The 72,089-nt window shown below is 42.5% G+C and overlaps 1 protein-coding gene across 1 annotated transcript; it reads left to right on the top strand.

Annotated features, from left to right (window-relative positions):
* Nucleotides 1-68,127: 68,127 nt before the first annotated feature.
* Nucleotides 68,128-69,094, top strand: LOC101679797 (taste receptor type 2 member 1). The gene has a single exon (XM_004761223.2). The coding sequence runs from the start codon at nucleotides 68,128-68,130 to the stop codon at nucleotides 69,025-69,027; it is 900 nt and encodes a 299-aa protein (XP_004761280.2). The 3' UTR covers nucleotides 69,028-69,094.
* Nucleotides 69,095-72,089: the final 2,995 nt, after the last annotated feature.

Below are 72,089 nucleotides of genomic sequence, written 5' to 3'. Positions count from 1 at the left end.
GAACTGCCCACCCCCACCCCCAGCCCCGTGGCTTGGTTGTCACCCATAAAAGAAGTATCTGACCTCTGAAATTGGGTGTGTCTGTCCCTATTTGGGGGTTGCCATAGTAAGATGACAGTGTATTTGGCGATGGTGTATTATGGCCTTTGAACTTGAAGTAAACAAGGGGAAAATGGCTCTATTTCTTTCCCACTTCTATTTTCCGTTCTGTCCTGTGGGATTTCCCTTCCCTGCCCATTGAAGAACATCTCAGGCAGATCCATACAGCTTTCTCAATGCCTCAGCTCATGTAGTAGAGAAGGTTCACTACCAGGCATTGAAAGTCTAGTTAGACTGAAAACTTCAACGTCACATCTGGTGCAAAACTGCTCCCAACCCCAGCTCCCCTTGCTTCTCTCTGAGTCTTTAGGATGGAGAGCGGGGCACAGGGAAAACTGATCAGGGGAAGCAGGACACCTCTTCCATGCTTGGCGTCATTGTAATCCACCTGTCTTGTCTGTGTGCTTGGTTCCCCCAGAGCTGACACTCTCTTGGGAGGTGCCTCTATGGTCTGGCAGCCCCTCAGAGATCTCTGCAAATAGATCATGGAACTCTGTTGCAAAATAGATCTTTTGCAATCCTCCCTCTACTCTTGTTCTGATGGTATACCCACAGCCTCCTGGGGACGGGAGCCCTCACCACTGGACGCTGCCCTATCAGGTGGGTGCTTCCAAAAGGCTTGGCTTGACCATCTCCTCTACAACCTTGCCGTTCAAGGCAGTCATGCACGGCGGGTCCCAAGTGGGTCCCTTCTCCCTAGCTCCTACAGTGCCCTGCTCTAGCCAGCTGTCACTTTCAGAATTCTCAGGAGAGAAGCAGGCAACAGTCTCTGTTTACAGGTCCCCTCAAATGCTAAGAAACACACACTTAGCTCCCCCAGGACTGCCCTTCATGTTGCTCAGCACACAGTGCATTGGCTGTAGGATGCCCATCCCTTACTCTTAAAGTGTGTTGTTTTTTTTTTCTGATATGTCTGCTGGAGTCTTCTTTTCCTTAGGATGAGAGAGTGGCAAAGGACTCTGCTTCCCTCTCAAATGGAGAATCCATAGGAATCTTGCCCCAGCTGGCATATCTCATTTTTGGCTCATTCCCTTCAATAAACTTATTTCTTCATATATATGTAGCTGTGTATATAAATATTATATGTTTTTATTATATATTATATTCTGTGTTATAACAATTATGTTATACTGTATTATATTATCTACATATACATATGAAAGTACATACTGCCCGCAAATGCATGGGTCATGCTAGATACACGGTTGGGTTGCTAGACTGCCTTTTCCATCTTTTTTTTTTTTTTTATTTTAACTCAGTTATCCAACACAGAGTACCTCATTAGTTTTTGGTGTAGTGTTCAATGATTCATTAACTGCAGAGAACACCCAGTGCTCATCACATCACGTGCCCTCCTTAATGCCCGTCACCCACCCAGCGGCCCCATCTGCCCACCCACCTCCCTTTCCACACACTCAGTTTCTTTCCTGGAGTAGTCTCTCAGGGTTTGGCTCTCTCTCTGATTTCTTCCGGTTCCATTCTCCCTCCCTTTCCTTGTGGTCCTCTGTGCTACTTCTTATATTCCACAAATGAGTAAAACCATATGATAATTGTCTTTCTCTCCTTGATTTATTTCACTCAGAATAATCCCCTCCAGTTCCATCCATGTTGATGCAAATGGTGGGTATTCATCCCTTCTGATGGCTGAGTAATGTTCCATTGTATGTATGGACCACATCTTTATTCATTCATCTGCTTAAGGACACCTCAGCCTCTTCCACAGTTTGGTTATTGTGAACATTGCTGCTATGAACATTGGGGTGCAGGTGCTCCTTCTTTTACCTACATCTGTCTCTTTGGGTGTAAATACCCAGTAGTGCAATTGCTGCATTGTAAGGTAGCACTCTCACTCTCTCTTTTGTTTTATTTTATTTTTTGTTTTTTCAGTGTTCCAAGATTCATTGTTCATGCAGCACACCCAGTGCTCCATGCAATCCGTGCCTCCTTAACACCCACCACCAGGCTCACCCAACCTCCTAGCTCCTTCCCTCCAAAACCCTCAGTTGGTTTCTGGGAGTCCACCATCTCTCATGCTTCATGTCTCCCTCCGATTTCCCCCAATTCACTTTTCCTTTCCTTGTTCTTCTTTTAACTTCTTGAGGAACCTCCATACATTTTTCCAGAGTGGATATACCAGCCTACATTCCCACCAACCATGTAATCTTTTAATAAGATCTGAAGGAATATGTTTAGAACTTTATTCTCGAACAGGAGGGTCTTTCCCTCTCTTTGTTTGAAGCCTTAGCCAGAATCCTGAACCAGGGGAATGATGTCAACCATATTTAGTTACAAACACTTTCTACCATTTTTGATCATCTCTTGTGGGCCAATACCTATATATGCTTGAACCAATTTTCATCCTGTTTCAGGAAGGGAATTTTTCTTCACTCCCTTTGACCGAGTAGGGTACTGGGGTTCAGCGAGGCAAAACATCTTACCCAAGATCATACACCTGGTGAGGCCAAACGTGGAGAGGGCTGCAGAGCTGTCTGATTGAAAAGCTCATGTTCTGGTCTTCATCACACCATCGGATGGTTAGACAGCATCAGATGCCTCCTGCTAAACTACAACAGACCTCCTTCTCCTGGAAAGGGCTGATGAAAAAGCTCAGCAGGGATGTCATGCTTGCTATCATGAACATTGGTGTGGATAACACTGTATTCTCTGGAAACCATGGAGATAGGATCTATATCCCATTTACAGATGTGAAACCAAGTAAAGACTGCAAACTACGGCTCCTCGAGGAGGGAGATCAGCCGGTCCCTCCCTAGGGACTGTTCACATTTCTTGTGTCTCTGTGAATGTCGATTTTTGACATCAAGCTATCTGTGCCCTTGGGGAAGATACCATCAGAGGCATGTAGCTTGTGCCGCACAACGGGCTCCGTGCAAGGTGGGAGAACTGCTTGGACGTGTAGTCCTGCCATTCAAAGAGCAGACCCAGCCACCAGCATGGTATTTATATATAGATGAGCAGCTATCCTTCTATCGGTCTTAAATGAAATAATTTTTAAACCAGTAATTATTCTTCCAATAGAAGAACAAAAGGAATTCTGATCATGGATGTGTTATTTGTTCCACCCTTTTGTGGATACATACCCGTGCTTGGTCTTTGGCCGACATGGACATTGAGCCATAAACCATTGGCCAGAAAGATCCTAAATGATCAATTTCCCCTGTTATTTTAACTCCCTCGTCTCCCCTAACTGTACCACGCACATTTTTCCTCCCTGACCTTCCAACACATTCCCAGCTTTCATGAGCTTTGTACTTCAGTTATTAAATTACAAAAGAAATGGAGCAAAAGGACTGAAATATATTTCTCAGAAATACAGCTGTGCTAGCAACGGGCGCCGCATGTGAAGTATGTCTCTTATCCCACTTCTCCTCATCACATTTCAGCAAATAAATCCGACTCTCTGTGGAACAATTTTGGTGTTAGCACAAAGTAATTCGAAACAGTGGGGGGTGGGAGACGCATAATTATGACCAACAGAAGATGTGCTTGCAAAAGCCGTGCATGAAATGATTGAGTTAGGAGAAAGCTTTGCCAGAAGCCCAGAAAATCCTTCTGTTTCCCCCTAAATTACAAAGCATTTATTCTATTCTGTAGTGATTTACATGATAATTCCATAAAACTATTTTGTCTAAAATTATTCTGTTTGTCCTCCTCAGTAATAATGTTAGGATTCATCTGCTTATTTATTCATACATTGGACAGAGTAAGAGACAGTTCCTGCTCTGGTGGGCCACGTAAATGAGGTCATTATATCTCAATCTAACACGTGGGTTGAGAGGGGCTGCTGAGCAGACATCATCAGGAAGGACCACGTAGCCATCTGCATGGTCATGAGAAGCTTCCTGGACAAGGTGATGGCTGGACCAAGTCCTAGGGGAGGAGGTGACATTGTTGAGAGTGAGGTAGGACAAGATGTCCTGGGTGTAAGGGAGTGGCGTGACCAAGGATCAAGGCATGACCGAGAACATGGAAGACAGAATCAGAAAGTATGAGGAATATGGTGAGTGGTATCTTATTTGGCTCGGGATACCATAAGATACCATAAGCTGGGTGGCATACGCAGTGGAAATCTTTTTTTCAAAGTTTTGAAGACTGGAAGTCCAAGATCAACATACCAGCAGGGTCAGTGTCTGGGGAGGTCCCTCTCCTTGGATTGCAAATGGCTGCCTTCTTACTATGCCCTCACATGGCCCTTCTGTGTTCCTATGTTGAGAGATCTCCACACTCTCTCTCTACTCTTCTTAGATGAACTCTAATCCAATCATGAAAGCCCCACTCTCTTGAGGTAATCTAACTCTGATTACTTCATGGAGCTTCCATCTCCAAATACCATCACAATGAGGTTTAGAACTTTGGTGTATGAATTTGATGAGACACAGTTCAGCTGATAATTGTTTGTATATTAGGGTTCTCCAGAGAAATAGAACACATATATATGTGTCATACATATACATATACATATATATGTATGTATATACGTGTGTGTGTGTGTATGTGTGTACACACACATACACAGAGAGAGTGTGTGTGAAAGAGTCAGAGAAAGAATTGGCTCACACAATGTGTGGGTTGGCAAGTCCAAAATGTGTTGGATAAGCCAGTAAGCAGGAAATTCTTTTTTTTTTTATTAGATTGATTTATTTATTTTCAGAAAAACAGTATTCATTATTTTTTCACCACACCCAGTGCTCCATGCAATCTGTGCCCTCTATAATACCCACCACCTGGTACCCCAACCTCCCACCCACCCCCTCAGATTGTTTTTCAGAGTCCATAGTCTCTCATGATTCACCTCCCCTTCCAATTTACCCCAACTCCTTTCTCCTCTCTAACACCCCTTGTTCTCCATGATATTTGTTATACCCCAATTTTATAGCAGCAATGGCCACGGTCGCCAAACTATGGAAAGAACCAAGATGCCCTTCAACAGACGAATGGATAAGGAAGATGTGGTCCATATACACTACGGAGTATTATGCCTCCATCAGAAAGGATGAATACCCAACTTTTGTAGCAACATGGACGGGACTGGAAGAGATTATGCTGAGTGAAATAAGTCAAGCAGAGAGAGTCAATTATCATATGGTTTCACTTATTTGTGGAGCATAAGCAGGAAATTGTGATATGAGTTGATGTTGCAGTCTTGAGTATGAATTCTGCATGACCATCCAGATGGGCTGGAAACTTAGGCAAGGCTTCTGTGTTTGGGTCTTGAGGCCAAATTCCTCCTTATTCAGAAAGCCTTAATCTTTGCTCTTCAGGCGTTCAATTGGATGAAGCCTTTCCCCATATGGAGACCAATCTGTGTTATTTTTTTTTTTAAAGATTTTATTTATTTATTTGACAGACAGAGATCACAAGTAGGCAGAGAGGCAGGCAGAGAGAGAGGAGGAAGCAAGTTTCCTGCCGAGCAGAGAGCCCGATGTGGGGCTCGATCCCAGGACCCTGGGACCATGACCTGAGCAGAAGGCAGAGGCTTTAAGCCACTGAGCCACCCAGGTGCCCCCCAATCTGTGTTATTAAAAGCCCACCCATTTAACCTTAATCATATCTTTTTTTAAAAGATTTTATTTATTTGACAGACAGATCACAAGTAGTTAGAGAGGCAGGCAGAGAGAGAGAGGAGGAAGCAGGCTCCCTGCTGAGTGGAGAGCCCGATGCGGGACTCAATCTCAAGACCCCAGGATCATGACCTGAGCCAAAGGCAGAGGCTTTAACCCACTGAGCCACCCAGGCATCCCAGATGTTAATCACATCTTAAAAATACCTTCACAACAACATCTAGACTAGTGTTTGATCTAGATTAGTTTTTGATCTAGGCTAGTGGTTGACTCAATAATTAGACACCATAGCTTAGCCAAGTTGGCACATGAAATTCAAAGAGGGGTGAACATGGGAAATTAATGGTCCAGGACTGGATTCCAGAGAAGCTGACCTGTGCTGATGAACCACCACTGCCTTATAGATCTGGGATCATAAACACTGATGTCTAAAGGACAAGGAAGGTAAGACAAATGAGTGAATTGAGACCTGCTTGTATTTCTTATACACTTTGTATACACATCAAACACATGAGAATTTTCTATTTTATAAAGAAAGATATGTTCTCAATTTGTTTTTTAGTAGAGCCCTTTGATTTATGTTTTGTTTTTCCCACATTTGATAGGGACAAGGATACACAAAAATATGTCTCTTTATAACCAAATAATGGCACAGACGAAGAGAAAAAATGGCAACTATCATGTGCCCTTATTAGTGTTGAGAGAAGAGCATTGGAGGAAACTTGATAACACTGGAGAGGACCTGCTTTCCAGCACGGGTGGCCAGGCCACTGGCCCAGCTCATGGTACTCTATGGGCATATGGAGAGAGTGTGGCCAGCTGCTCTGATGTTTATGTGACATGTCCCAATTTTGAAACATTAGTTCAAAATATCTTAAAAGACTCTATAGCCAAAATTCCTCTGCTGGAAATGCCAGGCCTTCTGCTGTACATGCCGGGTTTAGCTTTTAAATAGTACACTTTCATGTGAAGTGAATTCAGTATCCACCACTGCATAACAAATATTCCCCCAATTTTGTGGCACAAACATTTATTATCGCACGGTTTCTATGAATCATGAATTGAGAGCAGTTGAGGTGGTGATCCTGGCTCAGGATTTCTTGCAGGTGCTAGTGAAGATGTCAGCTGAGGGCTTGATGGGGCGGGAAGGCCCACTTCCAAGCTCAGTCATGTGGCTCTTGGCCGGAGGCCTTTCTTCCTCCTTCTGTGCAGCTCTCTACAGGATTGACAAGCATCCTAGAACCTGGCAGCTGGCTTTCCCCAGTGTGAGGGATGAGAGAGACCAGGATGGACACCATGGTGCCTTTCATAATCTAACCTCTGAAGTGAAATCCCATCATTTCTGCCATTGTTTCTTGGCCACACGAACCCCCCCCCCCCGGAGCAATGTGGGGGAACTCCATAGTACAGGACTCTCAGGAGGTGAGGATCACTGGGGGTCATCTTTAAGGCTGGTTAACGCACTTGGTTTTGGGCTGACATCTGTGTACAGGTTAGATTTGAGGTAGGGGCCTTCTAGGAGGATATTGGTTTGACAGAATGCTGATGACGGCATATGGCAATTAGAAAAAGAAGAAGAAAGTAAGTTGACAAATACTTAAGGAATAAGATCACTGAGAGCTTGTGATGGATTCAGTGATTCATTTCTAATCAATGGAGAAGTCTTATGGGAGGGAGTTCTAGGGAAAAAATTCTATCCCAATAAAAAAGACAGAGCTAAAGAATGAAGACATCCTCATTTCCCTGGCTTCTCTCTGAATTTTCCTGCCTTTGGAATAACTATGTGGGACCACGATGTATGGAGTTGTGGCAGCCATTTGTGACAATGAGGTGACAAATGATTATGCTTGATGTGGTAGGGCTGGCTGTTTGGTGATATTGCTGAGTCATTGATCAATCTTAAAATGTCTCATCTCATTAACAATAAAGACCATAAAAATTTAAGCCACCATGTGTGGGGCATTCTGTCATGTGCTGCTAAAAACATTGTTTTGTTTTTTGTTTTTATTTTATTTTTTCAGTGTTCCAAGATTCATTGTTTATGTAGCACACCCAGTGCTCCATGCAATACATGCCCTTCTTAATACCCACCACCAGGGTCACCCATCTCCCTACCCCCCTCCCCTCCGAAACCCTCAGTTTGTTTCTCAAAGTCCACAGTCTTTCATGGTTCATCTCACCCTCCAATTTCCCCCAATTCACTTTTCCTTTCCTTCTCCCAATGTCCTCCATGTTATTCCTTATGCTCCACAAGTAATTGAAACCACAGGATAATTGACTCTCTCTGCTTGGCTTATTTCACTCAGCATAATCTCCTCCGGTCCTATCCATGTTGATACATCCTTTCTGATGGAGACATATTACCTTTCATCCTTTCTTTTTTTTTTTTTTTTTAAAGATTTTATTTATTTATTTGACAGACAGAGATTACAAGTAGGCAGAGAGGCAGGCAGAGAGAGAGAGAGGAGGAAGCAGGCTCCCTGCTGAGTGGAGAGCCTGATGCGGGACTCGATCCCAGGACCCTGAGATCATGACCTGAGCCGAAGGCAGCGGCTTAACCCACTGAGCCACCCAGGCGCCCTACCTTTCATCCTTTCTGATGGAGGCATAATACCCCATTGTATATAGGGACCATATCTTCTTTATCCATTTGTCTGTTGAAGGGCATCTTGGAAACATTCTTGACATACAGGGCAAGAGACAGTGGCATGAATTCTGGCCCCAAATCAAATGGAAAAACTATGAAATAAAAATTATGAAGGTTTTTATTTCACAGGTGATGTAGATGATGATGATACTGGAGGAAGTAAACATGATGAGAGGAAAGAAGGTTCCAGGCCATGTGAGTCCTGGTGAAACGAGCCTGGCTGGGGGACATCCACATGAGTGAGACCAGCACGTTTCATTCCCCTCTGCATTCCTCATAGCCAGCATCACTCGTCACACACGGTCAGCCTCTGAGAAATGAACGAGTGAGTGGACGAAAGGACAATGAGGTCTGCACAAAGGTAGTGGTCATGTGTAGAAGAAAAAAGACCAGTTGTCTGTGCTTGGTGACAGAGCCTCGGTGTAAATGGCTTGTCACAGATCCCTGTAAAGGTTTAATCAGTGTATTTAAAAGTTAGACTGGGGGCACCTGGATGGCTCAGTCAGTTGGGTGTCAGACCCTTGATTTTGGCTCAGGTCATGAGCTCAAGGTGGTGAGATCAAGTCCCATGACCAGGTTTGCTCTGGGCCTGCTTAGGATTCCCTCCGTCTCCCTCTGCCCCTCCCCTCCACCACTCGGGTGCACACTCACACTCTCCCCGCCCCCTTAAAAAAAAAAAAAAGGATTGTGTGGAAAAGGAGACATCACTACATATGAAACGCATTGAGAGGACATTCATTTTCTTTGCCCTCTATGTACATATTTTTTTATATGGTAAATTGCCTTTGAAGAAAATGCTGTCTCCATTTTTGCAGAAGAAAACTATGTAGGAGAGAAGAAAAGGAAGTGAACCAACTTGAAGCTGCCAGGTGGCACAGGATTTTCAAGGATTCTCATTTGAACACCAAGAGAAAGCCTGGTGGTCAGTTATTTTCATCTGAAGAGTATCCCATGGGCGGGTCCTTCTTTCTTCTTCTTTGGACTTTGAAGTTTATTTACGTCTTCTGGGATGCCTTCAAATGATGACATGCTCCAAAGACAGATTATTTATGGTCAACTCCTTTGTGTGTCCTCGTTTTCACTAGACACTGGAAATAGGGTTTCAGACGGAGACCCCACCGGGGAGCCCAACCAGCAGCCATGGTGAACAGCAGCCTGGGAAGATGGACACTCATGTCTACAGTGTTGGCTGGGAACAAATAGTGAGGTGCAGACCAGCAAATACCACAGGGTCTCAGCAGGGTCTTCATGGCTAATCTGAGTTGGTTTGCATTGCTTCCCCCACAGTCAACCCTGATTCTAGAACATTATGTGAGGGCCTGGGTAAGAGCTCCATGCTTAGCCCTACATGGTTCCTCCAGGTGGGCAAGCTCTCTGGTCTTCTAAGTCAGCTTAGGGCGTGGGAATGTTTGAGGACCCTAAATGACAGAACTAGACTGCCCCACCATGGTTTCATCCCCAAGTCTGGTGGCTAGACATGGAATTTGGGGCATATTTGGTGGGGGTGTGCTCTCTTTTCCTTGTCCTCCTGTGTCCTCACTCCTGTCCCTGATTCTACCATCAGCCACAGGGAATCCTTCCCTAGTCTTGAGGAAAACTTTCTCCATTCAAGGATTTTGGAGAGTTTGTTTCTGGATTCCTCACATGGCTTTGGAGCAGTTATTGTTCTTAGAGATAAACTTAATGGTCTTAGGGTCTTTCTGCCCTTCCTTCACTCATATCCCACCGCTGAGGAGATTATAAGCAGAGTGATTCATGGGTACCTACTTTCATGGGGAGACCTTGGCAAAGGGGGAAACTGAGTGAAGAAAAAACTCACAGGCAAGAAAATAATTGTTTAATATCTCCAAATAGTCCCTTACTGGAAGGGCCTGCTATCCTTTAAGCCAGGCCTTGCAAAGCCTGAAGACCCCTTCCCACACTATAGTCAGGGTGCTAAACCATCATGACTTCAAATATATTGGGTCTGCAGGGCTGTAGGGGTTCTACCTCTGCTTTGGCTTCTGATGGTATGTCCCTCATGAGAAAAGTGACTTTCCCTCCAGCTTTGCCTGGTTGTGTGGAACATGGCCATCACTTCTAATGATCACTGGCCTGGACCCCATCAATGCTTTGGTTTTGCTCAGAATATAAAAAAGCAGATGGGATTCATGAACCTGGGAACCATGACCCAGCTGTCTGTGACTCCAGGAATTAGACCTACCTGATGACCTACCTCGTGGTTCTTCCTTGGGCATCCTCTGGCCCCAGTGGGGATTGACCTGGCCCTGGGGGATTGGGTTGCTTGTCTTGAAGGCCACACCAATTTACCCTGTTTTTGAGTGTGAGCCCAGTTTGGTTGCTTTCTCCCCTCTGGGTTCTACTGGCATTCTATCAGGCTGGGGAGACCACATTTGAACAGTTCATGTGGAAAATAGGGCTGGTTTGTAGCAGAGGGGCCCAAAATTATTTGTTGGAGGGACGGGGAAGGCTTAAAGACAAATACTCATCTTTAAGGCTTCAGTTATAATACAAACAAAGCATTACATGTATTTCTTCCTTTTCTTTCTTTCTTTTTTTTTTTTTAAGGTAGAGATAAAGCACGACCAAAGGGAAAGGCAGAGGGAATGGGAGAAGCAGGGTCCCCTCTGAATAGGGAGCCCGATGTGGGGCTTGATTCTTGATTCAGGGACCCTGAGATTGCAACCTGCACCCATGGAAAATGCTTAACCAACAGATATCCCCATTGCGTGTACTCCTAAGAGATCCCATTTTGGAGAATGTGACTTATGTATGAAGCCAAGGAGCTCGCCAACAGCTTCCCTCAACTCAGACATGGCCTTAGGGTAGTCCCCCAAAGGAAATTCACTCACCTATGTCCCTACTTCTCACTGAGCCCAGCAGCGTGGCTTTCTTGTCCCCAGATTGTCCTGGTCTAGTACTGAAAGCCTTGTACCCCAGAAAATCCTGGGTCCCAGCAGATGGAGTGGGAGGAGGGGAAGACAGGGAGTGGAAGGGCAGTTGGTCACCTTAGACCCCTAAAGTGCCCTGGGCTCAGGACTAAGTTGATCAAAGTGATGATTAGGATGCGGGGGGTGGGCTTACACACTATAAATCAGCACCAAATTTCATTTTTTGGTTTACATTTCTGCCTCAGTAGAGTATGACTTCTTCACCAAATCATTGGATATTAGGAAAGCAACATAGGCTTGCTTACAGGAAATCATTTCAACAGCACAGAGAAGTACATGTGGAGATTAGAAGTCAACTTCTGTCCTGACCTTTCCTGTTTCATATCTTCTAGCCAGGGGCAGCCTCTTCCAATCAGTTCTCGGTGTTAGTCTACAAATATTCAATGCTCATAGCTGCCTCTTTATACACAGTATGTGTGCTTTACAATCCCCCCCTTTTTGCAGCAACTCTATTTTGAAATTCCGCCTTGAAGAACACCTATACCTTTTTAATTTAGGTTTTCTTAAAAAAATGACTGTTTAGTTTTCTTCCCACCCAAAAGCAATGTCCAGCGGGCTACATATCCAGTGGATACAAAGCTTGTGCTTAGTTTTCTGAGATTTTGAAAATCTGCGATGAGTAAACTAGAAGCACATTTGTGCACGCATACCTGCTGGGTAAACGGCCACAGGTGGAATGGCCCTACCCCGGGGTATGTACACTGCACGCTCTGATAGCAAGAAATGTGCATCAGTACCTTGTACCCTTTCATGTTCAGGTTCACCGTGTGTGGGCATGTCTACTTTCAAACCTTCTCATTATCTCTGGGTAGCATCAAACTTCACAACGTTTGGCACTCTGATAGCAAAAACAAAAATACTACAATTTTATTTGCATTCTTTTAGTTATAAATTGGGCTGACCCTCAGTTATACCTGAATTGGACACTTGTCTGATTTATGAGTGTGTGAACTAACTGTTCCTCTCTTCTGTCCATTCTCCCCCTTCTTTTTTGAACTCTGAGGGTTTCTGCTTCTTAAAAAAAGAATCTATAGTTTTACGATGATTTTATTTGGTTTCTTCTTCATGAATTGCCTTTTGTTGTTCCTGGAGGGTATTAACTATTTACATTTAAATATTTAAATCTCAGTGCAGCTTGGGAGCAGTCAGCCTGCCGCTCATGGGATCTATTTCACGTTACCAAATTAGATTTGTAATATCTAAATGTTTTTCTCAGTGGAGCTGTTGCTGCAGGAAGTAGATAAAGAACAAGGGTCAATTAAAAAAAATTGGAGATACGCTGGGGAGGGGCAAGTTTTCCAGGGAAGAAATGGTAATAGAAAAAATTGGGATAAGCGTGACATAAAAAGCTAAGATACTCTTAAGCCCATGGGGTTCAACACTTCTGACCTGAATTCAAATTGCATCCCCCAGCTTTCTGAAGTTTTAGGGAAATCATTGCATTTGTTTTTGTCTGTTCTGTTCATTTCTTCACCTGTCTTATCAGAGTGTTGATTAAATTTAATATTAATATCTAAATAGAACAGAGTATAGTCAAAAAATTCCTAGACTAGGAGTTCAGGAAAAATGAATATTTGTGTGATTCCCCCCCCCCCCCCCCCCCACTGATCAGCTTTATAAATTCGACCATTTGGCGGTCACTTTCCATTATAAAAGCTGAATCTCTCAGCCCCAAAGTCTTGGTCTTATGGGATATCAGCTGTTCTCAGAGCACGGATTTCATCCAGTGGCTAAGACTTTGTCTTTGACAAATATGAACCACCTCTCCAATTGTCAGCTGTGTGCCTTCATCCACTCACACCAGAAGTAGGCAGTTATGGGCTCAGGTACAATGTCAGCAAGGCTCAGGGTCTTCACCTGGAGAGTGACACGAATGCCAAGTTTCCCCAAAGACCTGTTCTTTCATCTTCTGAGGAAGGGTTCTTGGTGGCCATGTTAGTTCTACTCACAGACTGGTCAACCTGGCTTTCCAGGGATTCATCTACCTTCTCCCGCTGAATAGGGTGACCCTTCATGTATGTGTGGTTGGATCTCTTCTGCCTTGCTGTTCCCTTTTTGTCTCCATGGGACCCTTGTCGCTTCCCCCAAATGCTTGCTATATGAAGGGAGGTTCCCCTAAATGACTGTTTTGCCATTGGTCGCTCAATTTGGCCAGTCTCGTGAGCTCCAATTCTAAAGCATTCATCGCTGGTATAGACTTGTTTATTCATTTTTTTTCCAGCCTTCTCTTTGGACAATGTTGGTTGGAGAAGTTCCAGAGTCTATGTCCCTACCTAACAGTATCATATCACAGAGCTCCATGCCACAGATGAACTGTAAGCTCTGCTAGAATCCCAGTGCTGCCTCTTCCTTTTGATGTCTTTCCTATCCAGAGGAGCTGCCTTCTAGCTGCTGCCAGAAGGGGTGCCCTTATTTCTGGCTTTATGGGCACTGATTGACTAGAGTCCCAAATCTCTATGATGTCTTCTTTCCAGAGACCAGCCAAGTGTCCAGGGCCCACTCTGGTTCATGGCGTTGAAATCCAAGTCCTACAGTCTAGCTCCATTTTTGCCTGAAGGCAACAACTTAAAGGAGGAACTGCTTGGCCCCTTTCACTTCTTTATTGACCCATCTCTTACATCCGATTGTTTTTTCCCCCTTTCCTGAAATTTTCTTTTCACTTTCACTTTATCTTTCTTGCTTCTGTTGACCCCACCCCCTACACCTCCACCACTTGGTCTCCTTTGATTTCCTTTCCTGTCTGATGCCTCCATCACTTGTGTGGACTCTGTCTGTCTCTCCACCATCCCTTAAAACTGACTTTCTTCCATGCTCATCTCTGGTAGCTTTACAAGGTCATTCTGGGCACTGTCATCTGGGCTATTTTAAATTACCAATTTGTATTAGTTAGCTCTGTCTATATCACAAATCACCCCAAACTTAGTGGCTTGACATAATAGCTAGTTAACTCTTTGTTCTTCTAACTGGCCATTTAGACTGGGCTCAGCTGGGTGAGTTTCTGTGCCCTTATGAATTTCTATTCATCTCTGAGTTTCCTTGTACTTCCAAGATTTTTCACCCCTGGCACTATTGGAGTTTTAGACCAGATAATTCGTTGTTGGAGGGGCCATTCTGTGCATGGTGGGATGTGTAGCAGAATCTCTGGTCTGTACCTGTTATTTGCTGGTAATAAACCTCCTCCTTCTTGTGACAACACAAACTGTCCCTAGGCATGGCAGATGTCCCTTGTCATGGCGAAGGGGTAACAGCCCCTGGTTGAGAAGTGCTAATCTCACACAATACCCAGAAGACTGAGAGCCAAAGGTATATTTAATGAATGAATGTTATTTTTACTCCTGCAGATGTAAAACTTTTAGAAGATTTTGACACTCACTGGGCAGATCTGTAGTGAGTAGGTTCTCACCAGGGTGAATATTTCAAGGTTTAAAGGAAAGAGAGGCAGGAAATAGCCTTGCAACTATCTGACTTGGAGACATGAGACCACATGTAGCTGGAACAGTAGATCCCATGTTCGAGATCCCTTCTAAGTTTTTCTTCAGACAGGACATCTACACATCATTTAGGTGTCTACATAAAGTGACCCTTTGGCTAGTTTTACCTTCTGCAAGTCAGATTTATGTCTCTCTAGCAGAGACTTTAACGATAATAAGGAAATAGACCATTCTATAAAAGGCTTTAATTTTTTGCACTGTTTTATCAAGAACAGTAGTGACATGATTGTGAGGAAGAAGAGGAGTTTTAACTATGATGTGTGGATTTGATTTGGGAAACATCTCACAGTCTTTCAAAACATATGGAACAGATCAAACCTGTTGTGATAAAAATTGGAAGAATGTTTCCAACATATTAAGACATAACTTTACAAAAGTATTAGGAATTAATACATATATATATATATATATATATATATATATATATATATATAAAAGCTTCAAAGCTAGTATTTGTCAAAGCATCATTGATTCTAATTTCTAGCATTTAGACTTCCTTTAATTCATGTCTATCGATCCCTGTTTGCTTGTTCCTCAGAAACGGGCACCTTTTTTTCTTTGTCATTGCACCAGGTTATGCTTATATGCAGTATGAATAAGGCATTGAGGAGGACTTTTGAAACACCCAGTGTTACCCCGTCACATTTCATTTTTCTTGTCAGAAAAGTAGTTTGCTCCATGCAGTAACTCAAAGTTATTCAACCTAGTCGCAGCAAAGCTGCCATTCATCTTGTTGCCAGACATATAAAGAGAAGGGTTTCCGTCAAAGATGAGCTCAGGGAGGAAGCAGATGAATATCATTACGGGACTCCCTGTGTGATATGTCCGCCGTATTGCCAATGAAATAGTAACCCCTTTCAGCAAGAATTGCTCACCACCCAGACCCATGAGGAAACCCAATTCATTTTTCCCATTTCAACTTTTTAGAGACTAATCGGTCAGTGATGTTCACCTCTATCAGAGATATTGAATAGCCTCATCATTCCCTTGAGAAACGCAGCAATGTTGGTGCCTCCTATATGCTATGGATGGAATGATGCTCCCCCACACCAAAATTCGTGTGTGGAAGTCTTAATCCCCAGCCCACAGAATGTGACTGAATTTTGAAACAAGGTCTTTACAGAGATAACTAAGTTAAAAATGAGATCATTTGGATGGACTCTAATCCAATATGACGTGTTTCCTTATAAGGAGAGGAGATGAGGTATGCAGACATGCACACAGGGAGGACTATGGAAAGATACAGGAAGAAGACAGGCGTCTGCAAGCGAAGGAGAGGCCTCAGAAGACACCAACCCAGCTGGCATCCTGAGCTTGGACTTCTTGCCTCTAGAATTGGGAGAATATAAACTTCTGTTGTAGGAACCACCGAGCCTCTGGTACTTTATTACGGCAGCCCAAGCAAACTCACATGTTTCAAATCTGTTGTGCAGTTGTGTAAGTTAGATTTGAGTTTCTTAGAATGGTTCTCTCAGTCTTTTCTATTGCTTCCTGGGCAAGTACACAAGTTGAGAATAAGAACAAAGATAATGAAGGGCATCTCCCTGGAGGCGTATGTATTTTTTTTTTTTTTTTTTTTTTTAAATTTTTTATTTTTAGAAACATATATTTTTATCCCCAGGGGTACAGGTCTGTGAATCACCAGGTTTACACACTTCACAGCACTCTCCCTCACATACCCTCCCCATGTCCATAATCCCACCCCCTTCTCCCAAACCCCCTCCCCCCAGCAACCCTCCATGACTGTTTTGTGAGATTAAGAGTCACCCGTACCATGACTGGTCTGTAGCTGACTTCTGCGTTGCCTATGGTTGCAATTTTCATTATTTGTTCAATTGGACCAATAATAGAACTAGAGTAGACACATGGCTTCTGGTCCAGAAACCTCATTATTTCAAAATTGTGAACTTGATCAATGATTCCATTTCAATGGTAGAAAACATAAGCTGGATACTGAATCAGGGTCGTTTTTAAAATGAACTCACTTAGAATCTCTCTCTCTCTTTCTCTCTTTATTTTTTTACTTTATTACCCAATTTATGAGAAAAGCTCAAATCATTGTAAGAATTTTTAAAAACATATCCCACCACCATGGTTCACTTAGTCTGTAATGCGAGAGGTCCGCTATGGTTCTTCAAAAGCAGACAATGTGGCTGGTGATGTTAAAAGCCTGAATGTTCTATAAATAGAAATAAATTGTAGAATCAGAATGGCAGTCAAACTACCTTTTTTTCAGAGATGAGAAAACTGGCAGAGACTGAAAATGAAGCATACCAAGATTTATTTCTTCTTCCAAGTATCTTTCTGTAATTTAAAATTTGGAAGGAAAAAAAGTTTTCCTCAATACCCTTTAAACATTTGTTTAATTTCATGCAATGCTTTTCAAAATCCACAAAAGATAACCCAGGAAGACTTGAGGTCAATCTCTGTAAGCATGTTATGGATTCTAGTGACCTTCTCACACCACTTGCTCATGTTATTAAGATGATTGAAATTTGGCCTTCCCTCCCCCAAAGTCTTACTGAGAAACAAATGACATCCATCACTGTATAAGTTTAAGGCATGCAGGATAATGGCTTGATTTACAGACATTATGAAATGTTCACAAAATAAATTCCGCTAACGTATCTCCTCATATAGATGCAATAAAAAGAAAGGGAAAAGGGAAAAAATTCTTCTTGCGATTAGAGCTCCTAGGATTTGCTCATTTAATAACTTTCAATAGATCACACGGCAGTATGGGCTATCGTCATCATGTACATTACGTCCCTAGTACTTATTTATCTTCTACCTGAGGTTTGTACGTTTCACCGCCTTCCTTCCACCTCCCCCCACCCGTCACCTGTGGTAACCGCCACACTCTGACCTCTTTTTCTTTGGTTCATTTGTTTATTTGGATCCCACATACAAGTGAGCATAGAACTTTCTCTGACCTATTTCACTTAGCATAATGCCTTCAAATTCCATCCATGTTATTGCAAAGGGTCAGATTTTCTTTTCTTAGTGGCTGAATAATATTCCATTGGTTTTATGCACCACAACTTCTCGATCCATTTATCCATTGATGGACACTTAGGTTGTCTCCATGTCTTGGCTTTTGTAAACAATGCTGCTAAACCACGGAGGTGCAGATATCTTTCCAAGTTAGTGTTTTCATGTCCTTTAGATCATAGTACAGTTCTATTTTAAATATTTGAAGATCTTCAATAGTGTTTTCCATAGTGGATGAAATTACGGTCCCACCAATGGTGCACAAGGATTTTCTTTTCTCCACATACTTGCCCGCTTTTATCTCTTATATTTTTGGTGACCGCTGTTCTAACTGGCATGAGATGACATCTCAGTGTGGTTTTAATTTGCATTGCCTTAATGACTAATGATGATCAGCATCTTTTCCTGTATCTGTTAGCCATTTATATATCATCTCTGGAGAAATGTTTGTTCAAATCTTTTGTCCATTTTAACTGGGTTATTTGATTTTTTTGCTATTGAGTTGTAGGAGTTCTTAAAATATTATGGATATTAATCTCTTATCAGATATATGATTCACAAAATTTTTGCCCATCCCATAGGCTGTCTTTTCACTTGGTTGCTAGTTTCTTTTGCTGTGTGGAAGCTTTAAAGTTTGTTATAGTCCCACTTGTTGATTTCTTATTTTGTTGCTTGTGCTGCATTGGTAACTGTGCATTTGTGTAATTGGGCTCTTCTTCTAGACTTTATAGTTTTTCATTAGCACAGGTAGTTCTTCACCAGTTAGTGCAGTTTTGGTTGTTTATTGGTATTGTGTTTGGGCAGGTGGACATTGCTATTATGGTCTATTGAGACCCCCTGGACAGAAGTGCTAGTTTTCTACCCAATGGGGGCAGTGGGAGGGCTCTGTAGTTACCTGCATTCTCTAGTCAGGCTTACTAGATGGCCAGTACTGGGTATTATATGCAGTAGTAGATAGAGCTATAAACTAGTTTCCCTACCCTAGCAGGGTAATAGGACAGGACCCAGGGCTTGTATAACACATTGCTAGGGGACTTGATTCAGTCCAAAGTGTACATCAAATTCCCTGGTCAGACGAGGCGACCAGCAGATAGGGGAGCTGTGGGCTGTGCTCTCTATTTAACTGCTTCTCTATATATGGCTATCGAATTCGCTGCACAGCTTGGTGGGCTCTGGTTAGGTTCTCGGATCAGAGAGCCTGAAGGCTGTATTCAGCACGAGCAGGGCTATGGGTGAGACTCTCTGCTGGGCCCAGTGGGAGAAACAGTTGTAAAGGTGGTAAGGCTCTTGGTTTGTTGTCTTAACCCAAGTCTGACCTTCACTCCAAGTTCTCTGATGGACCAGGGCCACTGGCTTTGCTCTATAAACTATCAGGTCTGTCCACCTGCCTTGTGGCTTGAGTGCAGCTGGGTCCCACAGCCCTTCTTGTCGAATGGGGCCAGAAGACACTCCCCACCCCTGGCAAGGCTGTGTCTCAGCCACTTCGCCTGGCCAGGAGGTGGAGGGGAGGGGACAGCGACTGATGGGGCTGGGAGCTGTCCTCAGTCTTGGCTGTGAACAAATCCCCCCTTACCTGTGCTTAGTGTGGGAACACTCCAGGCCTTGTCCTGGTTTTGCTCTGGGGACAATCAGCTCTGCCTGCTTGCATCTCTCTGCCCAAGCACCCCTGGGCTGCACAGCTTCTGGGAGTCCCCCCCCCCCAGCCCCTCTGATCCCCTGCGGGTGGCACTATGATTCAGCTCTTCCCAGCAGTTGAGTCCCGCAGACTCCCCTGAACCCCATGGGAGGAGATCAGAGTAGGAACTTCTGAAAAGTGACCCACTATGCAGGATCCGGGTGGGGACTGGTTGTCCCCCTGGGTTCTCTTGTCCCTCTGGAGGTCCTGGAGGCTCCGGAGAGACCTCTCTGCCTGGTGTTGTGCTCGCCTGGGGGAGGGGCAATGTGATGAGTTTGTAGCCATTTCTCCTGCCCTCGAAAAAGTCCAGGCTTGGTACCTGTGGTGGGGGCAGTTCTTCAGCCTCAGCCCATGTTTTAGGATTCTCGCCGTGATGTCTTATTCTTGAATAGTTGTTAGTTATGTGTGTGTGTGTGTGTGTGTGTGTGTGTGTAGACAAAGTCAGGAACAATCTATGTCACACACTTAGAATCTTGATGATAAGACCATGATGCAAAAGTTGGGGGGAGAATCTCATTGTGTTCAGAGTGCTATGGGTTAGTTTTGTTTGTTTATGGCAGAGGGGAGCTCTGTTTTCCACACAGTGGGGTTAGTTGGACACCAGAATACCGCTGGAGTTTAAAAGATAATGAAATGGGTTACCTGAGAAATCATGGAACCTCTCTCTCTCTGAAGAACTTGGAAAAAAATTGTCTGATTCTTCTCTGTCAAGGACACATCGTTGTGCTTCTTTGGGCTATCAATGCCCCAGAGGCCCTACTAGATTTTGGTCGATATAAGAAAAAATGAATTATTACTTCAAAGATGCTGCAGGCCTTTAGTTAACAGTGTTTTTGCAGAGGGCTCAGTCAAGAACCAGAAACAGCATGTTGCAATTAAAAGAATGTAGGCTTGCAGAGAGAAGAAAGGCAAGGTGCCCGGTGGGCCGTCAGCCTGCAGCACATCAGGTTCCCATCACAACTGCCCACAGACGTGGCCAAACATCAGAGCACTTGCTCTCCCCATAAGTAATTAAGGTCCACAGGGGAAGCATGTTTAGATACAGAATTTTAGATGCCAGGAAAAAAAATCACAGAATCCCCAAGATTATGTGAGTTTTGGAGATAGAATCTGACTTTGGCTTTTCATACGAATCTGGATTTTCTGTAGGGTTCAAGGGCATTAAGCACAAGTAATAAAACAGGACTGTATCATTTCAACTCATATGAATCTTCACCAGAGGAATAAACCATCCTTAAAAGTCAGAAAGCTGTATCTGCCGCATATTAATGGGAGCATGAAAGCATCGAAGGGAACTGGCTCATTCCGGGGATGTTCAGCCCCATCACTTTGACTTTGGTCCATAGAGTTAATTGTGCCTCTGATTGGACTTACATGTGAGAACATTCTGTATGTTTACATGAACTGGATGCTTCTCATCACCGTGTTTATTTTATGGTTTGTGCGTAACTGTGAGAACAGTGTTTTTTCCCCATATGTCTTGGTCTTTTCTCTTTGACTTCACTGTTTACCTATATTATTTTTAAAAAAGCAATTTTGTTGAACTATAACTGATACACAAGAAACTGCACATATTTGATATATGCAATTGGATAAATTTGGACATATGTGCACATCCATGAAATCATCATCACGATCAAGGTGATAAGCATACCTGTCACCTCAAAAGTTTCTTTCTTTTTTTTTTTTTTTAAATTTTTTATTTTTGATAAACTTATATTTTATCCCCAGGGGTACAGGTCTGTGAATCACCAGGTTTACACACTTCACAGCACCCACCAAATCACATACCCTCCCCAATGTCCATAATCCCACCCCCTTCTCCCAAACCCCCTCCCCCCGGCAACCCTCAGTTTGTTTTGTGAGATTAAGAGTCACTTATGGTTTGTCTCCCTCCCAATCCCATCTTGTTTCATTTATTCTTCTTCTACCCACTTAAGCCTCCATGTTGTATCACCACTTCCTCATATCAGGGAGATCATATGATAGTTGTCTTTCTCTGCTTGACTTATTTCGCTAAGCATGATACACTCTAGTTCCATCCATGTTGTTGCAAATGGCAAGATTTCACCTCACACCAGTCAGAATGGCTAAAATCAACAAGTCGGGAAATGACAGATGCTGGCGAGGATGCGGAGAAAGGGGAACCCTCCTACACTGTTGGTGGGAATGCAAGCTGGTGCAGCCACTCTGGAAAACAGCATGGAGGTTCCTCAAAATGTTGAAAATAGAACTGCCCTATGACCCAGCAATTGCACTACTGGGTATTTACCCTAAAGATACGAACGTAGTGATCCAAAGGGGCACATGCACCCGAATGTTTATAGCAGCAATGTCCACAATAGCCAAACTATGGAAAGAACCTAGATGTCCATCAACAGATGAATGGATCAAGAAGATGTGGTATATATACACAATGGAATACTATGCAGCCATCAAAAGAAATGAAACCTCAAAAGTTTCTTAAAGAACCCCTGCCTTTTTTAAAAAAGAGATATTATTTATTTATTAGACAGAGAGAGACACCACGAGAGGGGACACAAGCAGAAGGAGGGGAGATGGAGGAGCAGGCTTCCCACTGAGCAGAGAACCAGATGAGGGGCTCTAACCGGGACCCTGGGATCATGACCTTCGCCGAAGTCAGACGCTTAACCAACTGAGCCACCCAGGTGCCCCTCCCCCTGCCTTTTTTTGGTGGTAGGAACATCTGTGTGAGATCTACCCTCTTAACAAATATATTATGCATGCAACACAGCGTTGTTAACCCTAGGCACTATTTGGTACGGCAGGTCTCTAGGACTTGTTTGTGTGTCTGAAAGTCTATACCCGTTGAACAACCCCCCATTTCCCCCTTCCTGCAGCCTCTAGCAATGACAATTCTACTCTCTTCTTCTCGGAGTTTGGTTATTTTAGCTATTTCATGTAAGTGGAATCATGCAGTATTTGTCTTTCCATGTCAGGCTACTCTCACTTAGCATAGTGTCCTCCAGGTCCATTCCACATTATTGCATATGGCAGCACTTCCTTCTTTTTTTAATGTCAAGTAATATTCCATTTTTAGGATGTTTTCTTTATTCATTCATTCATGAGGAACACTTGGATTGTTTCCGTATCTCGCCTATAGTGACTAATGCCGCAGTAGGTGCAGATAAGTCGTCAAGGCCCTGATTTTGATCTTTTCTTTGGTACTGTACCATCTGACATTTCTCTCGATGTTCCCATAGCTGAGCCCTATGCACGCTGCGGCAAACCACAAACCATTTCTGGCTTAGTTCTGAAGTGGGCAAGTCTTCCTTATTATAAAATTCCTTTCCTGCAAAAAGAGTAAGATGTCACTGCATTTCCACTATATGTACTAAAATACTGTAGGATAGGATAGATTAATTTGGAACACAGAGACAGAGAATATAGATAAACGTTTTCTCTTAATTTTTCATTTGAAAACAATTTTTAAAATAATCTTCTTTCATGAAGTCTGCGAAGTCCAGCCATATCTGCAAGCAGTGTAGCCACCTATCACTGCTAGTTGGAAGAGCCACAAACTGTTGAAGATGGAGTTTCCAGAATATTCTCTGCCTTCATTACTAAATACTAAATTAGTAATTACTAAAAATGTATTGTTGTTAAAATAAAATTTGCTGATATTTCAGGTGTGTTTGTGTATCATAAAGGCAACCACCTCTCTTCTTTTTTTTTTTTTTTTTTGAGCGAGAGACATGAGTTGAGGGGGTAGTGGCAGGGGGAGATGGAGAGAGAGAATCTCAAGCAGACTCCACACCCACCCTGGAGCCTGACTCAGGGCTCAGTCTCACAACCCTGAGATTAGGACCTGAGCCAAAATCAAGACTAAGATGCTTAACTGACTGAGCACCCCAGCTCCCCTTGACTTCCCCTGTTAGATGTTCTCCTGTGACAGCACATTTCCTAACTTTGAAAGTCAAGTGAAAAATCTGTCTCACATTTGCTAAAAACAAAATAGAATACAACTCTACAGAAAGGTGTTTTTTATACAGATATTTATATGCTTAAGCAAGAACTGAAAAGAAAATATAAAAATAAATATGTTAACCAGGAATTTGGGGGCTCCAATTTTGATGTAATTTTGAAAACATTTGAAGATGGCATGCATATTATTTTGTGATATTGTTGTGGATATCAAACATAAATCCTTCATTTGAAACTATTAAAATAGACTATAACTAAGCTATTTGTACAAGTTTATTCTTTCAGGAGGTTTTGAATCATGTTTTCAAGTCCCAAGAAAAAAATTTATTGGAATTTTGAGTACATCTCCATTAGAACTATGTATTCACTCTGGAAAAGAGGCATGTTAAAATATTCATCATGGGGGCACCAGGGTAGCTCAGCCGGTTAAACGTCTGGCTCTTGATTTTGGCTCAGACCTTGATCTCAGCTCAGATCTTGATCTCAGGGTCATGAGACCAAGCTGCATGTCAGGCTCCAACTGGGCTTGAAGGCTGCTTAAGAACCTCTCTCTTCCTTTCCCTCTGCCCCTCACTCATTATCTAAATATATATACTTATATATGTACAGGACATATACGTATTTGTATATATGTGTATGAATATGCACCATGTATATCTTATGTATATATATGTATATATGTATGTATATGTGTATATGTATATATGTGTATGTATATATACACATCATGTTCTTATCTATGATTATAACATGTTGTTCCTTCAGTTTTTAAAAAATATTTTTTCACAATAAAATTCTTTAATGAGGTTATCCCTTGATGCTTGGTGTTATGTATGTGCTGAGAACAAGATCCCTGCCTATTAAGGCTTTTATGTTTCTGGGGCATAAGTTAAGATTAATTTTTTCAACCTTATTGAATTTCTTTCTTATTCTTTGAGTTTTTTCTGAATGATTTATTTTGGATTTTTAACTTTTTTTGCAGTTTTTAATTACTTTTGCTTTATCCTTCTTAATAGGTGTATTTTAATTTTTCCCCCAGATTTTATTGCATAAACCAGAACTTTCTGAATTATATAAAATAACAACAGTGATGATTATGGTGTTCCTGATTTTAACCAGAGCGTGTTTAGCATTTTAAAATTAAGTGTGATAAGTGTGATAGCTATTGGTTTGAGACTTTTAAAAAAATCATACCAAGAAAATATTTTTCTATTTGAAATTGCTGAACTTTTTTTTTTTTTTAAACAGTAGATAATGTTAAAATTCAATGAACTTTTTTTGGGCAAGTAGTAGGACGCTTGGTTTTTCACACTTGTTCTCTTCATGTATAAAATTATATTAACAGATTTCCTAGTACTAAGGCAGTTTTGCACTAGGGGGATCAACCTTCTTTTACAAGGTGAATCAATTTTTCATGTATTATTGAATTGCATTTAATATCCCTGTTTCCAAATGAAATTGGACTTGAGTTTTAATTTATTTTGTGTTATATTTTTTATACATTGGTCTAGTGCTCTTCTGCTAGCTGGATAAAATAAATTTGATAACTTTGTCCATTTCTCTGTCCTATGAAATTGTTATATATATGGACTACTTTCTTTAAAGTTTTGAAAAACTTATTTGTAAAATAGCCTGGCTCCAAAGACTTTATGGTGTGTGGTTCACTGGTTGGTTTCTTTGGTAACTACTCCTGTTTCATTTATATCTATCTATCTATCTATCTATCTATCTATCATCTATCATCTATCATACACACACACACACACACACACACACACACACATTTGATATTTTCTCAGAAAAAATCCATTTATTCAAAAATAGTCAAGCTCCATCATAGGTTTTCCCAGGCAATACTTTTTGTCCAGCTTTGTTGAGATAGAATTACATACAATATTTTGTAAGCTTAAGGTGTCCAAGATGTTGATCTGACTCATGCCTGTATCACAATATGATCACCATCGTAGAGTTAACTAACACCTCTGTCACATCACAAAATTATTTTTTTATGGTAAGAGCATTTAAGCTCAATTCTCTCTGCAACTTTCAAATACATACTACAGTATTATTAACTGTAATTATTATGCTGTACATTATTCCCCCTGGAACCTACTCGCCTTGTAACAGGAAGTTTATACCTTTAAAATAGTATCTCCCCTTCCCCACTACACTCCCCTCCAGTAACTACCATTCCACTCTGTTCCTACGAATTTGGCTCTTTTAGATCCACATATAAATTTGATCATACAGTACTTATCTTTCTCTGTCTGACTTATCTCACTTAACATAATGTACACATAGTTCATCCATCTTGTAAATGGTAAGCTTCCTTCCTTCTTATAGCTAAGTAGTATTCCTGTGTGTGTATGTGTGTGTGTGAATATAAAGAAGATGGATATATATCCATCTCCTTTATGCGCTCAACCTTTGTCTGACATTGGGTTGTTTCCATGTCTTGGATCTTGTGACTAATGCTGCCATGAACAAAAAGGTGTAGATATCTCCTTAAGATTCTGTTTTCTGTTTTCTTTCTTTTTTAAATTTTTCTTTTCTTTTCTTTCCTTTTTTAAATTTTTTTCTTGGATACTCCCAGAAATGAGACTGCTGGATCTTAGGGCTGTTCTATTTCTAATTCTTTGAGGAACCTCCATGCCATCTTCCAGAGTGGCTGTGCCAATGTACATCCCCACCAACAGTCCTCAAGGGTTCCCTTTTCTCCGTATCTTGGCCCACACCTGTTACCTCATCTTCTGATAACCGCCATTTTAACAGGTATGAGGTGATGTTTCATTGCAGTTTTGATCTGCATCTCCCTGACGATTAGTGATGTTGAGCACATATCATGTACCTGTTGGCCATTTGTATGTCTTCTTTGAAAAAAACTATTCAGTTCCAGTGTCCATTTTTAAATCACTTTTAAATTGTGTTTCTTTTGCTTTTTGTTTGTTTTTGCCCTTGAGTTGTAGGAGTTCTTTATATATTTTACATATTAAGTCCTTATCAATACACATTTTGCAAATATTTTCTTTCATCCTATAGGTTGCCTCTTCATTTTGTTGATTGCTTCTAATGCTGTGCAGAAACTTCTTTGTTTGATATAGTCCTATTTGCTTGTTTTCACTTTTATTGCTTTTGTACTTTTGGTGTTACATCCAAAATGTCATTGCTGAAACCAATGTCAAGAATCTTTTTTCCTATATTTGCCTCTAGGAGTGTCACAGTTTCAGATCTTCTATCTATGTCTTTATGTTGAATTAATTTTTGCAAGTGATGTAAGGTAGGGGTCCAATTTTCATTCTTCTGCATGTGGTTGTCCACTTTCCCCAGCACCATTTATTTAAGAGAATGTCCTTTCCCCATTGAGTATTCTTGTCTCCCTTCCCAAATAATAATTGACCCTTTACAAAAGCTCATTTCTGGGTTCTCAATTATTTTCCTTTGGTATACATTTCTATGCCAGGACCAAACTGTTATGATTATTATAGTTTTGAAGTGTAGTTTGAAAACAGGAAGTGGTATCTCCAGCTTTGTTCCATTTTCTCAAGGTTGTCCTCACCATACAGGATCTTTTGTAGTTCCATATGAATTTTAAGATCTTTTTCCACTTCTGTAAAAAAAATGTCATTGGAATTTTGATAAGGATTGAATCTATACATTGCTTTGGGTAGTGCAGACATTTTAACAATATTCATTCTCCCCTCCCCCCCGCCTTGAACAGTGGATATCTTCCTATTTGTTTGCATTTCTTCAATTTCTTCCATCGAAGTCTAGTATTATTTTAACTTGAAGAAAATACTCTGTGTCTTGGGGAAAAATTTCTTCTCCGTTTGTACTTTCCTGATAGTATTTAATTTTTTTCAAGAGGGTATATTTTTTAAGACCTCTTTTTGATTTAATATGAGTTCAAATATTTCCATTGCAATTATATTTTCTTCCTTCCTCTTTCCTGCCATCTTCCCCGTCTTTGTCTTCTTTTTCTTCTTTTTCTGGTTATCACTCTGTTTGAGCTTCTTTAGTTAATAATAACTCAGTTCACTTACCTTTGTTTAATCTCATTCATAGTGAAAGCATTTAAAGCTGCGAATTTTCCTCTGATTACATCCTTGGTTATATGCTTTGCTGTTTTATGTGTTCTATTCTCATTTTGTTATTATATTTGTAGCTTATAATTTTGATTCATTTTATTTTTAACCAATGGTTGTATAGAATATTGTACAATTTTGAAGTATTCAGAAAAGTTTTATTTTCCAAAACTAATAATAAAATCTCTCTTTTACTCTGACTCTACTAGGTAATAGGGGAAAAAAATGCAAATGTTTTTTATTCTCTTCCCACCTTTACTAATACATTCTGAGACTTTCAAAACACATTATTATCATCAAATTATTATTTTCAACCCTATATATATATTTAGAGGATTTATTTATTTATTTGAGAGAGAATAAAGAGCATGCAAGTGAGGGAAAGGGCAGAGGGAGAGGAAGAGATCTCAAGCAGCTCCCCACTGAGCACAGAGTCTGACATGGTGCTGGATCCCACATCCTGAGATCATGACCTGAGCCAAAATCAAGAGCCAGATGCTTAACCTATTGCATTGAGCCACCAGGGTGCCCCTGGCATATGTTTTTCTTTTACACTGCCAGTAGCCCACTTACATTCATCTGCTTAAAATTACTTTATTTTCCACTCTGTTAGTGTGGGTTATTTCTTTCTCTAGTGTGTGTTTTTAATCGACCTCGCTTAAAATTTTTTCCATATAATCTGTCTTCTTTTCATCCAGTGTTCCTTTCTGCGAAGCCTTTCTCATTGTGATTCGCTCGCTCTTCGTTGCTCCTCAGAAGTGACATCTTCTAGCTTCCCACTTGTTTTGCCTGCCTCACGCTCCATTTCCTGAACCATGCTTCAGAGGTTGTGGTAAATATTTGACCGAGGTATGTCCCCTCCTGCATCTTCAAGATGATGTTCCCTTTGCTCATCCTGGGGGATTTCTCACAGATTGTGTTGAATATAAGGGTCTTGCTTCCAGTGGTCACGGAGACCTGCTATTTCCCTCAGTTTGAGTTTCTGTACACCAGATGGCCTTATTCACCAGCCCCTTGGTGACATCCATGCAGCTTTGTAGAGACTCAGAAGCAGGTTTTGTTGACCTTGAGAGCTTTAATACCTAGCATCGAGGTTGGTCTTGACCCCGTCCCCCTTCATTCATGCTGTAGAGGATATGAAAGGTCTTCCACATTGTCCTTAAGCTTGAATGTATTTCATCCCAGTTTCACCTGCCATGGAGTTGCTGCAAACTTCTTCCCAATGCCGGAAACAGAAGTGGAACCCTGTCAAGCCTGGATCTAGTTCACAGGCTTCCATGTTCCCGGTTTCTTTATAGCTGTTTAATTAAGAAAGGTTTGGGGCTTTCTCAGTGCTGTGGCAAGATGACAACTGAAGCAACAACAACAACAACAATGATGATGTTATAGCTGGTTGTAGTACTAACGACAACAAGAGCAGTCTGTCATCTTCAGAGCTTTCCCACACTAAGCGCCCAGGCCTGCATTACCATGGAGGTTCCACTAAGTCACACAGTGGGTGCTTGGGGGTGGGGTGTTGCTGGGAATTCCCTGAACCAGCTGAACTCCATAATCAACACTACTAACCATGCACTGAACTAGAAAGGGTTTTCTGTGCTACTTAGTCTACTTCTAGGGCTCAAAAATCAAACTCTGAACGATGACATGGCCTTGGGGCCTTGAATGGTGAACGAGTGAAATAAAATGATGGAACACTGACAAATCAGTGAATTCTAGAGAAAAGTGAGGGAAAAGAGGGAAATCCCTGGGATGACTCCCAGGGGGTATTAGCCTGAGTAATCAATATCTGAGAAAGAGTTAAGGAATAATTGTTTTACCAATTTTCAAGTCCGCTTTCACGTACTATCCTCTCCGATGCTTGTATTGTAGCTGACAGGACTTTCTCACCAAACATCAAGACCTACAAAACTGAATTTAAATTGAGATAATAAAAGAGTTCAAATGATAGAAACCCATTGGAAAGAAATTGCCCTTTTAACATTTTCTTTTTACTGATTCATGGGTGGCAAGGGGAGGCTATCCACTTCAAACACAAGTTGGCACCTATGGTAACACCAGCACATTGGAAGCCAAAATTAAGAAAACCTTTGTTTTAAGTGACTTGTTAAAGCTTCATATGCCTTGGTTTCCTAGTCAGCAGTAGGAGACTAATACCTACTTCATATGCACATTGAAGGAGATAATATGCTAAGAGAGCTTACAGTAGTACTCAACTCATATAAGACCTATATAAATATTTCTTATTGTTATTGGTGTTTCTATTGTTATTAAAATGATCACTAGTATTATTGATGGAATGTCTTACAGTTAACTGATGATGAGGAATAAATTAATGAATGTACCCTAAAAAAAAAAAAGAAAGAAAGAAAAGAAAACCTTTGTTTGATAAGTAGGGTAACACAGACTCATTTCTCCTTCTTTTGTCTTTATTTTGGGGAAACAAATGTTGTTTCCAAGGCCCTGGTTTTTGCCCTTAAGCTAAAGACAAGAAGTCGCTTTGTGTTCTCCTCTTGTTTGATTTGCAACTACTGAAATTTCCTTTGATCTCATCTTAATGTCTTCCATATTATTATGAACTAAAAACTTGTTTGATTTTGTTTTCTCCAATTGTTATAATTTATCATCGGCTTTCTTGTTGTCAACAGCTGCAAACATCTTGGATGCTACACTTAAAAGGGTCAATTTGGGGATCATTTGTGTCTTAATTTTGGCCAAGGAACCTAATTAGTTCTAACTCTTCCTTCATGAATTACTAAGAAGCCAGTTCCCTTGTGTAGTAACACTAGACCCGGAATAGCTTTGTTAAAATTGGATGCCTCTCAGGGGAGAAAAATAAAAGCTGTAATTTCTTTGAAGATAAACGATGGTTGATTCTTGGAGGTGAGGGTTATTGAGTTATAATGGTGAGTCTAATTCTCGTGGAATGTATTATATCCCAAAGTGTTGTTGAGCGTAGCAACTGGCCATGTTATTTACACCTGCTATATAATGGCTGACACTTTATACAAACCCGTCTCTAAAAGGACCCATGCATTGGTTAACTGTTGGCTGTGTAATAAAACATTTTTAAACAGGCAGTGTAGTTAGCACACCCGATTTGGAAGCAGAAAGCATCATACCAGAGGTCATGCTATAATTCAGCAAGAAATATAGATAAGGAAAAACGACACGAAATGTACTTGCCTCTTTATGGTGGTTCTCTATTTAAAAAAAAAGAGTTTTGAGGAAGCTTTTTGAAAAGGCCTATAAAAAGCCACATGTTTTAACTAGTCACCATACAATTTACTTACCTGATATTTGTGCATGTTTATTTTTCATTTTTCATCATTTCATAGGCTGAGGGCAGACAGCCATCTCTGCATCACCGTAAACCTTCGGGAACGCTTTGTTCATTTCCAGAGATGCATCCACCCATGAAGAATAGTCTTTGAAAAATTTTCCTGGGGAAGGAGTTGGGTGGAGAGAACTGAAGGGGAGGAGAACAGTATGAAGAACCAGGGAGAGAGAAAGAGCTTCTGAATTCAGTAAGAAAAGTCCCCGGAGACAAGAGAAATGAATCCTTTATTTTGGGTCTCACAGGTCCTCAGTGAACATCTTTCTTAGTCAATAAATTTTTGAAAAATAAGTGAGAAAATCAGGATGAAGGGAAAAAAAAATAAAAGGAAGCCAAGTTGAGGCTTCTCCCCAGGGGTGAGGCGAAAAGCCAGTCCCATGACACTCGGGGAAGGAGAGCACGTCTTGTCATGTAATTCTTGGCATCCACACAACATAAACACTTACTCAGGGGAGACATAGCTCTTTTTGATATACAGACCTGAGAGAAGGTTTTCTCGTTGTTTCATGAAGACCAGGCCCTTTGATGTCAGGAACTATTTGATCCGCAATAGTTTGACCACAAATTCAGCTAGAAACTGAAGGGCACTTTTGTTCAGGATTCTTTACTAGAAGTAGAGAGCATAAAGTCTCAGAGATGTTTGGTGTGAGCAACTTAATAGGTGACTAAATTATGTGACTAGGATCTTTAACGGTCTGACAAAATGTAACAATAAAAACTTAATATTTAGAACCACTGGGTTTTATAAGAATGGACTTCCACTGGGGGAGTTTTCTGTGAACCCTAGGAAATTGTATACAAAAATGTGAGTGTGTAACTTATCATTGAAAATCTGTAACTCCGAGGGCTGGGTAGGCTCGGTTGGTTGAGTGTCTGGATCAAGTCCTGATCTCATGGGTCATGGGATTGAGCCCTGTGTCTGGCTTCGTGCTTAGCAGGAGTGTGTTTGGATGTTTTCTCTCTCTGCCTCTTCCCATGATCATGCTCTCTCTTTGAAATAAATACATAAATCTTAAAAAAAAAAAAAGTTTAAATAAGAATTAAAAAAAAAGAAAATCTACAACTTCATCAGGTTCTCAAATTGTAGGTGACCCCAATTCTTAAGAACCACCCATCTGGAAGAAGGGTAGTGTGAACACTCAGGCGATACTGTAGAAGTATTTTCCCTCTGAACTGACCTGTTGCTCACTCTTGGCTGGCAGTAGGGTCCAGGGGCATTCTGACAGGCACCGAGAGTGCAGAACACGCCCTAGACTGGGTAGTGAGGAGGGTGGTTTTGTTTGCTTTGTATGACTTCTCTTCTCTTCATTCACTATTGTTCTAAATGTCCAGATTAGCAGGTGCAGGTGGTGCTGATGCACCAATGGTAGGTGCCATCTTTGCTGAGCATTTCTCCCAGTGCCCGGTTCAAACCATTTGTGTCCAATACCAAAGCAGCCAGTCCTCAAGCATGAAGATGCTAACATAGCTAACATGCCAACTTCTCCATTCTTGCCCTGCTTTGCCTTGCTACTACCATGGTCTTTACAAAGTGGTGATGCAAGTGGGCTTCTGGTACTGGAGGGGATGAAGACCAGTGGTTCATCCACTGGGCAGGGGTCTTTACATTCTCAAATTCCACAGCTGTTGATGTTTCTCCCATCATAAAGATGTGGACGCGAAGCCATCCAGAACCCAGGGGACTCACCCTTCCTTGCAGGAGTGTGGGGGAGATTGGGCATCTACTTGACACGAATGTCTGTCTGTCTTTCATCTGTCTGCATTTCTCAGCACACACAGGAAACACCTACATCTAACTTACCTATGGTTCTTGTCAAAAATGCAAATCCCAACCTTGTCCCAGATCTGCTTAAGCAGAATCTCTGAGGGATAACTAGGAATCTCTATTTATCTTAATAAGCCCAACAAGCCATTCTTATATTCAATAGACTTCAAGAGTTCCTCTATTTCTGAAAAAAAGAAAGCATATTTTCCTATAACCATATAGGATTTCATTTAACCTGCCCAAGGGATCAATATGCTCTCTGTCCATGCCAAGAATTGTGAAGCTTACTCAAGGTCACTCCATCAGTGGTTTAAAGAGTCCCTAGATTTCTATGGATAGCTAATTAATATCACTTAGCACAATTTCATCCTCTTGTTTTCCCTGATATAAGATTTTTCTCTTCCTCCACCCAAATGTGAGTAAGTTCAGAGAACATATTATGTCTATACTACCCTGGATAAAACTGCCTCTTAAAAGAATCAAAATTTAGAGTTATTTTTGGACACACTGTGGATGATTTCACTGGAATAGAAATTTTTTTTAAAGATTTTATTTATTCATTTGACAGACAGAGATCAAAAATAGGCAGAGAGGCAGGCAGAGAGGGGAGGGGGAAGCAGGCTCCCTGTGGAGCAGAGAGCCCGATGTGGGGCTCGATCCCAGGACCCTGGGATCATGACCTGAGCCGAATGCAGAGGCTTAACCCACTGAGTCACCCAGGCGTCCCTGGAATAGAAATCTTAACGAGTGTCACATTGTTGAATATCCTCTAAAAAATTTCATCTGTCATGGTATGTTTCTGGTCATTTTCTTTTTCCTCTGATACTTTGATATCTACTTATCTTCAGGAACTATGGTACCTGTACAGTTTTATCAGCAAATAAGAAATTAAATGGGACACTTTTGTAATTAAAAAAAAAATCACTTAACATAGTCGTCTCAGTATCGAATCAAAAATGATGTCTTTATTCTGAGTTTCTGGTCCTCAAATCTTCTTGGCAAGGAACAATGCCTTATGTGCCCCTTAAAGTCTTGGGTTGCTTTTTTCCTCTCTGCAGGAGTCCATCCTATTGAGTCACTGACTCCAGGGATTTTCTAGTAGCTCCTCTTCTTGGACTGGCCCTTGGCACGCGTAACACCAAATACCCATGAAGTTACCATGGATTCCTATTGATAGGAGGACTCCGCCTTCTATTCATTACCCGCCCCATTCAATTAGAATTACACAAAACAAATACTAATTAAAGATCTACTGCAAGCAGAACATCCCTGTGGGCACTGCAAAGAACTGTTAAAGAGGGTAGGACACAACCTCGGCCTTCTGGAAACTTGACAGAAAGTACACGGAGGAAGCTGGTGACGCCAGAAAATCTCTTGTTGGTAGATGAGCATTTATGTCCTGCTCTGTGCATGGCCCTTGAAGATGCCTGGGGGATAAGGGGCAGGTGCCTTTGACTCTGGTGGCCAGAGGGAGTAGAACAACAGGGCATTAAAAGAGAAGGTCTGTGGTGGGATCCTTAAATCTTCATCCAAGCACATGGCATGCTTTGCCTGGTCCATGTTCACCATGACCATCAGTCAGGCTCTCAACCATGGGGCTGCTCGTGGGGCTGACTCACTCACGGGAGGATCACAAGATCAGATCGTACTGTAGACGGCAGCATCACCTAAGTCAGAAACATTTCCCAAGTCAGGTGAAAGCATCGTGTTTCCCTTTTCACTGGTGGCTCTTGTTTTGTCAAGTATAAGTGACAAAATCATGGATAGAATTTTGGGTAAACAGTGGATATTTATGTTTTTAAGGCTCATTTATAGTGATGCACTGTTATGGTAATGTGTTAGCTTTAGAGAGATTATTGACTACGTGAGACTCTATAAATAGGCATACCACATCAAATTCTATTTGTGCTGTTTCTATTTAAAATATATCATTTGCGGGGCCCCTGGGTGGCTCAGTGGGTTAAACCTCTGCCATCAGCTCAAGTCATGATTTCAGGGTCCTGGGATCAAGCCCCGAACTGGGCTCTCTGCTCAGAAGGGAGCCTGCTTCCTCCTGTCTCTCTCTGCCTGCCTCTCTGCCTACTTGTGATCCCTCTCTCTCTCTGTCAAATAAATAAATAAAATCTTCTTAAAAATTAAATAAATAAACCACATACTAATGACTCTTAATTAGGTACCTACATATCATATATTAGAACATATAGTTGAAATACATACTAATAATTCAAGCTATCTTTCTGTCATCAATCAAAATAATCACAATTATTAATTTTAATGGTGTATTTTACATGCGCTTAAAATTCACACAAAAGGTAAACAGATATTTTGGAAATATATAACAATTTATTCTACTTTCAAAGTAGTACATGTTACCTTGAAGGGCAATATAGTATAATAATAAATACAGGAAAACACAGAAGTAAATACAGATAATCTACAAGTATTGTTACCAAGGTATAATATTATTAATATTTAGATTCATATTTATAGTGCTCAATGTTTTAAAATAAAATTGGAATTATTTGATGCATTCCTCTTTAAATTCTACTTTTAAAATGTTGACATTTTAATTTGTAGATAATTAAGTTCTGAAGATCTAATGCACAGCATAGTGATTACAATTCTGTATTATAAACTTCAAAGTTGCTAAGAGACTAGATCTTAATTGTTCCACCACAAAAGAGATATCAGTATATTCCATGAAAGAGGTGTTATATAATAGCACATTGGTAATTATATTGCAATAGATAAACATATCAAATCCACACATTGTACACTTTAAATTTATCTAATGTTATATGTAAATAATAGCTCAATACAAATAAGTTTTAATTTAAAAAGTTAACATTTCACTGAGAGACTTTTTCAATAATATTAAGTTTTTTGAAAGGCAAATTTTATAGCAGCATATATTCTCTATTACATAGATAAAATGTAATTTGCCCATTTCCTCCTATGATTTATTTCTTTTGATTTATTTTTTCCTCCTCAATTTTCTCCTATTTTCTTCTCTCTCTCTCTCTCTCTCTCTCTGGTAAACAAAGTTACACAGAACATCAGATTAGAGGCCTTGTGTGTGATGAATTACATGACACAGAAAGTCCCAAGAATTTCTGGGAATTAATGGCCACTAGGAAGGAGTTCTCCATGGGCCAGACCTCCCATTTGGTGACCGAGTCTCTGGGAAATGCCCAAGGATAACATCCTTACTGCTAGGTCAACATTTTTTTTTCCTTCCTCAAGAATAATATATTTTTCAAAGTGAGATTTTCCCAGGGTCAACAGCTTTGTCATGTTAATGACATGCTGGTATTCAGGACCATCATCTGCTTTTGAGGGGCTGATAAATAAATCCAGGGATTGAAGAGCTTATAAAATAGATTTATTCAGTTCTTCATTTTTTGGTAAGATTTTAATTATTTATTTGAGAGAGAGAGTGGGGGTGTGGTAGAGGGACAGAGAGCAGCAGACTCCCCACTAAGCAGGGACCCCGAGGCAACGCTTGACCCCAGGACCCCAGGAACATGACCTGAGCCGAAGGCAGATGTTTAACCAACTAAGCCACCCCCAGGTGTCCTTCAGTTGTAGTTCAAAAAAGGTTTTATCTGCCTAAAGAATTCGCTTACATTACTTAACAAGATTTAATTGTGTATATAAAAACAACACACTATGCTCTTTGTAAAAATAATTTTTAGAAATAACTAGGTTTCTTCCTGTGGACTGTGGATTATGCTGAACTATGTCATTTTATCAACAGCCATCAGCCCTGGCTGGGTGGTTTTCCACAGGCACTACACAAAGTCCTCAAGATCTGTCATTAATATGTTAACAACATCACTAACTTGAGTAGACATTGACACAATTATCAAATATGTAAATAATCACCATGGCTGGTTCCATGGTATCTGATATCCAAAGGATGTTTTGTTCAATTTTATTTTTATAAATATATTTATGATACACTATAATATAATAAAATGTGATATTATAATAAATATTACAGATATATTACTATATAATAAATATAGTATATATAAACATGAATCATTTTATCTAAGCTCTCCAGAAGTGTTTTCCCTGGATGTATTTTAGTCTAAGTGGGATGTTTTCTGTGCTTCTGCAGTGTTGGATTATTTGACCAATTAATCCATTTCAAAGAGCAAGAGTCCACTTTTCTTCAAGTCTCACCTTTGGCTGTTTATTTATTTTTTTTCCTTTCCTTTTTTTTTCTTTTTTTAAAGATTTTGTTTATTTATTTGACAGAGAGAGACACAGCGCGAGATAGAACACAAGCAGAGGGAGTGGGAGAGGGAGAAGTAGGCCTCCCGCTGAGCAGGGAGCCCCATGTGGGGCTCAATTCCAGGACCCTAGGATCATGACGTGAGCTGAAGGCAGGCGCTCAATGACTGAGCCCCCCAGGCGCCCCACACCTTTGGCTGTTTGAGTAGTAACACTGCTCTACAGCACTTTCCCCAGGATGAATGAACATTCCTGGGCTGTTTCCTCCCTCACCCGTAGTTTTATCTGCGAACTTTACCTCGATGCCTCTCACATCCCTGGTGCTGCCCCAGACCCCCTCTGCTCTCCAAACCCTTACACATCATGGCCTCTTGGGTGTCCCCTGTGAATTCATGCTCCGTTCAGTAAAGAACTGAGCTGGTGAGCCTGTTGTGAACTACACAAAGCCTCTGTCCTCCAGGGTCCAGATGGCAGTGGGTGAGGAAGGAGGGGGTATAACGTGTCAATACCTCGGACTCACTCAGTCCACACTTGAACTTCTTCTGGGTCTGTACCCAGACCTGCTCTTCTGCCCTAATCTCCATTTCCATTTTTAGCACCCCTCCCTTCCCCTCTTCTACCATTCTTATAACAAAAATGTGCACCCCCTTGGGTGCATGTTGGCAACACGATGGTAAAGAACTCAGAGCTTGAGCCAACACCTGGAAAGAGGACAGTGACAACAGTCTGCTGTTTGCAGGCAGGAGGGTTGAGAGAGGAAGAGCCCAGCCCTGGGATATCAGGCAGTTTGCATTTGGAGCACAGACTCCTATCAATTAACTGAGGCTGCCCTGAGGTCTGGGTTGAGGAGGTTACATGGAGGCGGAAGCAGAAGATTGCTGTGATCGATTAGTAATGTCTGCCATGGGAAGTAGCTAAAGGCTTATGGTCATGAATGCTAAGCATTTACATCCTATATTGCTAACATGGGTTTCTATCTTAAAGAGCCGGGGAAACCATCCCTAGATGCTTGCCTGAGCATCCGACAGTTTGCTGGTCTTGTATTTAAAGCCACCTGTGCCTCACTCAGGAGGGCTCTGCTCCCCCTGGGTTCTTATCTCCACCATCAAAACTTCCAAAATTGTGACTGTTCATAAACTATACTCTGTGTGTGTTTTTAATGCATGTGACCAGTGAGTATCATCACCTTGATTTCTTAGGATGATATACATATGGGTCTTAAGTCATATGTGTTAAATGGATTTCCAAGAGACTTGGAGACTTAAAGAGATTGGTATTCTGTCTAATGAAGGATTATAACGGTATGAGATTTTGTTTTTAAATATTTTATTTATTTGACATAGAGAGACACAGGGAGAGAGGGAACACAAGCAGGGGAGTGGGAGAGGGAGAAGCAGAAGGTTTCCTGCTGAGCAGGGAGCCCAATGTGAGGCTCTATCCCAGGACCCTGGGGTCATGACCTGAGCTGAAGGCAGACGCTTAACAACTGAGCCATCCAGGTGCCCCAACAGTGTGAAATTATTGTATGAGTTATTATGAGTTGTTACTATGTCATATATATTGTACAATGTATATTTCAGTAATACATATTATACTATAACACATATGGCCCAAGGATTTTTGGAGGAAAACAAATTTTGTGCATTCAGTGTTACAGAAAAGGCAAAGAAGAAGTAACGCTTCAAATTATGTGGATTTGAGCCCTTTTACTTTTGTGTTCTTCTACATTAAAGGATGGATCTTTTCAAATTCCTGGCCCCCTCAAAATGCCACTTATGAGTGCTGGTTTCTTAGAGTTCACCCTTATTAAGTGGATTAAAGATGCCATTATATTTCATTTTATGTAATCTCCTAGTCAACAAAGGCAGAGGCACTGGACTGGAAGGGAGCAAGCCTGAAAGGATAAAGCAGTGACAGTCCTTACACCCTGCAGCTTGGTGTGTCCCAACTGGGGCTGTAGGCTGAGTTGGGCATTTCTCCACCATGCCTAATTCACCTGGAAACTATGGGAGGCAGTGCAGATCAGTGGGATCTGAGTGAGTTCAGATCAGCTTCAGTGGAGCAGGTGCGTGGGTGTCATCCTAAAGTAGACAGCATTCAGCCCCATCCAGCCCTCTTCAGGATCCAACCACAATTTCAGTCATCTGATCGTCACCTGAGATTTCAGTTCCTCAAGATAGTAGCTCAGCTATTATATTTCTCTTTTCTCCCTTAGCTCCTAATTGTTTCGTTTTTCCCCTGAGTTTCCTGTGGTAGGTGGGGCTACCTGCCATTTCATTAGGGTACCCTACTACCCATGCACCACAGGAGAGAGGGAACAGAGCTGTCTGGGAATTTGGAAGAGGACCCCAGCAAGCTGACAGGGCACCTCTGTATCCACTCTCTTTGGACTCAGCCTGGAGAGAGTGAGATACAGGTCTGTTCATCCTCCATGACTTAAGGCTTACGAGAGCAGATTCCCACTCCCCAAAGGGAAGTCTGGATAAGCTTTTTTGTCTGCCTAATTCCAGGCAAGGTAAAAAGAAGTTGCTTAGCTGTGCAGCAAAGCCATGCTCTCCCAAATCATTTTTTTCAGCAATAAATGGGATGTTTTGTGCGTCATCTCCCTGACCATTGCCTGCCCCCCAGTTATTCCTACATTTTTGGCCAGGAAAATGGAGGGTTAGGTATTAACCTATAAAATTTATATAACGTTCCCTCACAGCCTTTCATTTCATAAGTCCCAATCCTATTTCCATGAATGTCTCAGATACCATGAAAAAATGCAAATGAAACATGGCCCTTGTCCTCAGTGACTTCATAATTGGTGAGGACACAGACAATTAAAACATATCAGAGAACTACAGGCTAAGGGCTCGGGGAGAAGTAAATCCTAGTGCCTGAGCATTTCTAAATGTAATATGGCTACAAATCTACCAGAAATCTGTAAAAAAGCAGATTCTGATTCTGTAGGTTTGGGTGAGTTAAGGGTCTTTCTTTCCTTCTTTCTCTCTTTCTCTCTTTCTTTCTTTCTTCTTTCTTTCTTTTTAAGATTTACTTATTTGAAAGAAAGACAGTGTGTGTTTGAGCATGGGTGGAGAGGGGTAGAGGGAGAGAGAAGCTCAAGCAGACTCCACGCTGAGTAGGGAGCCTGATGTGGTGCTCCATCCCATGAACCCGAGATCATGACCTGAGCTGAAATGAACAGTTGGACACTTAGCCACCCAGACGCCCTAAGGTCTGCATTTCTTGTATCTCCAGCTGATGCCTATGCCGTCAGTTCATGGACCACACTGAGTAGCGATAAGCAAGGCAATACGCTAAACCACACTTACTCACTGCTGTATTGCATGGAAGAGAGGCACCAAGTCAATTTATTTTGGAAAGGCCCAGGAAGACTTCTCTGAGGAGAGGACAACTAAGGTGAATCTTCAAAGATGAGCCATTTGTCAACAAAGATCTGGAGTAATGGAATGTCCAAAGGTGAGGAATTGTGGAAGAACATGGTAGTTGGTTATAATTGTCTGAGGAGCCATGAGAAGCCCCCATAAGCATGAAGTGGAACGTGAGTTGGAAAGAGGAGAAAATTAGAGCTCGTATTCAGTGCTAAGGATGGAGTTTTTCTTTTATCCTGCAAGTAATTGGGACTGTTTAAGAACTTAAAGGGAATTTTCAGCATCTAATTTTCATCTTTCATAGACTTTCATTTTTGAAGAACAGTTTTAGATTCACAGAACATTTAAGAAGCTGTTACAGAGGATTCCCATTTATCCAACACCCACTTTCCCCTACTACTAACATTTTTAGTAGAGTACATTTGTTATTATTGATGAACCAATATTGATTCATCATTATTAATTAAAATCCATACCTTATTCATATTGTCTTCATTTGTTTCTAAAGACTTTTTTTTTTTTTTTCCTGCTCGGGGATACACAAGATTTAGTTGTCATGTTTTCTTTGGTTTCTTCTAGCTCTGGCAGTTTCTGAGACTAGCCTTCTTCTTGATGACTTTGACAATTTTGAGTACTACTCAGATATTTTGCAGAATGTCCTCTATTGGGGTTTTTCTGACATTTTTATACCGATAAACCTGGGATTATGTCTTATCCAGAGAAAAACCACAGAGGGAAAGTGCCACTTTTCATCATATAACATTAAAGGTACATAATATCAACATGATGGGGGAGGGGCTGGAGAATGAATGGATGAAGTATAGGGGATTTAAGGCAACAAAACTATTCTATATGATACTGTAGTGGTGAATACATAACTTTATGAATTTGCCAAAACCTGTAGAATTTTACAGGACAAAGAATGAAGTCTGGTGTATGCAAATTAAAAAAACATTATTTGGATTATTTGGAAGTTTGAGGGAATCCCCATAAGAAAAGCAGATGAGACCAAGGAATCTAAATATATTACAAATGAATGAAATAATCACATTAAAAGGGGTGAAGGCCAAGGTACTGACCTAAGTCACTCTGGAAATGAGCAGAGACGGAGACTAAAAGCAAAAGGAACTGCACAGCAAGCTTGTACTGTAGTTGATAAAGTTGTTTCCCATGGGTGTGGCTTAACCTGTAAATACATTATCTCACCTGGATAAGGGACTTTGAGATGTGCATTTGGATTACTAATCAGTTGACCTTAAAACAGGGAGATTATTCTGGATTATCTGGGAGGAAGCAAAGTCCTCACAGGAGCCATTAAAAGCAGAAGCAGGAGAGGAAGTCACAGAGATTGAAAGCTCAATGGGTATTCAATGTGCTGTTGCTGGCTTGGAGATGGAGGCGGCTCTTGTCAGGGAAGCAAGGACCTCAGTCCTACAATGGCCAACAACAAACATGTGTTTGGAGGCAGCTTCTTCCATGCAGCCTCCAGAAAGGAACCCAGCCCAGTCAGTACCTTGAGAGATCCTAAGCAGAGTAGACAGTCATGCTGTGTGGGACTTCCGACCAAAGAACTGTGGGGTCACAAATGAGGATTTTAGGGTGCCTGGTTTGTGAAATGTGGTTCCGTGGCATCAGCATCCCAATAGAAGGACCTGAGACTAGTTCCTGAACCCTGTTAAGTCACTCTCCTCATCCATAGAGAGGAGCTTAGAAATAGAAATAGAAAAACCCTCTATTGGGGTTTTTCTGACATTTTTATACCGATAAACCTGGGATTATGTCTTATCCAGAGAAAAACCACAGAGGGAAAGTGCCACTTTTCATCATATAACATTAAAGGTACATAATATCAACATGATGGGGGAGGGGCTGGAGAATGAATGGATGAAGTATAGGGGATTTAAAGCAACAAAACTATTCTATATGATACTGTAGTGGTGAATACATAACTTTATGAATTTGCCAAAACCTGTAGAATTTTACAGGACAAAGAATGAAGTGATAGATGTGTTCCCTGAAGATTAAATGAAGTCATTACATAACAGTCTCATGTGATTCATGGAACTTGGTGGAAATTCCATAAATGCGGGCGCACTTCACGAATATACAACATTCACTGTGGGAGTGAAGAGTGAAACAGAGAAACTCTGACTAGCAGAAGTGGCCCTTTCACTGAATTTTGAGGAACTAGCAGAGTTTTGATAGACAGCTCAAATTAAAATTAAGCCAGTAAAGAATCAGGTGGAGAAAACCCCACGGTTTACACAAATCCATCACATTGCACTGAAATATGAATTTGCATTTTAATAGGCAGAAGAAAATTAACTGATCTCAGGATGTGGCAGCTTCTGGAGGCAACGTTCAATCCCCCCCCCCCAAAAAAAAAGGAAGGAAGGAGCTCAGTATAGAATATATACAGTTGTTTATAGCCCATATGTTCATGGAACTGACTGACAGGCCCAACACCAACACAGGGCTCGTTTTGACTTCAACGGTGTACTATCCACTCTGTGTGCGCTGGAATGTTTCCATGTAAAGCACACCAGCGCCCCTAAAGCTTGCAGGGGCCACACCATCACACTCGTGATTAACATCCGATGCGCGGAATAGAATAACCTCCACGTTTCTACAGAACTTGAAGGAAGCCAGGCTGAAGTGAAACCACTGAGATTTTAAATAGTGTTAATTCAGTTAATTCAGTTCTGTTGGCTTGTTGGGAAATGCCAGTAAGAAAAGAGGGAGGGTGGGAGGTGATCTCAGGTAACATGGGAGGGAGTGGATTCGTGTCCTAGAGTTGCCACAACATAATCTCCCAAACTGGCGGGCTTGAGGCAACAGAGATTTCTTCTTTCATGGTTGCAGAAGTGTGAAGTCTGAAATCAAGGTGTTGGCACCAGCTGGTTCGTGCCAGAGGCTCTGCGGGAGAACCTGACCTCGCCACTCTCCCTGCTTCTCGGAGTTTCCGGAAATCCTGGGTTCCTTGGCTTGTAGATACATCACTCCAGTCTCTGCCTCTGATTTCTCTGGGACTTGTCCTCTTCTCCCTCCTGTCAGGACACTGGCAGTTGGATTTCGCACCCAGCTGGGTAACCTAGGATGATCTCATCACAAAATGCTCAACTTGATCATGTTTGCAAAGACTCTACCCCAATACGGTCACATTCATGGGGCAAGAGGAGTAATGACTTGGAAATATCTTTTCTGGAGGTCACCATTCAACTTATCACAGGGACCATTACCTAAAACCTATGCAGAAACAGCATATACCTTTATAAATGTGGAATTATAAGGGAAAATAAGACAGCAAGCCCGGTGTGGCTCACTTCTATAGGTAGCATTTTAAGTTAAAACAAATTATCTAATTTGAATGTCAGGTAACAATTAGTATAATCTTCCACATGAACAGAAAAGCTTATTCTTAGAAGAAAAAACAGAAAAGTTTAAATCTCTGGAGGAAGTTAAGCCATGAGAAGCAACCTCTCCTCCTTTTTCATTACAAACTTTAAAAGATTCCACCACGAAAACTAAGAAAATTTTAGAAAAACATCACAATTTAAAAATATAAGCTATTTTCTACCTTTTTTTCCAATTTTTAAAAAAGTATTGCTATTGGTTGGTTCTAAAAATTCCAGCTGACAGTTGGGGTGATTCACTGATATCTTTTCAGCCTTCTTGCCCTACTTTTTTTTTTTTTTTTAAAGCACAAATGTTTTTAGAATCACCTTTATTTAGCAAAGTTTACACAACAGTAAGGTCATTTCCAATTGAGGTCTTTATAAGTTTGTTGTGAATTAATAGAGGTAAGAGTATGCAGCTGCAAAGTGGAATTTCATTGGCTGAAGCAAGTCACCAGACAACATTTCATTTTAAGCAGGTGGGGAGTAGCCAGGGCTCCCAAGGAGAAAGGGCCAGATTATCTGAGAAACAGCCCAAACTACCACACATTGGCATCCAAAGAAATGGCAATAGATTTTTTTGATTCAGGCTGTGGATCCGGTCCACTTTCTTCCACGTCTAATCAAAGCTCATGTGGTCTTGACAAGGAAATTCAATTTAAATTATTATCTCTGTAACAAACAAGAGAGAGTTAGCCCTCCTCTTAAAATTTCTTATGGAAGTGACCAAAGTACAGCCTACATTGTTCTTTCTCTACTGATGTATATTTAGAGAATATAATTTTCAGAAGTAGTGGCAAATATTTGAGGTGTCAGGGTCTCTCTACTGTCCAATGGGGTGTGTGTATGTGTGTGTGTGTGTGTGTGTGTGTGTGTGTGTACATGTGTGGGGGGATACATATATGTTGTGCTATTTGTTATCGAATATATTTGCTCATATTTGAGGTCCCGTCTCTCTGGGCAAATAATAAGACTTCGCCTCCCAACGCTCCAAAGTCTCGTGTGGTCGTCTAGCTTACTTCGGACAGTGAGCTCATTGGAAGTAGCGTATGTCACTCTGGACAGAAGCCTTTAATCATCTAGAAGACACTGCAGTGATACCTTTCACTCAGTTATGGTAGCCAACACAGCATGCTCTACAGGGAGAATAAATCCATCAAAGGCCATCTTGCCTTTCCGAATGAGGAATGACATGCAGCTGAGACTTCGCAGACCAGGATGGACATGCAGCCTGGGTCAAAATAAACCTTTGAGATTTGGGGTTTTGCTACATTATGAACATAGCCATCCATCTCTCCATCACCTTCGCAGTGTGTGTGGCTCTCCCCCAGCATGGGGACCACTTTCCTCTCTTCTGCCCCCCCTGAAATGGGCTGAATGGGTGGCTTGCTTTGACCAGTCCCCTGAGGGGGGCAAACTGAGAGTGAGGAAGGCCTCCCACTCTCCCCTCCACCACCCTCAGCCTGCCTTGGAAGCCAGCCATCCATGGGGAGGGACCACATGTGCAAAGACTGGCTGAGGGCCAGTGTCCACCTCCAGGCATGACCCACGGGCCCGCCTTGGACCCCCTCGGCCCCAGATGACAGCACCCCACGAGTGACCCCAGGCGAAACCCAAGGGAAGAAATGCTAACTCAGTCCTGTCCAAAAACTGTTGGACTCTTAAGTGAAGAAATTTGCTGTTTGGGGTCACGCGGTTTTGTTTGTGTGGTTTGTACGTGGCAATGGATAACAGATGAGCGTGAACTGTGTTTATCCTGATTAATGCGTATCTGTGTGTGCACTCATGGGTGTGCACAGTTGTGTGTATGCGGGTGATAGAGATCTGTGTATATATTACACACATCTACACACACGGATATGTCAGACTGATTTTGATCAGCGGGCGGGGGGGCAAGAATGTGTGACCCCATTTTTCTTTTTATAAACAGAGAAATTCAGATGTTCCCTCGAATTTTCCTTTATTTCTGTCAACCTGATTTCAGCAGATGGCTGGATTAAAGTGATCTTACAAAATGGACTTGAGGAAGTCATTCTCTAATAGCTGATTCTTCTGGAGACAAATGGTATTAAAAAACCAGATTGTGGGGTTAGAAGATCAGTATCTCTGTTTTTTCCTCTCTGTTCTGATACATTCCAGAATATTCTATGCGGTCCATTGCCAGACCTGATTGAGGCCACCTTCAGGGTCAGGAAAGATAGCATTCATGCGCCTTTTAGAGGTTAGGATTACATCACTCCTAACTGACACTGTTGTGATTAGTCAAGCTGGAATCATTTGGGCTAAAATTGAGCATGGAAATCCACTGATGGTTTTAATAGAGAAAGTCTTGTATAAAAAGTTATAAAGACTTTTCTAAATTATTTCATCTGAGGAAGAGGGTTGCTTTACAAGAAGGGACCAGAATTCAGGCCGATTAGAGCCTACAGCTAGAAAGAATAGGTTTGGCTGAAGTGGAAAATTTTTAATATTTGCTTGAAAACTAGGTATTCTAATGCTGCCATACCAATGACCATTAGCTAAGGTGAATAAAACCACACAAACCCACACAAATTCATTACCTTCCAGTTCTCCTCCACTCTCAGTCCAGTGTGGGTTTTCAGTGGACTGCAACACAGATGTCAAAGGATTAGTTCTTCTCTGGAGGCCCAGGGACAACCTGTCCCCTCATTCAGACACTGGGGTAATTCAGGTCATCGTGGTTGTAGAACTGGGACCCGCACTGCCTTGCTGGCCATCTCCTGGGAGTCATTCTTTCTCCCAGAATCCTCTCTCCAATGCTCGGACCTTGCCCTTACCTCTTGTCACTTTTCTTCCTGCCATCTGATTCGTCACCCTATTGTCTTCTTCCAACTTCACGAACTCATGAAATTAGTTTGGATCCATTCAGATAATCCAGATGATTTTCTCATCCCGGATGTGTTACTTTAATCACGGCTGAAAAGCCCTTTTGCCGTGGAAAGTGACATCTTCACAGGTTCCAGGGATTGGAATGTGGACATCTCAAAGAGCCGTCATTCTGTGCCCCCACCCCCCTGCCACACACAACCCACAGAGAGGCAAAGGGTCATTAGAGGTACATGTTTTGAGTATCTCGAGAACACCGGGTCTCACTCTCCAGGCTGGGCGGTTTGGGGCATGAGCTCAGGGAAGGAGCACGTTAGAGATTCTGTGTACCTTGGTGACCAGTGGGGTATGCTCTGTGCGAGGACAAATGAGGTTCCTGTTCCGGCCTTACAGTTTGTCCATTTATTTAGAAACACTTCAGACTTTTCCATCATACCTTTTATTTATTTTTAAAAAGTATTTTTAACTACTTCTGACTATTTAGGGAGGGACTCCTTTATAGATGAAAACTGACTATTCATGTCCCAGTCTTGAGACACTCACTGGCGAATCCGGGACTCAGGACATATGTGCAGTTTGGGTGTCCCCCTGCAGAGTGGGACAACCCGAAGGATGTCACCACCTCTTTTTCTGACTCTGTGGGGGAATGGTCCCAAACTGGAGACATTGTCTTCTTTCATGGGGAGTGTAGAGAATGAGAGGGTGCTCACAGGACGGGAACTCATTTTGGGCAGTCATATGGATCTCAGTCAGAAGCAAGGTAATATCAATGGGAACCCAGTGATAAAATGAAGATCTTCTATTGGGTCTACTGGGCCCCACCCATTATGACCTAACAAAAATATTCACATCATGTGTTTTCCCCTCTAATGGCTTTGGATGGGGCCCTTGCTAGGAATGTGCCCATGCCTCGGTTTCTCATGCATCGGATAGACCTGGTGGGGAATCAGGTCATGTCCTGTGAAGCGTTCATACAGATGGAAGGAAACAACCCCTAAGCTACAGCTCTGAGCTGGGTGTTCCAAGTAGAGGAAGGTTCAGCCCAAGATTTGGTATTAAATGTGGTACTGTCACCCTTCCCAGAGGGCAGCCAGTCTTGGTCTGGAGGGGAGTCACAATTAGGGATGTCAAAGTGGCCTTTTGGAAACCAACCTCTGTTGCTGCCATCCCCACGTCTTCGGGGAGGGATACTCTCCATTTTGGGGGGCAGGAGTTCTGGGGTTCCCGTGCTCCCAGTGGTTGCTCTCAAGTCTGGTCTCAGCTGTCCCCTTTGAGAGTCTAAGAACTGGTTTGATCAGTTTTCACAGAGGTTATCAAGCCTTGGGGGTCTGATCCATGCAGGAAAATTAATAACAGACAGATTTATTAAATCTGAATGCCGATTTGCTAATTTGCCACAGGGGATAGTCTTTGCAGGCATAAGGATACTTGTATCCAAGGCAACCTCTCCTGGAAAAGCAGATGTAGAGTGAGAGCAAGGGGAGGGCGAGGTTTTGTGGGGTGCTGTATTCATATCGTGTCTTTCGTGACTTCTGAAAACGAGTGTTAATGATTAGAAACCCATGTTGTGTTGTTATGGTGGTTTTAGAGTAAATGATACTCCTCGGTTTTCCATTGCCCTGGACTCCCAGCAGGCTTGTCACGGGAACATGTTGCCTCATCCTTGCTGCAATATAGTTGAATAAGTAACCGTTTTTAAATTGGATTATCAGCCAACTTTGCTACCAATTACTTCTATATCAATAGCAAGTCATTTGGGGTAAATTAATTTGATCCGCGAGTAACTCATGCATTATTGATTGTTTACTAGATTTAATTCCAGGAACTGGTGCATTTTATTGCAACACTTGGAGAGCGTCTGCCGCGCAACTCACCGTGGGGGCCCCAGCAAAGAGCTCTCGGCGCCGCGGGAGAGCTTGGCAGACATGCGCAGTAAAGATTACTGAATTAGACTCCCCGAGGACGTGGTTTTGAGAAAGGTTTCAGGTGATTTTCCGGTCCGTAGCAGTATGAGAGCCGTGGCTGTCATGGTTAAGAACATAGATTCTCAGGCCAGATGGCCTGGATTTGTAGTTTGACTAGTCCACTGCAGGCTGGATACCCTCAGGAAAATCTCTTCACCTCTCTGAAACTCAGGCTTCCCATCTGCAAAATGGACCTAATTATGATGCTTGCTTCTCAGGGCTATTGTGAGGGTTAGCTGACTCAACACGTGTACAGTGCGTTCTGAGCGGCCCCTGGCCTTAGGAGGCACATTCTAAGTGGTCGCTGTAACTTTGGCCATCATTCGCGGGGTGGTAGAGAGTGAGAAAGGGTCTGCTCTCGGGGCTCTAATTTCCGGAGTGTTCAGCATCTGAATGGTGGTGGGATGACAGCCCCGGGGAAGAGGGTCCTCTTATCTGTTCCAAGATGAGTGAATTCATCTGACTCTGGCTTCTTCGCTACCACAGGCCTGTCGGTTTTTAAGATCACTCTTGCCTTTGAAATTCTGTGCCTACACATTAGCCCAGTCTCTTGTCCTGCTAGGGCCCCATCAGGAGGAGAGGTGTAAGTCAGTCAGGGCTGAGCCGCATCAGCGCAGGAATATTTGTAGTAGAAGCCAATGGACCGTTTTAAGAAAAGAGTGGGTTTCAGCAAACCGCCTTTGATTGCGATCCAGGGTCCGCTGGAACGGGAAGGTGAGGCCCAGCCAGGGCTTCCAAAGCACATAGTGAATGTTTTCTGACTTTAAATTACACAAATGAGTCATGTCAACTGACATAAAAACTAGGAAACACCAGATTAGCAAAAGGGGGGGAAAAAAAAAACACCCATAATTCTATTGCCCTGAGAAAATAGCAATTAATTTTTTAAATGCATGTTCCTCCGGCTTTTTCTATGTATATATTTTAAATTAAAATTGGACTGTACTATAATTCTCTCCTTTACTGGCTTTTAAAACCTAACATGTTGTGAATGAGTTTTTAATATCAATAATTGTAGGCTATCTAGATCACTGTTAATGATTGAATTATATTTCATTGTGACTTATGGTTTACTTAATAATTCTTTGAAGTATTTAAAAAATACCTTTCCATCTCATACCCAATATGCAATGAGAGCTCATGTATGAATATCCAATACTTGTCTGCTCCTTTCCATAGAGCACATTCTCAAAGGCTGAATTACTAGATCAGGAGGGTAAGGCATGTTAATGGCTTCTATTAAATGTTGCCAGTCACCTTCCGAAAAAGTTTAAACCTGTTTCTGCCTCCACCAACAGTAGATAAAAATGCCACCATTTAAAACTTTGCCCATGGTGGGTATTTTTCTTCATTTTAATCTTGCCCAATTTCAAAATGCTGTCTCACCCTATCTAAAATATTCATGAAATATTTACTGAGCCCTTGCATGTGCCAGGCACCGTGCAAGGCCCTGGGGCTTGTCCTTACAGAACTCACATGGCGGCTATTGGAAGAAGAACACCTCCTCCTGACAGTAGGGAAGCGCCCCGCTAGGAATCATGGGTGGCACAGCATGTCGGAGGCGGGGCTTCCTAATCAGAACCCGAGTCAGGACTAACGCCCAAAGCGGGGGCATCGTGGGACTCCCCCAGACATCAGGGTGGGAAATGGAACTGGAGAGAGAATGCAAACACCAGGGCTGGGAGAATGCAGGGTGAGACCGCGCCGTGGCATGCAGCCGTTGTAATTAGTTTTTCCTTGATTTCTAGACAGGTTGAACATTTTGAGAGCTTATTGGTCTTTTTTTTTTTTTTTTCTTGTGAAGCTCTTCTCGACATCCTTTCTCTGTTTGGCTGTCCAAGTATTCTATTGATTCTGCTTTTCTGGTTCTAAGAATCCTTCTATGGCAGAGGTATAGTAACCCGTGGCCAATCGTGAGACACATTTAAAATAGCATTTGGGGCATATCTACTTCTTTAATAAATTGCCCATTTTATAATCTTTTTCATTTTCCTTTTGAGATGTGAAGTGGGGTTTGTGTTGTTTTGTTTTTTGGTCTTCGGTTTTGAGATTTATTTCTAAAATAAAGACAGTAACTCAGTCTCTTACATGTTATTTCTTTCTGGTCTTCACTCATCTTTTAATTATTGTTGGGGGATTTTTGATTCTGCAGAAATTTAAATTAAGTAGTTATATTTGTCAGCCTCTCCTTTAACTATTAAATCCTTCTCTACCTAATAATTTTATGAGGATGTAATTGTCATTTAAGGTTTGTAGTTGAATGAACTTCGGCAAATCCATGCACCATGTAACCACCGCTACAATCTAGACATAAAATATTCCCCTCATCCCAGAAAATGGCCTCATGTCCTGTTCCAGTCAATTCTCTCCGCACCCCAGGCCCTAACCACAGACCACTGCTGTTCTGATTTCTATCACCACAGACTCATTTTGCTTACTCTGGAGCTTCTTAAAAATGCAATCATGCATTAGGCACTCTGTGTCTAGCTCTTTCCACTCAATGCAATGTTTTTGATATTTATTCATGTTGGTGCATGTAGCAGTATTTGTTCCTCTTAATTCTGAATAATAATTCATTGCATGACCGTATTTCCATGTAGTTATCCATTCATCCAAATGTCTTTTGGTGGACATTTGGTTTCTTTTATGTTTTTGGCTACTATGAACAGAGCTGCTATGCACATTCTTTGTATAAGCCTTTTTGTGGACATATGCTTTATTTCTCTTGGGTAACTGGATAGGAATGAAATCGTTGAATCATGGACTACGTCTATGTTTAACTTTACAATAAGCTGACAAACGAGGTCATCAGAGCCATATCATTTTCATTCCCACCAGCCAACTATGAGGGTTCTAGTTTCTCTGCGTTTGACCAACGCTTGTTCCATCTTTAATTAATTTCTCTGTAAATTCTGAGCAAGGAGGAATCTAACGTCATCTCTCCCAGGGTGGTTAGCACTGAACATTATTCATCAACTTGTCCATAATCTCTCCATTTCTTTAAAGACCAGAATGATTTTTATAAACTTTTTTTTCTTTTTATGGACTATCCCTTTATTCCCCTGGTTTTTCTGAAGCCAGCATCATTCGGTTTTAGTCATGATTGTTTCCTAATCTGTTTCAATATCTGAGAGTGAAAGTCATTCCTCTTTACTTTTTTTGTTGCTGTTGTTGTTCCAAAAGATATCTGGCTATTCTTTTTTTTTTAATATTATTTATTTCTTTAACACAGAGAGAGAGATCACAAGTAGGCAGAGAGGCAGGCAGAGAGAGGGAAGGAAGCAGGCTCCCCACTGAGCAGAGAGCCCGAAGCGGAGCGTGATTCCAGGACCCTGGGATCATGACCTGAGCTGAAGGCAAAGACTTTAACCCACTGAGCCACCCAGGCGCCCTATCCAGCTATTCTTACACATTTAATTTGTGCTTGAAATTCAGGATTGTTTTCCTAAAAATGTGACTTTTATAAGTCAAGAAATAATGGAGAGATAGAGAATAAAATTGCGATTGTTCCGTTCGTCTATAGATTTTTGCCCAAGAAAATTAACAACCCAAAGTCTTATTTTTAAAAAGGTGTTAGGTATTATTCTTACACAACAAATGCAAGAGGGTTTTGGGTTTTGTTTTGTTTTTTTTTTTAATTCCATACCTAGCTGAAGTTCAAGAGTCCTTTTAATTACAGCTTCAGGCATGGAAATTCTTATGGGAAATAATTTTAAATGTTCTCAACTTCCTATGATCTATTTTTGGAGGGGAATTTATATTTCTTGTTAATCTGCTCCAGATATGGTTACTGTGCTCACAAGGCTTGCCACTAAAGTGACCTAGCCGAGCTGTCAGACTCAGACCAAAGTCTGATGTCCTAAAGTTACCCACTAATGGAGCAAGTTTGTTACCAGAAGATCATTTACTAACCACAAAGCCAACTGCAACCTTACCTTCATGCTCAGAAATCACTATATAACCAAAATCTGGGTTTTAGGAGAGAAAAAGATTATGGCTCCCATCAAGGAAGGAACAGTGGACTTTGAGTAGTTGGGAATTATTCTGAGTTTGGGACTAATTTTCAGAGCTATTGATTAAAATTTAAGACCATAATTGATGCAATCCCATTTGGTTTCTCTTCTTGACTTGTGCTAGGGGTTAAGATCCTGGGAAGTTCAAAGAGGAAACAATGGAGCTGAGAGTATAGAGAAATTGGAACGTTCATGTTGTGTTGGTAGGAATGTAAAATGGTGCAGCTGTTATGAAAAACAATAAGACTATTCCTATTGTTTAGGATTAAAAATGGAACAATTAAAAATGGGACGATCATATGATCCAGCAGTTGCTTCTGGATATATACCTAAAAGAACTGAAACTAGACTCTCCAAGAGTTGTCTGTAAACCCATGTGCACAGCAGCATTATTCACAATGGCCAAAAGGTGGAAGCGACCCAAGTATCCACGGACAGATAACCATATAAACAAGATGTGCTCTCCACATACGATTAAATGCCATTCAGACTCAAAAAGGAGGAAAATTCTGACACATGCCATGGCATGGATGAACCTGGAAGACAGGCCAAGTGAAATGTCGAGAGGCCTGACACCCAAGGGAAGACATCTTAGGTCTCTTCCTAAGTCAACATGACTGTGTAGAAACTTTGTGTACACCAACAATCTGCTTTGTGAATGACTAGCCTAAAGGAATCCATCTTGTCCTTGAGATATCCATCAGTGCTCCTACTGCCCACATTCCTTTACGATAAAACTTGTGATTCCTGCTGATAAGCTAATCTACAATCTTTTGAGCTTTTACAAGAGGTGAAAAGTATATAACCCTATAAAATCCATTCATTCTCCAGAGTACTTTCTTCCCCGGGAAGAGGGTGTTCCCCAGGCATCTGTCCTAACTTGGGCTGGAATATAACTCTCTTTCCTATTTTTTTTAGAGATTCTTAAAGTTTTGTTGCTTTTACATGAACACCAGTCACAAAGACTAAAATACTGTGTAATTCTACTACTCATCCATGGTACTTAGAATGAGCAAAACCACAGAGATGGAAACTACACTGATGGTTGCCAGAGACAAGGGTGTGGTGGGGATGGGGAGCTATTGTCTAAAGGGGGCAGAGTTTCAGTTTTGCAAGATGAAAAAAGTTCTGGAGGTGAATGCACAACACGGTTTAATGTACTTACTGCCACTGAACTGTACACTTGAAAGTGGCTAAAATGGTAACTTTTGTGTTATGTATATATTTTAGTACAATTACAATTCATTCTTAAAAAGTAAATGGAACAAAAAAGATCCTAGGAGATTCAGGTTCTGAAAAACTACATGAAGGGTAATTATGTTCGTCAAGGTACATTAACTGAAACAAGCAGTCCCCAAATTTGGCTGGCTTAGTGAGATACAAGTTTATCACTCATATTTCGGTCCGTTGTGAGTTTGGTGAGGGCAGGGGGTTGGTGTATTTGGCTCATAATTCATTCAAGGAACCACACCCCTGCAGTCTTGTGTGCCCGCAGTCTCCTCTAGTTCCTTGGAGTCCCATTTATTGGAGAGAAGAGGAAGAGGATGAAGAAAGCGCTTTGGGTAGTTTTTTTATGGGTCAGGCCTCAGAGTGGCACACATCAGTCCCAGTTACATTCTCCCTGGGGGAACTCTATCTCAGTGACACCCATAGTGCAAGGGACACTGGGAAATGTAGTTTAGCTGTGAGTCCATGAGGAAGAAGGGTCTTAGATATTTCTGAAAACTGTGGGGCTCTGTTCCAGGTGAGTCCCACTGGAATGGCATATTTAATAACAGTGTTGTGAGAATAAGATCTGCAATATTCTTAGGCTCTAATAGGAAAGATATTTCTTACAGGAAGCAAAGAGATACTATGTCTACACAACTGGTCCCAAGTGCTTATGATTATACATAGTGATGTGAATATACATATAATTATTTCAATTTATCCACATTTTTATCTGAAGATTTACAGCTTCAACAACAGACCTTCAAAATTTCTTCTGAAATTCAGGCGAAGAGTGACTCTCATGGAGACAGTCATTACTAAGATCAAGTTCAGAGACCGGACGGTAGGGAAAGCTGATTGGCACCACAGCTCATATGGGAATATAGAAACCCCCAGCCACTAAGGGCTCATTGCAAGGTTCTAGATGACTCTTTTCTTCTAGATGCTCTACTACTGAAGTGAGTGGGAGTGGATGGAGGGGCTCAGGCAGGCCACAGAGCCCAGCCACAAATTCAGTGAGTCATAAGTTGCCTTCTGGCTTCTGGAGTGCTCCATCCTCAAACCTTCCCCTGGGCTCCTTCAGAAAGACCTATAGAGGCACACCCCATTTTATTACCCTTTATTGAACTTCACAGATACTCTGGTACAAATCAAAGTTTTGTGGTACCCTGCATTCAGCAAGTCTACCCGTGCCAATCTTCTAACATTTGCTCACTTCATGTCTGCGTGTAACATCTTGATATTTCTTACAATATTTCTGAGGTTTTCATCATTATTGTATTTGTTAAGATGATCTTTGGTTAGTGATGAGGACTCACTGTTAGCGTGTTTTATCGATGAAGTATTTTTAAATGAAGGTAGGCACATCGTCTTTTCTAGATACGATGTCTTTTGTGAATCTGACAGACTACAGTACTGTTGTCCACGTGGAGCTGGGACGGCACTCAACTGAAACGGAGTGAGCTACAAATATTGACATTGTATGTGTGTGTTCATAAAAACTTTGGGTTTGGTTATAATCTTTTTAAAAATGAAGCCTTTAAGCATCTGCATAGCTCAGGCGATTAAGCATTGGACTCTGGATTTTGGCTCAGATCAAGGTCTCCAGGATTATGAGATCAACCCCTGCTTTGGGCTCCTTGCTGGATGTGGAGCCTGCTTAAGAGTCTCTCCCCCTCTCCCTCTGCCCCTCCCCCTTCCCCTTCTCTCTCCACTGAAAAAAATACTAATAAATGTTTAAAAATAAAACAGGACTTTTAGAATTTGTTACAGATTTCTCTATTAAATGTGCCTACATTAACTTGAAAAATCTTCATGATATGTGAATCACTTCCCAGTTCATCTTGTTTGCCAGATCAGAATGTAGCATATTTGGTGATTTTTAAGTAACATGCATGCTATTAAATTATTTCACATTTTTCTGCTGGAAGTCCTTTCCTTGCCAATTTCTGGTTGGGCTACCCTTCCCCAGCCCAAGCCTTCCACACCAGCACCTAGCTGAATAGTGACTGGCTCCACTGTTCACAACAGAAGTCTCTGCCCAGATTCATCTTAATGCAGTTCAATCACTACATTGAGGATCAATTCAATGATGCATTTAGGAAACTGCTAACGTTTTCCCCATCCCTCCTCAGGCTGCCCAGCTGACCTTCCTGAGAACATCAGTCTGATGGGGTCTGATGACATAATATATTCAGTCTTCTTGTTTGGGATTTCTCCACACCACAGCCGGACACAGACTTTGACGCGTTTCATACTGTGAGTCTGTCAGAAGCACATAGAAGTCTTGATATTTCCCAAGTCTTCCAAACAACGGCCATTATAGGAATTGTTTCCAAGCCAATCTGCAAGCTGTACTCCCTACTGGACCTTTCCACAATGTCACTGATGAACAGATGAATTTTTATTTTAGTCACTTAATTATGCAGTCACTCAACAAAGATTATCGAGCCCCTACACGTACCAAGCACCATCTAGATCCTGGGGCTACATGGATGGACAAAAATTGTCTCTGTTCTAATGGAATTGCAGATGTCAGGAAGAGGAACAGGTAATAAAATTAATATGTCCAGTAGTGATGAGGTGTTAGTGAAAAGAAAAAAGGAGAGAGAGAGAGAGAGATGATGCAGGGGAAGGAGGTGGTGAGTGATGCTGGCATGGGTGAAAGACTAAATTACAGTCATACTTGATCTGAATTAGGACAGGGCATGGATCTTGGGGGCCATAGGAGAGTGCTCCAAGCAGGCAAGACCTTAGGCTCCACAGAGGGTAACCTGTGCACATCACAAGGTGCATTCTGGTGTTTGCACTGGTCCCAGCGAAACCTGATGTGAAACCAGGGGCATGAAGTCACACATACTCACCAGTGTAACAGATTGGGAGTTCCACAGAGGATCTAGACAATGCAGTAGAAATGCTAGAAATGCCAATGTGTGGGGCATCTGGGTGGCTCAGTGGGTTAAGTGCCTGCCTTCAGATCAGGTCATGATCCCAGGGTCCTAGGATCGAGCCCGGCATTGGGCTCCTTGCTCAGTGAGGAGTCTCCTTCTCCCTCTGCCTGCTGCTTCCCCTGCTTGTGCTCTCTCTCTCTCTCTGACAAATAAATAAATAAAATTTTTAAAATAAAAAAAGAAATAGAAATGCCAGTGTGGATTCAATCACCCTACATGGCCAAAAGTGCAAAGAAAAGACATCGCACATGTGCAATTTTTATTTTGCTTTCTTTCATACCATTTTTTGCTCAGTGTTTTCCAGGGTGAACATAAAGTCTGAATTAGCAAAAACCCAAACTTCTTTAACTTGGGAAAAAAGTTTTTTTCGGTGAAGGCAGCCACAAATTTGTTTAGTATGTATATAATAAGATTTTAATTCTTAAACTATGTTGAACAGATTTTCTTCCTATTATCTAACTTAGAAAATGCAAATTTTCCTATAGCTGTATGCTTTATTTGTGTATCTTGGGTAAGAATTGGCTGTCTCTAAAACTCATTCTTGAAAATCACTAAATGTCTTTTATTATTCCTCTATTACTAATTTTATTTTTCATATAAAAATTTCCAGGACCAATTGCAGACTGTATAACTACTTCCATTTAGGCTGTAAACTGCTTATAATTAAGTTTGCTTTTTTAATTGCATATTTATGTGGAGGCCATTATACCTGGTCCAAAATGCACATTTGGTAAGTATTCTCCATTTTAGATAAGAAATAAATGCTACTACTTTAAAAATGCAGCCTTCCTGTCCTCCCCTCCCTCCCCCAACGAGGGATATTAGCTCTACTGGTCATGAATCTAACTTTAATAAAATTTTCTTTTGCTCGAAGGTATTGACAAAAGTGGATGCAGTTTTGGCATATTTTGACCTCTTAAATAACAAATGCAAAACAAATGTAAATGTGGCTCCACTTTTAATACCCTTTTTGCATCAGGCAGAAGGACTCGTGGGAAACATGGGTGTGCATATCCACGTTTCATTAAAACTCATATTGGAGATAGAGCTCGCCCTAGGACATGTTACTGCTGACTTCTGATTGAATTATAGGAAATGGAGAAAATAGAAACTGATAAAGTTACATTCCGGAGAGGTGACAGAGAAGCCATTACCTTGGAGTATTTTGGAAAGATAAGACGGAGCTAGAGTCTGAGATTGAGGTCATAAAATTAAGAGTCAGCAAATTTCTGTCCAAGTTCTTTGCAAATACTTCCGATTCCTGCTATTATATTCTCCATATAATATTTGCCATATAATGGGAAAAAAAAAAACCACACACACACACACACACACACACACACAAAACGGTGGAAGATAACTGGTTTCAGGTGGATTTGTGAATGGCTCCTTGAGTAGACAGATGAACTTGCTTAACACCTGGCTGCTTCCGAACTTTGCTAACGACACGTAGGAGTAAGCACGGGGCATGGCATGTGCCTGCTTGGTGTTTATTCAGCGGACAAATAAACAAGGGCAATGCCGAAGATCCGGGGCTGCCAACATACTCAATACATCTGCAAAAATGAAGCAGTAGAACTCAAGACTGCTTTGCATTGTAAAAAATGCTCCTGCACGGCTGCCCCGGGCAGGTGCACTGGTGATGATGAGACTCAGGACGAAGGGAGTGGTCCTAGCTCTCTCGCATCAGCTAGAGTTGAACCTCACCTCACCCCCGACACTACCAGGAATGCAAGGCGGAGGAGTTTTAAATCACTCAGGAGTGAGCTGGCCCGAAGGGGGCTTTTGGGAGGAGAAAAGCTGGAGAGATCCTTCAGGGATGCCTAGGTTCGGGTTCTCATCGCTTGCTCTGCATGAGCACGTGGGCCGTGCTGGGGCTGAATTTGGCTTGAGATCCAAATGTGGGCCAGATGTCCTGGGGCATAGAGAACCGCTGTGAGTCTAGATTCTTCCTAAATGGTGCAGGAGTGCTCTAAGAAATTGAGCACTCAATTTTGGCAGTACCCTGTCTTGCCAACAATGGGTCATTTCTCCCTGCTGAACCCTGCCCCCCCAGTAGAGTGAGTATGGGGCCAATGGAAACTGGGCTGAGGTAAGTGCTTCAGCTCGAAGTAGCCCTTTTGGACCCCACAAGGCCCAGTGCACTGGGCTCTTCATCTCACCTTCCAGAGGGCATGTTCTGGCCCTTTCCTGATCAACTTCCGTCCAACCCAAATCATACAAGGACAATGCAGATCCACCGTGTTGTTGATCCAACAGACTATTGGGGAGAAAAAAAAGGCCTAATGTTCATGAACATTGTTTTCATAGACCAATTTTTAAGGAGATTAGAAGCCAAAATGAGGCCTAAATGTCTGGACCCAGCCATCGGGGTCAACAGGAGAAACTTGAGTTGTACTAATTATCAGTCCATACAATTAAGATCATGTTTTTCTCCACCAGTTGGTCGGTGGCTTCCCTCTCCTTCCTCCACTTCACACCCCCATGTTTCCACGGAAATATTGACTTTCTCTGTTTTAGATCAAAGCACAATGCACTGTGAATATGTCTGATAACTACTACTTTTGGAATATATTTAATCTCGTCTTGTTTTTGTAGACAAAATTGCTTATTTCATGATTATGTGAATTATAAGGAGGAAGTAAATTTTGTAAATCACTGTGTTAAGTCACCACCAGAAAAATGAGAATCCACTGAACCCAGGGAAGACCCTCCTCCTGATTGCTTAATTGTTAACATTATCCAAATCTGTGCTGTGGTAGGGTCTGTGATTATCAAATTGTGTTTCATAGCAGGCAGAAAGAATAGATTTTTAAAATTGGTATTACCTGCTTAATCATAGCAAGACCACACTCAGATTAGTGGATAATTGAGGAAGGATATTATTTCACAAAGAGAAACTTCTATATTATCATTTAATCTGTGCAGAGATTAGTATTAATGATGACAGAAAATTGGAATTTAAGGTTTCCCTTATGTTTCCTTTTCTAAATTGATTTTGGTTGCAATTTAAAATATGTTGGAGGGCAAAAAAAATATATGTTGGACCAATTTCACTCTATCCGAATACCTGCAAAGCCTCGGGTTCCATTGCTGGATATTCTTTCCTTTTCTCACACTTTGAAGAAGGACTGCAGATTTCTGTGTGTATCCTTTGCGATCAACAGCAGTGGGATACAGACACATGGATGTGGGGTTTGCCTAACTTCTCCCAAAAGCGTCGTCATTAAACATGTCTTGGGAGGACCCATGGTCATCATTATCCCATCGATCAACTGTATTTAATCGTTCTCCCAAGGAGGCTGCACTAGTTACACCCAGAGTAGCAAATCCAGTCTTCCTTCTTTTAGAATCTTCTAGAATACCCAACGTTTGGATATTCCCTGCAACAAGGCACAGGGAATTATGCATCTTTTCTGAAATTCTATTCTCTCTTCTTTCATCCAATAAAGAGCCGCCATAAATAATCCCTAATATTCTTTGCAGATCTGACATGATGTGGTTCAGTATTAAATTTACTGTATTGAATTTAAAAAGTCAAGTTCATGTTTTTTTCACACATTCTGAATTAGTGAGATTCCCTTTATTTCCTGGTCACAGACCTTATTCTTCATCTTATCCGTTTATCCCACAAATGTCCACAAAAGGATATTAGTTTTGATGGTGGGTAAATGGAATAATATTTTCTACTGTAGGAAAGACATTATGAAGTTTATGTAATACTCAATTCTGAATAACAATATCTTTCTAAAGATGAGAAGCTTCATTCATTTTCCTCATTGCTATTCATGCAGCAAATGCTTGTAGAATATCCCCATATATATGGACACACAAATATCCATTCCTGGATGCAGGGAATGGGGCCAATGTCCCAAAACCACATGAAGTGAGAGACCATGAAGCCTGGTCCAGCAGCTGGGGAAAAACAAGGCGAAGAAAAATAATAATCTGCACCCTCTAGAAATTGATAAATTTATGTCTGGAGAAAGTCAGCTCAAGGAAGAGAAAGAGAAACCAGGTGCTGGCCAGCCTTGTTTCAGAAAAGCCTGGAATGCTCAGTCTTAGCCAAAGAGATCTGGCTCCTAGGATGAGAGAGAGAACTATTCAAAATCGGACCAGGGCGGAAATGACACTAAGGTTTTTATTTTTGTTTTTTAATATTTCATTTATTCACTTGCAAGGGAGAGAAAAGAGAGTGAGAGCAAGAGCCCACGAGCAGGAGGAGGGACAGAGGAACAGGGAGAATCAGACTCCCCGCGCAGAGCAGGGAGCCCAACACGGGGCTCGATCCAGGGACTCGAGGATCAGGACCCGAGCCAAAGGCAGACACTTCACTGACTGAGCCACCAGGAGCCCCTGACACTGTGGGTTTCAAGACCACATATTCACCTTCTTCATTCAATGTCTCCAATCCAGCAGTTGCAACCAGCATACGTGCAGACACATAGATACCTGCCCAGTAGACCCATAGATCCATAGATCTCCCAGACCACATGTCCTCTGGGCGGAGGATAGCCAGTCAGCCTACCCAGGGTATTCTGTGCAGTTCAGAACGGATGAAACTTTCTCATGCCGGTAGGGTAGCCTGATGCTGTGTAAACTCTTCTTATAGCACAATAAAAACTCTGAGCTGTCAGAGTGGGTATGTGAGAGGGAAAGAATAATTAAATGTTTAAGGGAGAACCCAGAAAAGTAATCTGTGTTTTTTTTATAAAAAGTTCTTCTATGAGAATGTTTAAGAAAACTTTTGAGTTCAGTGAATGCAGCAATCAGCTCTAGTTTAGAGATCCCTGGTTTGGGCCCTAGGTACACCGTTCAGTGCCTGGTTTTGAGCAAATCACTCCTCAGGCTCCCGTTCCTAGATGTGAAAAGTGGAAGCACAACCCCTGCCTTTCTCTATCACCTGCAGCTGTTATACTCTAAGACACCGAAAGTGACAAAAAGCCCGCTTCGAGCTCACTTTCACAAAAGCTGGAAATGTATGGGTTCATTTTAAATGTCAAGGCCAACAGGAAGTGAAAGCTGGCTCTGAGCCCGGGTCTGACTATCTCTTCTCTGAGCCCTGCTTCTCTCAGGCAGGTTCAGGTCTGCCCTCTCATGGTGGCAAAACGGCTGCCGGGTCGCGCCAGGCAAACATCCCATCTCGGGCAGAAAGGGACGTTTGCCCAGCCTGCTCCAGCAAAAAGTTCTGGGGATTACTTCTGACTTTGCCAAATTTGGGCGACATGCTCATTTCTGAACAGATCGGCCCTGGTCAGCTGAATGGAAATGTTAGTTGTCACACCCTGGGTCTTGTGTTTATTTTTTGCATTTATAGATGCAAAGTCCCAAATAAGACACAGAAACAAAGATGGAGGAGAGGTGGTTCCTCCCAAGGAAGTCAGGGTAAAGGTGGGGAGTGATGAATGCTGAGCAGGCAAAAAAACAGAAGTTGTACAAGCCTCATGGTAAACCATGGAAAGGAATCTGCACTCTCACTGAGTGTTAACACAGAAGGCTGTGGTCCTGAATGGTTAAGGACACCACATAGGATTCGAAGTCAGACTGTGGTCCACATCTTGGAAATGCTACTTTTACTTGCATGACGGAGGGCAGTTTCCAATCCTCTGTGTACCCCAACTTCATTATCTCTAAAGTGGAGATAATATTGATTTTGTAGAGTTGTTAAGAGGGCAAAAGAGACTATGTCTGTCAACTGTTTAGCATTTTAAGTACTAAACACATGGCAAAGATTCTGCCCCTTCCCCAAAGCCCCTGGCCTCAGATTCTTTCACTGTGAATGTTTTCCATTCCCCTGAGAGACAGATAATTCCCATGCTATTTAAAATGCTCTGGTGCATAGAAAATAAGAAAAGCTGACAATTTCTAGATAAATCCAACATGTATAATCAAATTTATCACATAGAGCACCAGAAAAATCTACAGACCAATCTGTCTTATAAATAAAGAAGCAAAATTTCTAAATGGAATAGCAAATAGAATCAGCCACGTATAAAGAGATTAGGGTACCATGACTAGTAGGGTTGACTTCAGGGAAGCAAGCGTTAGCTCACGTATTCTGCTTCATCAGGCTTCCACAAAGAGATGGCATCAGACGGGACAGGCAGGGTGACATGAATGCACAAAATATTCTGTTTCTTATTTATAGTGCTTGGACACTCCTTTCGACAACCTCTTTCCTACATAATCTTATCCAGTCTCATGACTTTAAATATCATCTGTACGCAAGTAAATTCCAAATGTGCATTTCCAGCCTTGGTGGCTCCCCAAATTCCAAATTTCTCCCTCACAGCTCCATAACACCTCAGAATATATCCATACCAGAGCTCTTTTTTTTATTTTTTAAGATTATTTATTTATTTATTTGACAGACAGAGATCACAAGTAGGCCCAGAGGCAGGCAGAGAGAGAGAGAGAGGAGGAAGCAGGCTCCTGGCTGAGCAGAGAACCCGATGTGGGGCTTGATCCCAGGACCCTGGGACCATGACCTGAGCCAAAGGCAGAGGCTTAACCCACTGAGCCACCCAGGCACCCCCACACCAGAGCTCTTGACATGAACCTTCCACCAACCTCCTCCTGGAAACATGGCGCCGTCACTCTGCAGTGGATCGAGGCGGTGATCCAAGAGTCATTCTCATTTCTCCCTTTTCTCATCAGAGCATCTGAAACATCTGTTGGTTCTGTCTTCAAAATACATGACAAGTCCTGATACTTCTTTCCACCCTGTACCACCAATCTAATTTAGGCCAACAATATCCTTTGCCTGGTCTACGGCAGTGGCCTTCAGACTGGTTTTCCTGCCTCCGCTCTTGCCCTTTCCTGACCCCCAAGTCTGTCATCCAGAGTAAATGTCGTTGCTTTTGGTTTAACAACAGCCAGAGTAAATGTTTTAGCCATAGATCTGATTACACACACACGTACCCAGACCTGACGAGGGTTTCCTGTCACACAAAGGATGCTGCTCGTTCTTACCGTGACCCAGAGTTCTCGGTGATCTGGCCCTCTCTGCCCGCCCTTCTCCTCTCCCTGGGTTCTTCGCCTTGCTCGCGCTGTTCCGGCAGCCGCACAGGGTGACCCTCTGCTGTTCCGGAGCACTTCGAGCTCTTTTTTTTGACTCAAGAGGGCATTGGCATCTGCTGCCCTCTCCACTTGGAATGTTCATCCCCTGGATATGAAGAGATGATTCCTTCTCGCCTAGATCGCTTTTCAATGTCCACCCCCTCTTGGGTGGAATCTGCCTTCCCGGGCTGTGCTCTCTAGGACAGCATCCCTCTACCGTGTGACCTGGAAGTATTTACTTCTCTGCTTGTTTAATCCTCATCTCCCCCACCAAACTGCCAAACTGTAATCTCCCCGATGGCAGAGACTCTGTCTGTCTCATTCATTACTCTGTCCTCGTGCTTGAATAGTGCCTAGTCCATAAGACATACAGTCCACACGAGATGACATGCGGGTAAAAGGCGGACGGGAGGAGAGAGAGAGAGAGCAAGGTCCGGAGACGACGGGGGAGGGAGGCGGGAGGGAGGCATCTGAAGGTCCGCAGCTGGAGACCGAATAGGGTCTAGACCAAAGAGGGCTAGAGATGCTTTTGTGGGGAAACAGGTGCAGCCTCTCTAGCTGGCCTTTCCACACTGTCACCGACAAGGGATTCTTGTGTGTAGAGCATGCTGAGTTCTTTACGTGTCGGACTTGAATTCAGTGTAGTATCCCCTTACCCCCGGATTCTCTTTGCTGCCATGCACGTAGATTCCAGCATGTCGAGAAGAGTCCGGAAAAGCCCCGGAATCCGTGACCGGGTTGCACGGACGGAGGGGAGGCACGAGTAAACAGGGCTGACCCGAACAGCACAGACAAAACTCAGCGTCCGAAAGAGCTCCTGCTCATTCGAGTGGGGAGAAACAAATGAGCGGATTAAAGAATGATCAGTCCGAAAGCGTCTGCAGCGTTTTAACCAAAAGAGTCTGGAGGCAATAAATTCCTCCTAGGCTTCCCCAGGGCTGAACTCCATTTCAGGGAAGGTTCGGCAAGGGCGTCTCCACAGGTCTGCTCAGGGTCTGCTTCTCTCTTACTCGGACGATCTTATTAAATACACAATAATGTTAATACGCGCACATTCTCCTTACAGCAGGAATTGTTTCCTACATAACCAAGTGGGAAGAGCCGCTTGGGGAAGGTATTAAAACTATCACTCACTCGCATGATGGCTCTAAGCTCAAAGTAAATGTCCTGGTGCCCCGTGAAAGCAGAAAGCAGAAAGATGATCATTGCAGCCTTCTACCTGGTGAAAGGCTCGCCACTGTCAATCCAACTGCTCCGGAAAACCTCGCACTTTCTTTGGAGGAGCTGAATGATTTGAATATAAATAAGCAGCTCTTTCCGCCTGTCAGTTACCTCCAGAATATTTAGTGTTGTCTCTTTAATGATCGCTCATTACAGAGGAGTGCGAGTGAGCGGATTTAATCAGGGTAATACGGGGTAATCATCATGTGAATTTCTCCACATCGGGACTGGTTCCATCTGTTCCAAGCCATTTGTCCATGTAAAACTGTCACCATTCCATGCCGATGACTGACAGGTGAGGCCAGACGTGCGCGTTTCTCAGCTCAGACCCAGAAACTCTCTGACGTGTCCTTCTCACCGAAACAAATGGCTTAAAAGACGCAAATCGGTTCTGTTTTGAGGACCTTTTTCTCTTTCGTTGGTCTGATGGGTGGCTCATTCCCAACACTTAGCTCACCCTGGCTTAGCACAAGAGCGTGGCCGAAGCCGTGGTTATCCTGACTGATGCGGTGGGGTGTGGGGGGAAGGCCGGGGAGCACCACCTCGAGGTGCTCCACATCACCACCGGCTCGCAGCACCCCGCCCCCCACCCCCGGCATAGCGGCCACACAAACGCCGGGCTCTCAGGAACAGACACCGTTTATTCTGCCTTTCTCCGTGTCAGAGGGCGGCGTGGTGGCCCTTGTCAGCAGCCCCTGTGTGCGCTCACGGAAGAGATGGAGATGGAAATTACTTAATGAAAAAAGAAACGTAGCTTAAGCCTCATGAATTTTTATGTTTTCCTCCATGGATGTCCGCGTCAGAAGACCTCCGTGAGCGAAAGCTCTCTGTGAAGGGTGGCCTCTACTCCCAGGGCTAGTTCTAACAAACATGATCACAGAACGTTTGAGAACCACGGCCCCACAAGGTGCTCAACTCCAGAAGACAAAAAGCCGTCAATAAACACGAGGAGACACACTTAGGTCCTTTAAGGCTCTGCGCTCCAGCGCATTTCCTTTGCTTGTTTGCTGTCCACGCTGAAAGACCAAACTGTGGTTTTAGACTCAGAATCGAATTCTTTCCACGTTACCCCTTGCGTCACCATGACTTGTTTGCAATAGCAAAGTGCCCAGACCACGCTGAAGGGCGCAGTACGTGAGGGTCGCGACCGTGTTGGGCAACAGAGAAGAGCTAGATGGCGGGCCTGAGGCCTGATGTCTCCAGGAACAGCTGGAAAATAAAAATTCCCTTTTAAGGTGACTTTGTAATATTTATTTCTCTTTGCCTCTGTGATGAAAAGCCTTATGTAACCGGCTTTGGTTCTGCTTCACAGAAGTCCCATATGCCAAACACCAAAGGAATGAATGGGGCCGGGGATGAGGAGAAATCCCGCAGCTGCGGAGCTGCGCGCCAGCGGCCCCAGGGGAGGGGCGCAGGCACGGGGCTTGGATGGAGAACCCCGGGCGGTCGTAGAGGGATCCCGGCTTCATCGTCCTGTAGGGTGAGGCCCTTCTGTGTTGCTTTTCCAGCCTCCAGAATGGAAAGCCCGAAGCACTTTTTAGTACTTTTTCCTTTGCCCCTGAGGGAGAGAAACAAGACTGACCCTGATTCTCATGCTCGAATCTGGATCTTTGTCGACAGAAGCCGCTCAGGAGTGGCCTCCCTCGGTGTCTCTTTCCTGACGGTCCGGCTCGTCCCCTTCGTCTCACTGAAGCTGAGACAAGAACAAAGCAGAGTCCCGCAATGACAGACATGACCTGTTCAGGGAAGAATGAAGAAGTAACCTGGAGATTTACGCTCAGCACTAGCATTTCGGTAGGGTTTCTTTTCCAGTTTTCTAATAGGGAGACTCATTCTACGTATCCTTCATGACACCTTTGGACAAAATGAAATGTTTCCATAAGGACCCGTCTCGTTAAGGCAGCGGGGGGTCTGCTGGGAACATATGGTCAGGTGCTAAGCTGGAAAAGCTTCAATCTCCACCCCCAAATATGAAATAGATTGTTCCCCACTTTGTACCCTGGTCGTGAACTGTCCGAAACCTAATGAGGTTTTAGGTCACACTGTACCCGTGGCTGGCCCTTAAGTCTCTGAGCACCTTGAGAACAAAGACCATGTTCCACTCACTGTTGCCCTCCCAGGATCTAGGACCGTGGTGGTCAACTGGGGTGAGTTTTGCCATCAGGGAGCGCTTGGCAACGTCTGGGAGCACGGCTGGTTGGCACACCGGAAGAGTGGGCAGAGCTACCCCCATCTAGTGGGTATAGGCCGGGGAAGATGGACATCTCACATCACACAGGACACCCCCCCTCCCCACAAAGAATTTACCCAACCCAAAATGTCAACAGTGTGGAGACTGAGAAAACCAGGCTTAGTTTAACACACGGCACAGTCTACATGTTAATAAATTCCAATGTAATTTTCCCAAAAATAGTCTGTTAGACAAGTGTAACAAAAAACTGAATCAGGTACTTGTTCTCCTACTACTTTCCCCCTCAAACAACCAGCTCATGCCATAAAAATCTCATGTATTGAGAAAAAAGAACAGGAAAAAGGTTCCAAAGCCAGCGTCATCCCACAGATGATTGCAGGTGTGTATGTTGCTAAGTGAGTCTCTCCCGGGCTTTTGCTTCCTTTAGACTGTGGACCGACTGTGTCCACATCTATGTCAGCCTAATTCCTTTGTCTCTGTCTTTTGTGACCCTTTCTGTTCCTCACATATATTTTATCACATAACTGCTTTTAAGTTTTTGGCGGTCCTGAATCACTGAATTACTGTGGACTGGACAAAGTACGACTCGGCTGTCCTGTGTTGCCGACCATTCTATGCAGCTAGAGCACAAGGGATCATTTCGCAGACATGTCTTTTCAAAGGATGCCCCACTAACATGAAGCAGAATTACACCTGTGGGCCGGGAGCTCAGTCGCCGTGGGGGAGATGAGGGATTGAGAAGCATCCACTGGTCATGCGGTGAAGGCGCCCTTCTCCCAGCCCTGAAAGAGTCTGGTTCCACCATTTGCTTATGAGGACGTTGGACGCTAAGTAGACCTGGAAAATGCAAAAGCTGTCACCAAGAAGCAAATCATCGCTGGGCTATCTCTCTCTTATTTGACTGCCTTGGAACCAAATTGACAGCACGCTGATATAAACAAACAGACACCACCTTCCGGCTTGACCGTCTTTATCATCAGAGTCCTGCTCCCCTAAGAACTTCTAGTCTAGTTGAAGAAAAATAGAAAGCTCAAATAATCCAAACTGCCCCCAAACCTATAAATACATCCATTTTTTAAAGTAACTGATAATTTTTCTTCCCAAAATGCTAGAGTTTTACCTTATTATCCATTGCCTTTTTTTTTCGACAGTACAATTTCTCATCGGGGTTTTAGCAAACGGCCTCATCCTGGTTGTGAACGGCACCGAGTTGATCCAACAGAGAAAGATGGTTCCGTTGGCTCTTCTTCTTTCCTGCCTAGCGATGGCCCGGATCTGTCTGCAATTGGTCATCTTCTACATCAACCTGGCTATCCTCCTCTGGATCGAAGTCCCTCTACTTATTGAGAATTTTTCAATCTTCTTGTTTGTAAATGAATTGGGACTGTGGTTTGCCTCGTGGCTCGGCGTTTTCTATTGTGCCAAGATCGCCCCCATAGCTCACCCACTCTTCTTCTGGTTGAAGATGAGGATATCGAAGCTGGTGCCGTGGCTGATCCTAGGGTCCCTGCTGTACACATCCGCCCCCTCTATCTTCTACAACAAACATATATGGGTTTTTTCCCAACAAGTTTTTTTGGGTTTTTTCTCCCCAAACACAACAACCCAAATCAAAGAGAAGTCTGCCTTACAGATCGCCTTTCTTGTGAGGTTATCATTGCCACTACTCATCTTCCTCGCGTCTTCCCTGCTTTTGCTATTTTCCCTGGGGAGACACACCTGGCAGATGAGAAACACGGCCATGGGCACCAGGGTCCCTAGCACAGGTGTCCACGTGAGATCGCTGCTGTCGGTTCTGTCCTTCCTGGTCCTCTGCGTCTCCCACTACATGACAGCCGCTTTGCTCTCTTCTCAGATTTTTAAGCTCAGGAGTCTCATGTTTTTGTTCTGTGTCTGGGTGTTTGGGTCCTTTCCTTCTGGACACTCTATGATCTTAATTTTAGGCAGTCCTAAACTGAAACAAAATGCAAAGAAGTTCCTCCTCCGCGGGAAATGCTGCGAGTGAGACAGAGCTTGGATCCATGCGAAGAAGCCGCAGTTCCCCACCGTGAGGCTGCCTGCCGTCCCTCTGTCGCTCAGACAAAGCCACCTGCGCGTGAACACACAGAACATCACCTAAACATCACGTTTGTCCAACGTGAGGCATTTTTATAGATTCACTCCTTTTTCAAAAGGTTAAATTGATTTCCGAAGAGCGACACACACGGGTGGGTTCCATCAGTGTTGATAACCTGGTTGTGATATTATACTCTCGCTTGGAAGCTGTTTCCTCCCTGGGAAAGAGCGGGTGAGTGGCACAGGGGTCTATCTGTGTTATTTCTCACAACTGCCTGTGAATCAACAATAATCTCAAAATAAAAAGTTTAAAGTAAAAGGAAAGGGTGTTTGAACTTGTAATGGCCAAAGGATGCAGGAATCCTGTGGGGTCTATGGGCTTCTGACACCTCATCTTAGATGATCTAACCTGAAAGGACTGGCTGCCCCTTTCTTGTCTACTTGCAGATTATTTTTGCTCTGTTTGTTAGAGTCACGGACAATGGAACCATTCTTCCTCATCAGATCTGAGAGGAAGCTGAGGACAAGTCGGCTTTCTCTGTCTGCGTGATTTTGCTCACCGACCCCACACAGCTGAGATGCTAGATGCCAGGTTGACGTGTCCCAGCAACTGCTAAAAAGATTTTTTTTAATTAATTTTTTTTTTTTAAAGCAGATGGAAGAGGAATCCAGGGCTGGATTTTCCATTTCCCCTAACTGGACACACTGACCAGAAAATAGCTTGCAAAGATGCTTCATTTTTGCATTTGTGTGCTGGGCTTTGGGACCTTTTCAACTGACAGTAAAAAATTAGGACTCCTACCACACTGCCTGTCTTCCCAGTGAAGCAATGTCTGTAGGAAGGTAGGCTGGGGTGTTTCCATCTGCTTCAAGTCACAGATGCATTTTCTGTTTGTTTGATGATTTTAGATGCTAAGATGTGTGGTGTGGTGTGTGTGTGTGTGTGTGTGTGTGTGTGTGTGTATTTCTAAAACAGCTTCAGAACCCCTAGCTTCCAGTGAAGTGAAGATGTTCCTCTGTTTGGCTAGAACTTGATGGTCACGTGTGATGATAGAAAGCCTCTTTGGGTTTGGGTTTGCCAATTGCTGGCAATATAGATTCCAATACTAGCCCAAGACATGCTGGCTTGGTGGCACCAAACTAACAGAGGTCTTTGCTTCAGAAGATGCAGGAAAGCGTTTATCTTCTTGGGTTTGGGGACTGAGCTCTGAGGCTACTCTTCCTCTGCCCATGCATCGCATCCTTCCTTCCCCGGAGCAAATTACCAGCTTCCATCTTCCCTCTATTTCATTTTCCTTCGTCCCAGCAGGTGGGAAGGTGCATAACCAGTCATACCCACAGACATCCGGCTCTGGGAACAGCGGTTGTGTCCTGCAGGTGATGATTGCCCCCACTTTGAGAAGGGACAGTGAAGAGTTACTTTTACTTTCTGTGCATCTTCAGTTCAGGTGCTGGATCTTTGAATCACAGTGTGTGTACCAGCAGGAGGATAGAGAGAGAGTGGGAGTGATTTCAAACAGTTGGGAAGAAATTCATAAATACACAACTCTTGTGTGATTTTTTCCCCCCCCCCCCTCATATACCAAATTCTGATTCCATTTCATGCAACTTCTGCTTTAATAATGCTAGTTTAATGAGATGAATATTAAGGTACAACTGTTTGTATACCTAAAAGTTACCAAGCAGTTCTAAAGAAGAGAAGGCAGGCTAAAGAAAACTATTCTAGAAACATATTCACAGTCTGCTTTCCTCTGAAACATTTCTTCCAAAAAAATGTGGTCTAGATATCACTTTGGTGGTGGATATTGTGTAGGATGGTAATTACTCCATTGGAGAAGCAAAACAGACTCAGCCTTTGATCTGTCCCTAGCAGCTCTTGTCTGGACTCCTTAGCCTGGACAGATGCCTTTTGTCCTGCCCATCTAGCCTGGGGTAGAATGGGGTTAGCCTCTGGAGAGACACAGATTCTTCCTCTACACTAGGCCTGCATCGGTAGGGATGGACTGGCCATTGTGGCCCCTGGGAGACTTGACTGGGGTTCACATGCCCATGGGTTGGGGCAGAGAGCTGTGAACCACGGGGCACAGTGCTATGCATGCTTTATCCCCTGTGGTCTCCCATTTGGAGGAGATCGGACACCCCTGCTCAGTCAAGGACAAGGGAGGATGGGTCACCAGGGCAGGGTCTTACTGAGAAGGAAGCCAGCATTTTTTTGTTGAGCACACCCATTCCATTTCAGACAGGGGCTCAGTAAGCAGCCCCAGACCAGAATGTCAGGCTTGCTGCATCATGTCCTATTGCCCTTTCTGACATGGACTGCTTCGGTGCCCGCGCACGCTACGGCGATTCTCCCATGTCTTCCGATGACTAAACATGGTGGCCAACTGAGAAGGCTACTAAATCTGGGCACTTCTATTAACACATCTTTTAAAGTATAAAAGCTATAGCAGCAGTTTGAATATTCAAAAAATAAACCCAACAGTTTGAAAGGTCTCACAAATTACAAACACCTTTTAAAATCCTCAGTCACTCACTCATTCAAATATAATAACGGCTTGAAGATAGAATAATCTGGACCTGAAAGCGCTGGGAGTACGTTAGCATTTAAAGTCTGCCAGTCTTCAGGCTGATGATCACCCATTCCAGAAAGATCTTACACACGTGTCATATGCTGAAGGGTAGTGATACTTGTCAGATGATAAATATTCTCATCCTAGGCTTGGGGACTATGGTTGCCATAACTTTTGTCCACAGGGGACCACTACATCTCTATGGGTAACAAGAGGGACAGGTAGACAAAAATATCCAGGAGAAAAGGAAAACAAGGCAGATCATCCAAATAGACTTTGGCATTCAACGGGCTAACAGATGTTGCAAACAGATGGCACCCATACTGGAGAGAGCTCCCAATGACAGGGGCAGGGAGCCCCCCACATGTTTGAGAAAGTATCTAGCTAAGGTATGAGCTCAGAAATCAGAGTAGAGATGGTTTGTTAACACAAACTTAGAATC

The sequence above is a fragment of the Mustela putorius genome, unplaced genomic scaffold (genome assembly GCF_011764305.1).
Source record: "Mustela putorius furo isolate JIRA1106 unplaced genomic scaffold, ASM1176430v1.1 tig00000857_pilon_pilon_pilon, whole genome shotgun sequence".
Classification (NCBI taxonomy): Eukaryota; Metazoa; Chordata; class Mammalia; order Carnivora; family Mustelidae; genus Mustela; species Mustela putorius.
Note: the sequence above shows the minus strand (reverse complement) of the source record. Positions and strands in the feature narration are given on the sequence as shown.

Excerpts from the sequence above, each read along its gene's own strand:
- LOC101679797 (XM_004761223.2), top strand. The coding sequence starts at position 68,128 with ATGCTAGAGTTTTACCTTATTATCCATTGCCTTTTTTTTTCGACAGTA.